The sequence below is a fragment of the Girardinichthys multiradiatus genome, chromosome 22, assembly GCF_021462225.1.
Source record: "Girardinichthys multiradiatus isolate DD_20200921_A chromosome 22, DD_fGirMul_XY1, whole genome shotgun sequence".
Lineage (NCBI taxonomy): Eukaryota > Metazoa > Chordata > Actinopteri > Cyprinodontiformes > Goodeidae > Girardinichthys > Girardinichthys multiradiatus.
The window spans coordinates 24,576,425-24,640,269 of record NC_061814.1 but is presented as its reverse complement, the minus strand read 5'-3'; the positions used below and the strand labels follow the sequence as shown (position 1 = coordinate 24,640,269).

Sequence of the window (63,845 nt, the reverse complement as noted above, 5' to 3'; positions counted from 1 at the left end):
AAACACCTTAACAGAATTTCAATGATTTTATTGAGCAGTCGTATGTATTTGAGTGATGGAGAGTAGGGCCAACACTGACACACACAATTAAAAATGGTGTGGTTTCTACTTAACATGTCAGTTTTCACTAAATTCATACAAAAAGAAAAACAAGAAATGCTGCAGTGGACAGGCCAGCAAATTAATGGGGGTATACATTGCCCTTTGTGGCCACCGATAGGAGGCACCACTAATACAGCTGATCAAACGTGGTCCAGACTTTTTCAGATGCTAACTTCAGCGATGTTAACCAGCTGCACAGCGTTGTGTCATCAATTCCTACATTTTAATTTACACAGTGCACAACACAGGGGATTCTATATTGAAAGGGCATTTAAATAAATTACTACATAATGTTATTGTACCACCTTCTGGGGAGTGGCACCCTGGGTGGTGCCCAAATCCTAAACCGCCACTGACCTAACCAATCTGAAGATTTAGGGGATATTTATTACAGTAATTAAAGATTCTTCTAATCCTGCACACATTATTTGTTTATTTTCTATGTTGGCATGATATAACTGTACAAATAAATACATTTAATGATGGCAAAAATGGCTTTTATGTCTTATATGATGGACTTGTTGAACATGCAAAGAAATGTAAATAAACACATCCATACAGTTTGGTTTTATAATGCAAATATGCAAAAGGAAATACTAAAAATTATACAAAACTTATTCTTGAAGAAGAGTTTCCTATACAAAGTCTGATTTACTACTGTACATATTATTTATTTGTATTTGCTCATTGTCACATTAAGTCCACTGAGTTATGAGATACAATTTTATACTGATTCTGAACAACAAGCGGTTCTGATAAATAGCTGCAAACAGCAACATTTTGTGGCTCCCTGAGGTTAAAACAGACAATAAAATTATTACAATTTTTAGTTAGTTGACCACATATTAAAGGTCAACCACTCTTTCAGCATCTGAGAAGCTATCATACGGTTAGAAGATGACTTAAAGTCTACTCGTGCTGTTTCAGGGTTTGGTTTCTTTTGTTTGACTCATTCATCTAAAGCCATGCAGATAAAAACACACATGTGGCTCCTCATCTGCGGCAGCCCTCAGGTACAAATATGATCCTGTCATCGGTTTGATTTCCCGAATAACTGAGATTAACGCAATGCTGATCTCACTGCCAAGAAAATAAATGTATCTGATAGATATATACGTTTTTGAAGATGGATAACTGAATCAGATGAATGAATAGATGTGGCTGTGAGGAAAACTAGTTCCATAATTTTCCCAGCAAAAACAAATCAGACCTTTGCTTGTGTGCTTGTAAACCCTTTAGGGCATCAGCTCCCTCCTGAAACATGAAGTGATCCTGTTGCTGTGCTTCAACAAAAACTCTGATCATTAAAGCACATGAGGGCATCTGTCTGAAAACATACTGTTTCTTCTCCCATACATACAGAACTTTTAATCCATTATGAATGTATACATTAATAATGAATGGAGTTTGTAGAATTCCCTGGGCAGCAGTGAGGCTTTTTATTTCAGCTCCTTATTTCAATTCAGAGGGGGATTTGTGAAGGTCTGAGACTATGTCTCAGACATCCAGCTCCATTAACCCAACGGAGCAGACCTAAACAGGAACCCACCGAGGAGGTTTGCTGAAGTTCACAGAGAAAAAAGGAGCATGGCTGTTGCTGGCTACCAAGACAACAGCTGCCCTTAAAGAAGTAATGCTGAGCAGGTACGGTATTAGTTACATGGCAGGGTGCAGTGGTTTGTTTTACTCGGTGTGTTCACACACAAAATAAATGTGTTCAGTTATTGGCCTTCACCTCAGCAGAACGGCTTCTATGTTTGGTGTGCATGAGTCTCTCTCTAGATTTTGCAGAGTGCTTTAGCAAGCTTTCTTCACGCTGCTTCAGAAAATATGCTTGTTAGGGTAATTAATGATTAAGTTGTTAAAATCAAAGGTGCCTGGTTGTTTAGAATGTGTCCCATTATGTGTCCCACTAACAGAATATATGGAAAATGAATGGATTAAACATCTATCTATCTATCTATCTATCTATCTATCTATCTATCTATCTATCTATCTATCTATCTATCTATCTATCTATCTATCTATCTATCTATCTATCTATCTATCTATCTATCTATCTATCTATCTATCTATCTATCTATCTATCTATCTATCTATCTATCTATCTATCTATCTATCTATCTATCTATCTATCATATTATCTCTCTCTCTCTCTCTACACTGCTCAAAAAATACAGGGAACATTAAACAACACAATATAACTCCAAGTAAATCAAACTTCTGTGAAATCAAACTGTCCACTTAGGAAGCAACACTGATTGACAATCAATTTCACATCCTGTTGTACAAATGTAAAAGACAACAGAGGGAAATCTTTGGTGATTAGCAAGACTCACTCAATAAAGGAGTGGTTCTGCAGGTGGGGACCACAGACCACTTCTCAGTACCTATGCTTTCTGGCTGATGTTTTGGTCACTTTTGAATGTTGGTGGTGCTTTCACACTCGTGGTAGCATGAGACGGACTCTACAACCCACACAAGTGGCTCAGGTAGTGCAGCTCATCCAGGATGGCACATCAATGGGAGCTGTGGCAAGAAGGTTTGCTGTGTCTGTCAGCGTAGTGTCCAGAACCTGGAGGCGCTACCAGGAGACAGGCCAGTACACCAGGAGACGTGGAGGAGGCCGTAGGAGGACAACAACCCAGCAGCAGGACCGCTACCTCCGCCTTTGTGTAAGGAGGAACAGGAGCACTGCCAGAGCCCTGCAAAATGACCTCCAGCAGGCCACAAATGCGCATGTGTCTGCACAAACGGTTAGAAACCGACTCCATGAGGATGGTATGAGGCCACGATGTCCACAAATGGGGGTTTTGCTCACAGCCCAACACCGTGCAGGACGCTTGGCATTTGCCAAAGAACACCAGGATTGGCAAATTCACCACTGGTGCCCTGTGCTCTTCACAGATGAAAGCAGCTTCACACTGAGCACATGTGACAGACATGACAGAGTCTGGAGACACCGTGGAGAGCGATCTGCTGCCTGCAACATCCTTCAGCATGACCAGTTTGGCAGTGGGTCAGTAATGGTGTGAGGTGGCATTTCTTTGGAGGGTCGCGCAGCCCTCCATGTGCTCGCCAGAGGTAGCCTGACTGCCATTAGGTACCGAGATGAGATCCCCAGACCCCTTGTGAGACCATATGCTGGTGCGGTTGGCCCTGAGTTCCTCCTAATGCAGGACAATGCTAGACCTCATGTGGATGGAGTGTGTCAGCAGTTCCTGCAAGATGAAGACATTGAAGCTATGGACTGACCCACCCGTCCCCAGACCTGAATCTGATTGAGCACATCTGGGACATCATGTCTCGCTCCATCCACCAACGTCACGTTGCACCACAGACTGTCCAGGAGTTGGCGGATGCTTTAGTCCAGGTCTGGGAGGAGATCCCTCAGGAGAAATGGTCAATTTAGATACAATTTTTTCTAATATTATACAAGAACTATGTTTAAAACTTGTAAATCCATCCTTTTATGAAGGCACATGTAAGTTTTGTTGCTCAAAACAATATTAAGTAGGAGTAAAGTTTGCAGATCCCTGACTTCGAAGGTATAGAAAAAAAATTAAACCAGCAGAGGGCATCATTTACATCAATGCCTATTTGCTTGCTCACAACCGCTTGGCTTAAGATTCCATATATAACCACTGTGTACTTGAAATAAAAGCAGAAGACATGTACACAAAAAGCAGTTAAATGTGAAAACAATTAAACCTGTTGGGGGTTTGTAACAACACCACTAGACAACCTTAGTACAAAGTATTTTATTGTAAATGTTTAAAATACTACAATTCAGTTTTGTTTATAGTTCAGATGAAAAGGCTAAGGAAAATAGTAACAAAAATAAATACATCTGCACCCACAGATATGTGATGAGCTACCTTTGTGGATTTTACAGGTTACATTATTTTTAAGATTTTGTTTTATTTTTTATTACAGCCTGTTTGACTCTCATTCTAACTTTTCACACGTTTCCTCTTAGTGATAGCAAGAAGTTAAGGCTTAAAGTATCAGCCATATTGTCCTGCATAACTATAACATAATAGAATAGCTGTAATAAAATATATACATGTACTCCATACATCATCTATGGCCACTCAACCACATGCCAGTGCAGAGAAGTTGACTGGGCCACTAGGCATCATCGACCACAGAATAAAATGCAAGTAAACGATCACAGCTCAGATCGTCTTCCTTCCCTGGTCATTTCATTTTCCAGGAGTTTATCTAAAAGAGTGGAAGGACTGCCAACAAGCAACCTGCCAAAGACTATTACAGTAGCAGAATGTATCAATACCGTCATCACCATCATCTGCTCTTTGACTTCATGCAGTGCCAAAACCAAAGATGTGTTAGAAAATAACAGCATACAAGGAATATTTTAAAAGGCATTCAATGAATCTTTAAAAAAGTACTGTTGTCACCAATATTTGGAATTCTGTCAATTTAAATGCAGTCTTAGATAATTATAAAAAAAAATAAACAAGAAGAGAAAAAAATGGACCAGAAATTTAGTGTCTTAAGTACTGGAAGACCTGGAAAGAATATGTGAGGGAGAATTCCACTATTGTACATAAAACAAAGTGCCAGAAACAGTTGATCCTTCATATTATCCTGGTTTCTTCATTTCGGCAGGGTCCTTTATCTTCCCTCTGGACTTTTATAGCCTCTATGTGAATGTGTACATTTCCCACAGTTTCTGCCAGGCTGGAAATGTGCAGAGATCCATGCGTTTCAAGCCAGGGTTCTTTGTCTTGGTTTGATTCTGGGATAGAGCTGTTTCAGAACACAGGCATGTTAATAATGCAGAGGTGTACATGAATCCTTATGCTTAACGATTGCTTGTGGAGGCTTGTAACTCACCCCTAGCAGGTTACGTGGAATGTAACCCTCAGTGTCGCCCAGGCAGGCCCACCACCAGTCAGTCTCATCATCATCTTCTCTGCGAACAATGGTCATACAGTCTCCCTCACGGAAAGACAGCTCATCAGGATTTTCAGCTGTGTAGTCCCACAAAGCATAGACCACGCCCCTGTTCATTATTCCCATCTTCTCTTGCACACCTGAGAAGAGACAGATGGGCATAGGAAATAAATAAAAATAATCACATTAAGCAGCGACTTTTGCCTAGCGAGCAAAAACTACAATAAACAACATGTAGAAAGGCGGTAACAGTTTTTACCGACCATAAAGGAACTGTGAGCACTGGGAATAACCCTCCTCCATCTCTTCACATTTATCTGCTGCAGTTTGCATGTCACTGTAGGTCATCGCAAAGACCGCTGCACCCGACTCCACAAGAAACTTGCACACTTGTACGTTGTTGCAGGATGCAGCACAGTGAAGAGGTGTCCTGCGGGGACGGGGAACGAAAAAGGATAAATGCAAGCACGTAGACCAACAATAACAGCTGCAACTGTTTCTACATCAATTAACTCAACAGAGGCTGTGAACCCACCAGCCATCGCTGTCTGCAGCGTTAACGTTGACGCCAAACTGGACTAAAAACTTGACGATCTCGGTGTGTCCGGCACACACAGCGTTGTGAAGGGCTGTGATGCCTTCATCGTTGGGCTGACTGGGATCCTCCACCTGAGTTTGATGAACGATGAGAATCATGCTTGTTTAACAGTTTCATTTCAAACAGAGATGCAGAAATCTGCTGGTGACTAGAATCTGACATTTTACACTCAACTAGTCCTGATTTACTTTGGGCTGCTTGAGAAAAATCATTATTTTACTCTTCCATAAAAATGCATTCTTAAGCATAACATTTTTAATTTATGTAGAAAGTATTAAAAAAGTATTTTGTTGCTATTTACAGTTCTTAAAGAGAAATCAGAATCGGCTAAAATTTGGCTAAAACAGGTCAGATCTTTACAAAATAAGTGATCAGAAAACTACAAAATCTGAATTTCACAACCATCGAATGCTTTAATATAGTAACTATTAACATTTTATTTATTTAAAATATACAATATAAAAGATTACCACTTCAACCCAAAATAATAAAGAATTTTCGGAGAAAAGAAAATTACAGCAAAGGTTTCGTACGGTGAAAAAGGTCTTACTTCATAGATGATTCTCTGGACCAGGTCAAACTCTCCCTCCAGTGACGAGTCCAGCAGCAGAGCCAGCGGGTTGAACTTCACCCTCATGCTGTGATCGATGCGTTCAGAACAAGGCTTGCGCAAATTAGTCCTTTTTCCCTAAAAGACAGGAAAACAAAAGCAGTTAGGACTTTTCCATCACTTAAAATGTTTTCAAAAAGCCATCATGTAGCTTGTGCTGCTGGGGTGTCTACTCCAAGTCTGTTTGGTCTGATTCTGGAGCAGAGAAGTAATTCGTTATTCCAGCCCTGCGTGCATGTTAATCCAGGTTATAAGCAAAAGCTCAGTAAAAACTATGTTGTCTCAACCATCGTTATGCAACCTGATTAGGAACAAACGTCCTTTAATTTTCATGCAGGTTATGGAGAAGTGAGAAAAATTCAACCATAGGGGGGGAAAAAAATGGGTCATAATACTCATATCCTATTGGTTTGCTCTTTCAAAACCTCCCCCATCTCCATCAAATCTGCTTAACCAGTTTTTATACGAGCTTAGCAACCCAAAAAAAAAAAAAAAAAAAAAGCAAATTAGTGTTTATTTTCGAAACTGAATATATCCTCTTAGTGCAAGAAGAACAGGACCTATTTTCCTGAGAAACAATAGCAGCGCTTCATATGGATTTGTTCGTTATATAACATCAGATCAGTTTCCCTCTACTGACCAGAAGAACTGAAAACAGAACTTGCAAAAAACTTTCTCAAGACCTGCTCTTCTGGAGATTTAAAGGATTCTTAAAATACACCAAATTAAGCCATCAGACAAATGCAATGCTTTAGAAAACACATCTGAAAAAGTTGTTTGGGATGATTATGATTCGTACCGGAGGCAGTGTGACCTGTCCGGTGACCTCAGGTGCCTTCATGTTAAACGTGTCCTCTCCTAAGCTGTCCTGCTCTGCTCCACTGGGGTATGGCGGTGGGGGATAGGGGGGGAACTCTTCAACAAAGCTATCGAGAGGTGGAGGTGGCAAGTTGGGCATTGTGTCATCCAACCCAGGAGGGGGTGGAGGAGGGAAGAGAGCGTCGTCAGGTCTGGGAGCTGGATGAGCCGGTGGAGGAGGTGGGATAATGAGCTCACTATCTGGAAAGGCTGAAGGTGGTAGGGTCTGTTCGGTTGTGGTTGGAAGTGGGACACTAGCACCAGCAGTGTGAGACGGGAGCTCTCCTCTCTCCAGAGTCTGACCCGTTTCTGTTGGGGGGTGTTCTGCACCACTTGGTGAGTTCTGAAAATTTGGCCCCACGGATCGATCGCCCACCTTTTCTGATTCTCTGGCAAAACCCGGAGTGGTTGGGGTGGTAGCTGTGGTCTCCATTGCTGCCAGAGTGGTCTTCTGATAGAGCAGTTTCTGAATGTTGGGCCCTGCCGGACCCTCTGGTTCAGTGATGGAGCTGCGTTTCTTTAGTGGCCTCGGGGCATTATAAAGCTTCTTTCTAAGGGCCTCCAGGTCACCATCGCTCTGATGCCTGTAAGGGTTAGAAATAAATGGGAGCAACTTGGTGGGGCTGAGAGGACGGGGGATGCGCTCGGTTTCTGGCTGGGGGCCCTCGGAGACGCTGGGACTCGCACGGTTGGTTCCAGTACCGTCAACCTCACTTTCAGGGGCCAGGGAGCGGGGCTCCAGGTATGGGTTCTCCAGATGAAGGGAGCCTCCACTTTGAGTCACTGGTTTACGATAAACTACAGAAAAATACAGAAAAATAATGAGTTTGTACATCAAGAGACATGCAACATTTTCCATTCAAACTCATGTCTCCGCTGCATTTTATTTGTCGCAGGGAAAACTTTACGCTGACAGCATCCAACAGTACTATGCACTAAAAGTAGAGGCACATTGTTAAATCCTTAAGTATTTACTACTACTGCCTGACTAAATATGCCTATAGAAAAACTAAGCAAGCTACTTGCAATATTTTATGTACTAAATATAACTTAAAGCTTCAAGGGAAAACTACTTTGTTTTTCCTTAAAATCATACTGGTGACTTTTGTTGTTCATGTGTTATTTTTTCATGGGTTTGTAAAGGAGAGAGGATCCCAGTTATTAGTTGGATTACATTTTCTCTACAGACTCAGTTCTAGAGAAGCTCTTGGTCATTTGAAAAGCAAACCCCAAACAGAAGTGGAGATAGAACAGCTCCTCTAATCAGATGTGGAGATACTTACTGCATATATCAAACAAATATTTCCTGCATACACGCGTAACAAATAACAAAAGAAGATATTTTTTTACTCTTGTTTATATCTAGAATATCGCATTTAGAGTCGTGCAACATCTACATTATCGAAGGTTTACGTGTAATTCTTGTTTTTAGGTTTATGTTCCTTCTAGGTAAGAATTTAAGAAGCCCAAGTATGTAGGTTTTATGATTAGCATGCACAGACACTCTTGAGTTCAGATTGTTTCCTGAAGTGGTTTTAAAATGGGAAATGGCCTGCACTGGTATAGCACTTTATCAAGTCCCCAAAGCGCTTCACACACTGACAGTGGTAAGCTACAATGTAGCCGCAGCTGCCCTCTGACCTCCATCAGCATTATCATACATTAATAAAAGTATGTCATCCTTTCATTATAGAACCAAACTGACCAAAACCTCTTGGCTCAAAAACAACTTCTTCCGGTCTGCAGCTAGTCTCATTAACAAGGCCCCGGTTCGCCACTAACACTTTCCCTTTGCAAATAATACGAATATCTCAGCACGGGTAAATACTATTTCATTTAATTCTATATTGTTGTTGTTGTATATTTTGATAATTTTCCACAGTGCTCCAATGTTTCCCATTACATTCACACACAATTATATTCAAATTTATTATGCACCTCTAACTAAAATGACTGACTGTGAATATTTTTACCACTAATAAATCCGTTGTTGCGGGGTTGAGCCCTATTGAGGGTTCCCGGGATCACGGGCTGGAAAGTCTTTGCTGAACCAGACTGCTGAGTGTACATGGTATAAATGGAGCTGGCTGCTACGGTTTGGGGCTTTGTCAGGCTGCTGTCTTTGGAGGACGGAAGCTCTGGAGTGAAAGGTCGGACCGTAGCTGCAGGGGGAGTGTCCTGCTTGGAGGGTAGTGGGAGTGTCTGGCTCTGTGTGGGCGGGAGAGGGCTGCGGCCCTGGGCTGTCTGGGGCTGCTGGCTGTGGGGCTTTGCCTTGGGGAAGGTGCCTGTGTTTAGGCCTTGTTTGCTGTAGGGCAAAACACTGGGACCTTTTGGTTTGATGGGAACGGGAGGGGGCACCTTGACTGCAGCCTTCGGAGCAGACTAGAAAGTTGAAAAAGAAAAGGAAAGTCTTTTAGATGTGAGGGAGCGTTTCAACTGGTAAACAATGACATGTTTTTCTTGCCTGTCAGGATATTTTTCTCTCACCTGTGCATCCCTTACCAGGTCTTCACTGCTCTGGTTTTTGCGAAGAGAGGTAGCGGGAGCTTCCGTTGGCTCAAACATGGAGAGGGGGCGCATCTTCCTGTCTCTCTTCAATTCAGATTCATCTGATTACAGAGTAAATTCAAAAGTTTATTTATCAAAAGGACATGGCAATAGGTAGCTAAATAAGCTCTTTGTTTAAACCAATGTGTTTCAGTAATTTAGATTATGTGTGTAGTCACCTTACCTTGTTCTTTGTTAGAGTTGGGGTGGGAGGTCATCCGGGGCAGTGTTGAAGCTGGGCCGAGCCCATTGGTCTTTGAATCTTGACCTGAAGAGTTCCTGTCTGTCAGCTTGCCAGGCTGCAGACCTGAGGAACCAGCAGAAGAGGATGAAGAGATGAAGCCAAAAAAAGTTAAGGAATGTTCAGATGGTACAATATTCCTTATATGAATAAAGAAACCAAATCAGCAGAAACAGCAGAAATGAGGATCACTCCTACAACAGAACACAAAGTTCCAATAACTCTGTGTTCTAGCCACTGTGATGTGGAGAAAGAAAGCATTGCTCTGCTCATGGCTTGCTTTTGGATGACTGGCTGAGACTGAGCCAGTGGCCAAGTATGTCTGCAGTCAGACGAGCCATAAAGCATGGAGCGCTTGCTTGTAGCGAGATTAGCATCTCAACGATGGTAAAACTGAGCATATTTTCATAAGACTCGCCAAAAACCAAGTGAAAAAGAGTTGTACATCAATGCACCATGCAGAGATAAACAGACTGAGTTTGTCACAGTCTGTACTGACTGTCAGTTTAGGTGAAGGTTATGCATTTGTTCCATCTGACCCATTTAGAGATGCAATGAAAGAATGGACCAGAAGACTCGACAAGTGTGATTCAAATAAACAGAAGGACACGAGTAAAAGACACCAAAATACCGAGCTATGGAAATGATAAATAATCTCGAATTAGAAGTATCCAAAAATCTTCTGGTGCCATAAAGAACTCCTGAAAGGCATGCACACACAAACACACACAAAACATGAGTGTGTACCTTTTCTTTTAGCCCGCAGCTCTTTCAGAGGCTTAAACAAGAACATTGCTTCTGAGGGAGATGCATTCGAAACACAAGAAAAGCAAAGCAGTCTTAAACCTTCAGTTTTCCTTTGCTCTAGACATGATGTTGGCTGAGCCCAGGCGCTGCCTCCCCCCACAGGGGCATGCAGAGAGCAGCACAACCTCCAGAAGTCGGCACTATAATTTGCACTAGACTTCGGATGCTTGAGAATAACTGGGAATGATTGTTTATTAAGAGCAGATTCTTCTGTGCCTCCGCCCATCCCTCTCTCTCTCTCTTCTTTCCATGCTGCACATCAACTCACCACGCAGAAGTAATCGCATGCAACAGGACAGACTGGAGAACAAACATGTTACTTTCACTGCCTTCACACTGTTTTGCTTTAAACTGACAAATATAGGTTGCTGACGACGGAGTGGAAATGCGAGTGTGTTGTTGCTGATATTTTCCAATGAAAACTTTTGATGTCTGGAGAAGATTGTTTAATACTGCGATACACACAGATGCCCCATTATCCACAGAAGAATGGCTGAGAGAGTGAGACAAGTGTATCTCATTAGATAGAATTTCAGGGCAAAAGCAAAGTTTAATGTTGCACTGGTCCAATGGATTTCCCTTGACATCCTCTAAAAACCTCACTGGAACTGGGGATATTACACTGGAACCTGCAGGCAGATGGTCCAGGTCCTGCTGTAGCGAATTATTGGATCAATGTAAAGGCAAAAGGTTATTAATTTTAACAGACATCAAGTCCTTCATAGGTTTAAAATCAGTTTTATTTTGCCAAATTAAGCTGATATTTTTTAATCTACAATTGTTCTTTATAAAAGTTTTTTTTAAGAAAATGAAAAAAGCAAAAGCATTACGAAGACTAACCAAAGAAAATCATTTCTGCAAAAACCTAAAAGTACAGCTAAGGATATAAACGGAAACGTAAGTATTGTTTAGGTTTCATTCCTTTAGTAATGACGACTTATTCCCAATATACCTTAAGTTTGTAGTTTTCTGCACTCTATTTTGACCTTTATTTGCTATACTTCTGGACTTTGTTTTATTGCTGTGAGTAACGTTTGCAGCTTAATTTATTTATCTTTTTTGTAATCATGTGTGATTGTAGTTTCACTTCTCCTGACAGGATCTTTGCCCCTTAAACTTTTTTGGTTTAGCCCTAAAGTCTCATAATTTTTACCGATATTGAGTGGGTGCATTTCTTAATTTCAGCTGGCAGATCACCTGGGAGGAAGTGATGCTGGGGGGTGGTGTGAGACAAGATTACCTCTTCAATGGAGGGCAGGACTTTTGCAAGGGGCAGCAAGGTCAAAGATGACCTGTCAGAGCGATCCAAGTTTATTATTTCAGTCGATCTGAATTTGCCCAATAAATACAAAAGACTCAGCCTGGAACATATTGTCTGCCAGTTACTTTACTTTGTTCAATATTTAATGCAATATGTTTATATCCACATAACAGCTCTCACATAACAGTATCCACTGCTCTAGTTGTTGGATCTGACCAGGCAGTCTGGGGTAAGACCCATCTTGTGTGCAAACCAGGCTCACCTGGAGCACTAATTCTCTGTCTGGGTGACACAGCTGGGTTTTCTTAGACCTTTAAACTAATGTCACATCTATCAATTACACATATCTGCCCATCCCCCCTCCACCCCTGCCATGTTCAGCTTTGTCTTTTCCCTATTTGTCATTGTTTTTCATTGATGCATGTTTTGATTTCACTTAAAGCACTTTTTATCCATGTTGTGTATGAAAAGTGCTTTTTTAAGACTGAGTGATTGACCTTGACTGTAGTTTACTGTTTGCTTATAACAGAACATCTATTCATTTTCTTGCAACAGACGGACCTGAGGTCAGTGACGTGCATGTTCATTGGAAGTATCACAAACACACACGAGATCCCTGTAATAAATCTCTTTTAGTCACTGAAAAAGTTATCAGTCTTTAGAAATTTTCAAGACAGTGGGGAAAAACAATTCTGATATTCAAAGTCAGAAGTGAGACGTCACATCAGACATTGGACGAGGAAACCGGCTACCTTCTGTGCTCAAACTGACATCACAATCAGCAGGAGTACCAGTATCCTCTGCTCCTGCAGGAGGCAGGACATTTGCCCCGGACACAAAAAAAAGGGCAAAATAGGTTTTTAAACATCTCAGTAGTTAATGACTTCAATTACTAACATGTTAAATACCCAGTTATTACCAATTTAAATATATTTACTACATGTAATATGTATGTATATGCTTGTTTAAATAACAAATGGAACAACACAGGAACGTGCTGCCAAGTTAGCCCCAAAGAGATCCAAATCACGTTCAGAGGTTCTCACCTGTTTTGGCCTTGCTCTGAGAGTCACTGCCTGGTAGGGTGGCAGTGCCGTCTGGGTATGCTGGTTTCACAAGCAGATCATGCCTCGCTGGACCCCGGGGCATGGTGGACGACTGGATGTAAGGGCCGACTGCTGCCACTCGAGACGGACCTGACTGTGGCCCGGTTGGGGCATCAGAGGGCAGCTGTAGTATTAAAAGAGAAGGGGAGAGCAGGGGAGGGAAAAAACAAAAAAGAGAGCTTTTATTACAGGTAGTCCAATGTAGGATGGTGATACATGAAAACCTAAATTTAAAAAAATGGTACAAGAGAAACTAGTGATTGAAATGAGTGTGACATGGCATGCCTGCATTACAATGTTTAAGGAACGAAAAAGGAGATTTTCTTTTTTAACTTCAGTGTTCAAGTGGTGGCAAACATATTTCACCAATGTGAGCTCCTTTGAACCCACCAATGGGGTTCGTCACAACAAAACCCTCACTGCTTTAGATTTTATCCAGGGTATAATGTTGAGGTTTTTCCAAACGTTTTGGCTTCCAACTTACAGGAGCAACCTAGAGACCCTTATAAGCCAATTAAATAATAGCCTCAACAATAAATTTACTGTCTTCTACCATATAAGATCACCGTTTTATTTAATAGTACGGCAAACATTTACTAATAACCAGCTATGAATTTATTTATTTTATTTCATAGTGATGATTTGGAGACCCTCCCGCTTGGCGTTTTCACTGCCCTCCAGTGATAAACTACTGGTAGGAAGTTATCTAATAACAAAAAAAAAACCACATTAGAATAGACAGTGTGACATTTACCTGTAGAGATGGGCAATTGCTGTATCATTAAATTGGGAAAAAATTATTCTTCCTGTGATAAAAAACAAGTAACTAATTGATGATGTCTGCAAACCCCTAAAACTGTTAGCATGGTTGGGAATGTATACCAGGTGCTGTTTAGCAGCACAGATGCACTACTGAATGTAATGTTTGCAGTACGGCAGCCTGTTTGATAACAGGTGACTTTGATGTTTGTGAGGTTCTCACGATACGTAGTCCTAGATTTATGGCCAACAAGACTGATACATTTTTTAAACAATTTTTATTGTCGCTGAAATGAATCACAAAAGGGTTTTGTTTGCCTATATTGCCTTTCCCTATTTACAAACATTTCCTTTTTCCGAGTGCAACAAATAACCACCTCCTGTTTTAGCCACAGATAAAACACTATTGCACTGATGGAATATTTAACCCAATTTTAAAACCTGCCGACCAACATTAGGCTGGTTATTCCCGGTACCATGCCTTATAAAAGTTTTAAAAAGCATACAGCGAACCAGCGCTACTCCCTCGTCAGCTGCTGCCAATTGCTGGTCAGCTGGCTTAATAAAGTTTTCCCTCTTCTACAAGAAGTACAAATTTGGCTGTTTACAACTATTTCGAACCAGAAAAAAAAACAGTCATTGTGTGGAAAGAAAAGAAGCCCCACCCAAAAAAACGTTTTAGGTTAATGTCTGAAAACTACAGTTTTTCATGTCTGTGAGGCAGTCGACAACACCTTTGAAGTAAGAGGTAAGCAGTCGATGAAATAGACTGAAAAGACAAAATCACATGCTTTTACAGTTCTCTTACCCAGTAGACTACCTGAATTACTTCAAAATCAGAAGGAAAATCATATAAATAATTATTATTATTTTTTTAATTGTCAGCCAAAAGTATCCCTTTTAAAAAAATGTACATGCTCCAAATGTCATGCTGCAAAGTAAATTATAACAAAAGTGGATGGAATCTCCTTTGAAAAGTCATGCTTCTTAGCTGTGATTGGAAAGAAGATAAATGCATAATATACAACTGCAAGACTAATTTAGTTACCTGACGGTGAACGTCTTTTGAAGCCCTCTCTTTAGCGGGATAGCCATTCTTGAGAAAACAAAAAGCACAAACATGCAAAAGCAGTTCAAAAGACCAAATAATCCTTCCTCTTCAATGTAATATTAGCCTCTCTGTGTTTTCTAGGACAAAAAGAAATGTAACCAAGATGATGCAGGATGACTCTCGGCTGGCAGCCCAGAGTACCCCCCTTCAGTCAATATGGTTTTGAGTGGTGGTGATGCTTGCCAAACGTTTGGTGTTTGGTTGGACTGGAGGAAAATGTAGCTTTGGGTGGCTTGTGTTTTTGTGCTGGTATGAAAAGGGATCACTCATTATGATTCAAGGCAGGGTGTGGGGAAAGCACCTTCTCCTTAGGACCTATTCAGGTTTTCATCTCTAAACACACATACACGCACAAAACTGCAAAAGCACATTATATATACTGACTTTATTAGACATGTGAAAGGGGTTTAAAAGAGAAGCTGTGGTGCTTTAATGTAGGGTGTATGTTGCTCATTAAAAGCTTCTAACAAAACCACTGAAGGATATGTGATATACATGTTAGGTCATTTATTATTTATACTCCAACTTATAGGCCACTTTAGATATCACACTGTGCTTGCTTTGTAAGCACTGCAGGCTCATCCTCATGATGGATTTTATTTCTACAACTCATCAGCTAGATTAAGTGGATTTATGTGCATTTATTGACTTGTTGATTAACTCCTAATTTGATATGAGAGCCAATAAAAGACCCATATGTTCAAAAGGATTTATAACCAAGTCTAAAAACATGAAAAAACTCCTTTGCCATTTGGATACCAAACTCTACCATCATGAAGCAGAAGTTAAATTTTCTTTCTCACATTCCGTTTTATAAACAAGTCTGTTGACTCCCATTAACAGTCCCCATGGCAACATGTGTGCAACACAACAATAGAGAAGAGTGGAGTGGAGAAACAGGGAGAACACTGAGTACTTTTACTGGCAACAAGGCAATGCCAAACACGGAAAGATTCAGCCGGCCAAATTCTAAAGAGCACTGTATGCTTTAGGCTTTACTTAGAAAAAAAAAAAAATGTATCTTACAAACATAAATTATTTGTAAAATGGTCACGTTCCTTTAAGAAAACTGGTTGTTCTTTCTTTCTTTTTTTTGGAGTGAAGCCAGAAAAGATAACATCCAAAGAGACATTCCTGCCTGCCCTGATGACAGACTGCACTCATTTCAGCTCCCGTCGTCAGGACTTGTTTCTGCCAAAATGGGGCTGTCATTAAATAAAGAAGCGTGGGAGGGGGAAGTAGTAAGGGTGTAAAATGCAACTCTGTCACATGATCATAAGAATAATTTCATTCCCAAGGTAATTTCTTTGGCTGAGGCAGTTAAACGGGACAATAAGGTTGAGCGGCCTTACATCAGCATGGCTGATCTCTGAATACTGTGGCATCAGAGGATTAAGGTAAACAGAGACAGAAACAGTCTCACGTTTAGGCCACTAGGGGGAGGTCTATCAGTAGCAACTCCAGTTAGTAGCCAATATATTTGGCAAACATGACAAGCAGAGCGATTCAGATAGAAAAGGAGAGATATGGTACAATAAAACTTACTGGTAAGTTCTCTTTCTGCTGCAGGGCTGCCTTCTTCTTCCACAGCCTATCTCTGAGCTCACTGATCCGTTTGTCCATGGCAGCCACTTCCAGGTTGCGCTTATTTAGATTCTCCCTCTGATGCTGCAGCTTTGAATTTTGATCTTGATTGAGCTTGTTTCTCAGCTGCCCAGTGAGACAAAATAGAGTCAATTCATCATCTATGCTTGTCTAACTTTTACTCGTTTCAATTAGTTTTTTTTCTGCACACCTGCAGCTCTTTGTAGAGGCGGTCCAATTCTGCCATTGAGCTTTGATTGTCGTGCATGTTGTCTTTTTTGCCATTCTTAAGTGTTTCTAGCTGTCGACTGAGCTCCTCCACCTTGGACGCAGCCATCACTAGCTCTTTCTGCTTCTGCTGGAACAGGTTATTCATTTGCTCGATTTCCTCCACTGCAGAAAAGAAGCGAGTGGAAAAAAAAGAAACATAAGGACAGGAGGTTCTATTCTGAGGTGCCCTTTTAAAAAAAATTCACCAAGTCATTGAGCTCACCTAATTTGCCGTTGCTGACGCGTTTCTGCTCCACCTGGCCCTTGAGAGCCCGGACCTTCTTGAGTCGCACTTCCTGGTTCTCGATGTTTTCTCGGAGGCGCTGGAGCTTTTCCTGCTCAGATGCCTGCTGCTGCTGACGCTGCTCCTGCTGCTTCAAGTATCGCAGCCGCTGCTCCTGCAAAGGCAAGAAAGTAGAAGACAAAATCTGAAAAAGCAGGCAAAATAATTTTTGTTATATATAACACAACATTATCATTTTTGAATGCTTAAGCATTTTGAGTACACATTGTTTTGGTGTGTGCAGCTGTAATATGACAGACAAAAGGGTCCCGCAGAAGATAGTGAGAGGAGCTGAAAGGGTGTTTGGAGTGGCTCTTCCATGTGTAAAAAGTCTGTTTCAGAGGAGCTGCAGGAACAGGGCTCTGATACTGCCAGAGTTTTCCCAGACCAGGAATTTGTTTCAACTGCTGGCATAAGGTAAACGCTGCAAAGCTTTCTGCTAAAATGCTCAACCACTGAAAGGAAAGGGCAGTTTTTATACATTTTATTTATGTTGTATTTTTTTAGGTTTCCTTTTTATCCATTTGAGAATCTTTTAAAAAACATTTTGTTGAGAGTTCTAAAAAAAACAATATCAACATATGCATTACAGTTAAATAAGAGATCAATCTGATTTGATGCCGAATTGCCAAGACGAATGGTTTTTAACTTTGAAAAATCCATCAGTTCTTAATAATGACATTGCAAGTCAAGCATCTCACTGAAATCTCTCCAAGTTTCCATATTCTGGAAATCTTCGGGTCATGTGTGCTGAAACTAATCTTTGTTTGTTGCTGTGTGCGAAGTGTACGTGCCTGCTTGGAGGCCACATTCCTTGGTTTCCTATACGGTCCTCAGGCATTCTGAACACTCTAAATCATATACGTCCAGAGAGTCAGAGACGTTTCTAACTTATTACCCTCATTCGGTATGCATATTGGAATGGAAACATGTCAGGAAGCTTGAGCACCGAAATAAAAGGTGTTTATAATACATTAGTGCTCTTTCAAAAGGGTCCTTAAGAAGAGAAGCAAGACATATTCAGTTACCGGCAGGAAGTCATCTAGATTTCTGAGATACTAGAAACTTATCCTGCAGCTATTAACAATTCAGCACACTCTTCTGTCACAATCACTATCCACATTCTTAGTATTATCCAGTTCAGAAAGGCATCAGAATTTTTGGGCACCCACGCTCCATTTCCAATAATACACCCCCATCATTTTTGGCTTTGACTTTCATCTTAACCACTTAACCCTTTCATGCCCTCCTTGTCCCTGCACAGTTTTATGCACCTTGGAAGCAAGCAGTTGTTGTTGAGCTTCAATCTGCTGCTGCTGCCTGGCGGCCATCTCCTGTAGCTCGGCTAACGTCATATCCATCCGAGGAGTTGGCACCTGGGAAGAAATAAAAATTATAAATGCATCATCTGTTTTGGAAGCATCTGAATTGAATCAGTGACCACTGATTCAAATAAAAATACTACAGGTATGTCACATTTCACAATAAAGATAAATTATGTCTTGGTAGAGATATTAAACAACAACAACAACACTGACTTAAGCCATTGACAGACATTTTCTAATCTTAATAGAAAAAGACTTATCTGTGATTGTCTTACATTAAACTATTGTAACCATTGTTCTGCCTGGATAACATGTTCTCTATGTTAAATAGCTTTGGATAGAATGCTTCAATGATTTGCCAAAAGAAAGGCAAGAACTCACCCCATTCTCCATCCTTCTTTCTGGGGGGGCTCTCATTCCATTTCTCTTTGAATCTAAGCCTCTTGACCCTCCTGCATGACAGAAACGATAAAAAAGCAACACGAGGATAAAGTGTTTCATCACAAGAACCATTTTTTCTAATATAATGAAACCAAAAGACAGCAAACAGTTTAAAGCAGTGGCCTTTACAGGCAGCTGTGAAAAATGATTGGAACTTCCTCCTGGCTTTTCGCCTGTTAGTCTTTCAAACAAACACACACACACACACACACACACAGTTAAAAACACCCAGGTTTCTCTAGCACTGCTGCCCAAAAGGACATGCTTCAGTTAAAACAAGCTGAGCTGCTCCTCTGGACAACCAGTGGGATAAGTACACTTTGTGACTTGCAGTAATCTTAGGATTTAAACTAATACATAATCTTCTGAGCCTGGGATAAAAACTGTCTCTGTGCTTTTTGGATGTTTGAATTTCATTAATTAAACTAGCATTTAAGACAAATATAATTGTTTTCCAGAACCATTATCATTTAATTACTTCCAAGTTAAGCTTCGCCAACACACTGTACAGCAACCTCAATAGAAAACAAGTTGTATTAGGTTCATATCGAAGTATAAGGTACAGCTGCAATCAGACCATCACATACAACTGTGTTTCTTTATCATATTGGTATACTGGTTTACCTTTAGGTCCGTGCACATTAATAAACACAGTCAAACAAAAAGGTAATCCTGGGCTTTACTGGAAGGACAGAGAAAAGCTTAGCTAACAGTGTGGGAAACAAGACGAGCAGAAGATAACAGGAAGGGAAAACAACCACCTAATCCCATGGCTAGACTCAAGCCGTGAGGGGTAAGGGCTTAGTTACGCAACCAGGAGCAGAGAAGATGGCGAACGACCAATAAAAGACTTCATTGTTCTCCTAAGAATACAACAACAAAAAAATAATGCGACTAGGATTCTCAGCTTTTATTTGGCTTCAAATAATACAGCTAAATAAAGCTTGCTCAAAGATTACATTTTTGCTTGCATTGAAGGCATATTTTTAAGAAAGCTTCTTTGAAGATATCTGTAAAAGTTTCCTTACTTATACTAGAAAGATGTCACATCACAGTGACTTTGTAGAAAAGTGAAAGTCTAACAGTTTTTAGCTGATTTTAGCAATTTAAAAACAACTAAAAAGGAAAATTATCATATGAATGGAATACAGCACAATAAAAGTAGATTTTAACGCTTTTACAAGAAGCAGGTGTTAAGTTTGTTGTTTTCTTCACCATTGTCTGTTTCACTAAAGATAAGTTGTTGGCTGCTCCAACCTTACCAAAAGTGGAGTAAACTTTGGGATGTCGATGGGCTGTCAACATGCAGTCCCACCTCAGATGGCATGTTCCTGTCTTTTTTAAGGTTTAGCAACAGTTTGGAAACTTCCCTAGCAGAATCAATCAGTAGATCAGGTTGATCAGCAGAAAATTTATTAACTTTTCTACAAATTCATATGACATCGGTCTACTAGAAGGTGAGGAAACCATTACTGCTAACTTCACAGAAATTCACTTAAAAAAAACATTTTGTCCCTTTAAAGTAAAGTGGCCTGGGACAATGTTTAAAAAGTCCTTAAACAAGTAGACATTTGTGTAATCAAAGACTGAAGGAATCTAAGCATTTAGAATCTCGGTGTCAAAAATATTTTCTCCTAGAACAGCTTCTGTTGAGTCGTGTTTATTTTCTGAAGAAGTGACCACGGACAACCATACCCATCTTTCAGCGTCTGCTAAAGAAGTTGGTATTAAGTTGGCTTTTACAGACTGAATCGTACCAGAATCTCTGCCAGGGGCTTGGTTGTGGCGCAGAAAGAAACGCACCTCTCCTCTGTGCGGCCCCCATCGTTGGAGTAAATCCAGCATCCTCTCACCTTCACCAACAGGTCTCTCTGTGGACGGAAGATATAAGAAATTACACACATAGAGAGGACCGTCTAGGTTAAACACGACAAGAAGAAGGTTGATCAAATGTGCATGTGGTGTTTGCTTAAAGAACGTTGTTTAACCTGCACTGAAAGGTGCATCCTAATGAGGTCTCTTAGTGCAAACTTGACGTGTGCAGTTCATTCTTTTTGGCTGACGCGGCACTAAAGAGCGCATCAGCGATTCTTGTGACATTTTCATCAGCATATCTAAGTCCTTTTCGTGACACATTGCAGTCAGGTAGAAGTCAAGCAAATGACCTGCTATACCGGCAGAACAGCCAAATAGATCAACATGTATTAATCCCATTATTATTTGTGTTTTATCTAAATAATAAAGTCACGGGTGTTTTAGGGAGTCTAAAGAGCCTGTGGAAAACAGCTGCGAAATGAGACTGCTGTTTCATTATCTAGAGGTTTCATTTCAGACTACTTGTGGAAGTACTCGAACACAGTAACTGCCACTCGTCTCACTCTTAGAGAAGTCTCACCATGGAAACGGCTTGAAAACATTGTTACTTGAGTTCTGATTTTGAATACGTATTACATCTCAGATAGGAAGTGCAAAGGGGATTTATAATTTCATTGCCTGCCTATTTTTTTCCCCCCTGTTTTAGAGAAGTAGGAGATATTTATGTGCTTTGTGGTTTATATGATTTTTATGATTTATACTTTACAAATCTTCTACTCTGCACTCACCAGATCCACGCCACATCTCTGATAGGTGGCAATCCGTTTCCCCGGGCTCCTTGCACAGCTCCATCACATCCCTGCACAGTGTCTCCGGGGTAACGGGAACCTCAGTAAAATGTTGATCATTGTTACTGAGGTATACAGTCAAGAACATCTGTGCACAGAAGGAGGAGGAAGGTAGAAGAAGTTAGCCAGGCATATTAGGAAGGGCAAAGTGAAAACAGTAACATAAAAAGACAGATCCTGGTTCCAGGTGGAACTGATGATGGCAAAGTAAACGCCACAGTTCTGCACAACTGGTGCGGGATTCCCCTTTAGGTCAGCATTCAACGGTGTGTGTGTGCTTAAAATGTCTACTTCCGCAACTGCAGCTTGTCTTTTCTAAGCTTTGTTTATCTGTTTCAGAGGGAAACAAAAATTGATTTTAACTTCACACCACTGGACTGTTAACTCCAGCTATAACAACTGAGAGAGATTATTCTAACCTAACAAAAAGAAACCAACTATACCCAGCCGGTCCTGGAGAAGTTTGGATTTTATATCTGTGTGTGATAGCCAAGAATCAGCTGTAAAATGCTCGTCCAAATATTCAGCTACTGGTAATAAAAACACAGAGCGCAAATAGAAACACTTTTTCCTGTTAAACAAAAAACAATCAAATTTTAAATTTATATTCATGTAGTATATACAGTATATCAAGCATTAATATTAATCCTTATGAGGGAAATTCAAAAAATGAAGCCAAGTCATCAAAACCTTCACAGTAAATACAAATCTCTTTAGAAAAATTAGAGGATTTACTGATTCAGTGGACAGCGGAGAATTGTAAAAAAAAAATAACTGCTTGAACGTGTAGTTATTTAAAAAGCATTTGCTTAAGAGCTTAAGGCTTTGCAGGAATAAGTCATAACACAACCTTAATCTGATCCCGCAGCAGAGTGAGCGTTTAGATAACACCCCAATAAAAGCCCACTCGTAACAAAGCTGCCTTAGGCCAAGACATAAACGGGAATTACTGAACCTTTCTGCTTTTAAGTAGTCTCTAAAATTCTTGTGTGTGAGGAGAAGACTGTCAGTCTACGGCTTGCAGGTGTTTTTGCTTGTATGTTCCTTGGAGCTCCTTCAGTCAGTCATGTTTGCCAACATTGGCTGGCTATGCCTGATCAATGGTTTTAAAACAAACATGGTGGATAAAAAGCCTAAAGTTGTCTAAAGCACTTGAACGCATTTAGTCAAATGAGGATTAATCAGGGTTTAATTGCAGACCACAGGAACACAAGCACCATGCATGATGAGCTACTGTAGAGCCGGCACTCAGTGTGCACCTAATCAATTTTACTTCCTCCCTTTTTATTTACATTAAATTGTGAAAATAATATCCAGATGAAATCAGACTTAAACCAGACAGATATAAAATCATAAGCAATTTGTACAGTTAATAAAAAGTAATCATTTATAAGTTGCTTTCTTTTATTTCCAGATCAATGTCATAATATTGGACACAAATCTGTCATTTAGAATAATAATAAAACAATTACAATAAATCATGTTGAAAATTTGTTGGTAAGTGATAAAAAATAGCAGATAGATTAAATGAATTAATTATATGCAGTCGTTCAACTAAGCCTTTCAATAAGCTGGAAATTGAAGAACTTCTGTATACTTCCAACAAGCCAAACCTTGCCTACACTGTGAAAACAACAGGTCTACTAAATCACAAACAGAATAGGCTTGAGGAGAAAATATACAAAGCAGAGACGGCCATGACGTAGAAGCAGTAGTAGATGAGCTGCTCTTTGGGACAGCTTCAGCCCTTAGATAATAAAACACTAGGTTTGTTTGTGGACGCAGAAATGTGTCTTGAATTACAAGTTCTTACTCAGCACACACAACCACACACCAAAACCTCGGGTTCAAGAGGGACAATGACCTTTTAAATGAATGGCCACCTTGCAGAACCATTGGGATTTTGGGGCTGCTTGATGGTCATTCACAGGGTTCGACCAAGCACAACATTCAGCACATACAGCATTGTCATTGTACAGTAGCTGGCTTAATAGGTCAACTAAAGTGGCCTGAATTTCTTGTCATGCAATCCAAAGATCATCACCAAGTAGTTCACAACATCCTAGAGATAACGGACATGTGACCTGCCTGCGTAAACATTTGGAGGACTGACAAAGAGTGAGAAGGTGGAAGAATAAACAGGAGGGAAATTGTTATGGGGGTGGCAGTTCCAAAGCTAAAAGCAATTTCTGTTCAGCACTGAAGTTAATGATCCAGGGGCTAACGGTGACCAATCCCAGCAACCTTCTGGATGAGTTAGCACTTTAGTGCCGATCTTCATCCACCTTCTGTATGGGTCCACAACAATAAAACCCCGAAATTCTAATTACAGGTACGTTCACGTAATTATTTAAGAGTTTTACCTATTTTTATATTCACATTAGAAATTTGTGTTAGTTATATAAAGTTTGTGTCTTTAATTTTCACTAGGATGTGTCACACCCAGCTGTAATCAGCAGGACTATATATTAAAAAGTCTTGCTGAGTCTAATTTGAATATCAGAAAAAAAAAAAGAACTCATGCAGTTACATATGACCGGTTGCTTAGTAATCATTTTAAAAAATACCACAACGCCTTGGCATATGTGATGAGTGGAAAAACAGTGGTTTGATCCCTTGTTTCGACTGAGCTGGACAAATTGAGTGCATTAAATATTCATAGACACAACACCAAGCAAAATTAAACAGCTCAATAACAGCCTGATGGTCCCACTGCAGGACAGATTAAAAGTAGCTCTGCAGATAACCAGAAAGCATTGCTTCCTATAGTGTTAAAAGAACTGGGAGCTGGGCAAAACTAATGCAGACAGTAAAACAAAAACATTTGGCAGAGATGTGCTACATTCGCCTTCTTTCTATTAGACATGAAGCAAATCGATAATCAGAAGCTGAATTGCACTTCCTCCCTGTCTGAGACCTTACATGCAGCCTCTGTTGTTCTCTTTTAAAGCAATAGACTGCTAATTGTATTACAGCATCAGCAAAGTCAGAGCCATTCCCCAGCATTTGGCATCAGTGTGAGGCTAAAGTATTACAACATGAAAATGACTGCCAATCACAAGAAAGTGCAGTCTGTCCTCTAGCCATCTAGAATTGAAGCAACTATAAGGCAAGGTCACAAGGGATATATCACAGGGATTATGTTAATCTGTAAAAAAAAACCAAAAAAAAAACCTTTTAACAGTTCGCTGGCTCTGAGATGCTATGGTAAGCTTATTTTCATAAGCACACACAAGAGCAATAGCCACTATACTTGATCGAAAACATTATTGGCTGCAATTTTTTTTATCTGAATCGCTTTTCTGTTCGAGGGCTAAAGGGAAAGTTGTAATAACCTGGACAGAACAAAACCACAGGCTTGAAGGTCAGTTTAAGGACCTCTCTCTGCAGGGGAAAAGAAAGGATTGTGTGTATCTCTGAAAGATGAAAGGCTGCAACATCAAAACCTACAGACAAAAGGTGCTGCAATAAGAAGACATCTAAGAGAAGAAAGACGGCAGCTGACAGTGCTTAAGATCCCTGTTGAAAGGACCTCAAAGAAGACTGAAAATCAAATATAAACCATCACAATTGTTACTGTGTTACTGTATTAAGACCCCGAAGGAGGGATTCATGCTGGTGCCTTGTCGCCCACCTCTTCCTCCCTCACACATGTAACACCACACAGCAGTAGGAACTTGGGATGTGGGACAATGGGCCTTGTAGCCATGGGGCGAGCACCATGCAGTGTCCCCACTCTGCTACATTTGGCAGGGTCCTGTATCTCAATTTTAATGCACTAGAGACACTTAGGACAGGGGGAGATTCTACTGTCAACAAGCAGTGGGGTCTCGTACACCGTAGCCACAACTCCAATGTTAATGCACTTTAGACATACACATGTTTAGACATTATGTAACCAACAATGATAGCTCCAGTCTGTTTTAGCTATATTTATTGCTGCACTGCAGAAATCTTACTACTTTAAAAGAAAATGGATGTAGTCAGAAAATGGTTGCAGCTGAATTAGATAAAGTGAGATTTACCACTGGTTTTACCCAAGGCATTATCTAATGGCAGTTGGTGAATAAACTGAGAATAAACTGATTAAAAGGGACATTAAGAGGCATATTTACAGCAGTAAAGATAACAGGCGTTATAATTTAACTCATCTCTAAGGCTTCTTCACCTTACGACTGCTGTGCCTTCTGTCCACGTTCCTGCTTTCAATTACTTGCAAAGCCAATGAATCAGTTACGTTTTGTTGATGAAGTTACCGCTGAGGGCAATTTCCATGAGTTTGTAAAACACTGCAGCAGCACCTGTGACTGTGTGTGCCACAGTTCCAGCATAAAACTCCTTCAGAAAGATACAGCAACATAAACCTCCCTAATGGCTTTCTGCATTATTTCTCTTCATCTCATTCACCCACTCACTGGAACATCAGGGCTGCACAAGAAGCGGAGGCAGCGAGGGAGAAAAGGAGTAACAAACTGCAGACTGTATATGGAATCCAAACAGACATTGGCAACGTTCAGCTCCAGCATTCAGAACAAACAAGGAGGGACTTTAAGATACTAAAACAAACTGTGCCACTTCAGTCAGGACAATCTCTATTCAAACTCTGCACTGCAGCGTTAAGCCTATCGCTCGAGGATCTGCACTCTCGCAATATCCTCTATTTCTGGTCTATGTGATGAGACAGTTCCCATTTAGAGCCAATCTGGGAGATAAAGGAAAATGGAGTTGAAACTACGCAGAGGAGGATTATTACTTTCTTTTGTGAGACCGCCCTGACTGTTGAACTAAAGGATTCTATAAAATTCAGAGGTCACAGAAGGGTAACTTTTACAGGGAACAAATTACACAATCGTTCATAAATACAAAGATTTTTATGAAGAGATAACAAAAAAAAAAACAGACCTAATGAGGAAATATATGGGAGACGCACTTAGCTATCTCTATTCTCTGACTGAATGATGTCTTTGTAACATTTAATCTTTCCTATGCAAAACGTAGCTAAGTAAAATGGCCAAACTGCAATGGCCTTTCCCACTGCAGGAACCTTTCCAGATCAGAGGTGTAAAATATCTTCACGGGTTGCAGAATGAGCCTCGACTAAAGTCTGGAGAAGATGGGTTTTCTTAACACACTGATGGCCACTAAAACTGAGCCTATGAGTAAAATTTCAAACAATAATCAGCTGTTTTAAACAACGAACAAATAACTCTAATGAGGTCAGAGCAATATGTCGATCATTTTGACTAATTCAGAAATGATAAACAGAAATTTAACAGATATATTGTATATTTACGACCTTCTTTGGTAAGGCCCATTAATAACTAGCAATAAAACAAAACTTAAAAGAAGCATACACAGACCAAATGTATACTCAATTTTAAAACGGAAGAAAACTAATGAATAAAAAGACGCATAGTATTGACCCGTGTAGGCTGCTGAGCCATCATGCTTGAGCCAATTTTACAACTTCCAAAATATGTTAACTTTTTTTATTAGAGGCAAACAATTCTGAATATGAAGCCCCTGTCCTAAACATAGTTTACATCTTGTTTAAATTTAAAGGCCATTAACAGCTCTCTTTGTTATGAACCCCGCTGTTGTTGACTTTAAAATAATTTGACAAAATAAAAGTCAGTTTTTGTAAAGAAACTTGTATAAAATCATTCAAGGAGAACATCTTTTTAGGAAGTACTCTATAATTCTCTTTCTTATGTGGCTTCCTTAACTGAGAGTTTAAGCACGTTGCATAGTGATAAGTATAGATCTTTGCACAGTTCTTACATCTCCTTACCTAAAACATGTTAATTTATTTCTAAACAACCGCCTGACTGCACTTTAAAAATTGTTCAGTAAACACACCTCCCTTCTGTTGTTGGAGACAGCGATCCGATTTGTTGAGGATTCAGCTTGTATCGTGTTTAACCTGACGGTTCCAGTTAAGCGCTCAAACAAATAATACTTCTTGGCTAACGTTATAACAGCGTGCAGTGCTGCATTCAGGCGTGCCCTACACAGTTGTGGAACTGGTCATAGTAAAGACAGACAGAGAGCAGCAGCTCTCCATATGATGGGGAGAAAGGGTATAATCAGTTTGACAGTTAGAGAAAACCTGTACCACATTCACCAGATTCTACAGTATTCAGCATTAAATTAATTATCATGTAAAAGTGATATTACCCCGATAACCTGAATTCCTGGAGGTTTCCTACTGTGTTTTATTTTACATACTGGTAATCCTATAGTCCTTTCCCCCATTTCCCCATTTAATGTCTTTGTTTACCACATTGTGTAGTTATGAAACCAGTGCAACTCTCTCACGGAGTTAACACGGGAATGTAGAAGACAGAGAAACCCTCCTCGAGTTTTTATTGGCACACAGCAAATAAACAGATTCCTGAAGCATGACTCCCCCTTTCCTACCATCTACTACAACAGATGGATTTGGCTCAGTGCAACTGAGAGATGGTAAAAATGTGTGATGAAATAATGATAACCAAAATATGTACAGAAACATATCAACTATCAACTTAAAAACCTACTCACAGAGCAGGCTTTGTCATGGGAGAGAAATAAGAAACCGACAGGATTTTGTTTTTGCTGTAACACTAGAAAAACAAACCAAATGTTTTCCATTGCACATTATCTTCTTTAACATGGTTCTCCCACGATTATTCATTTAAATTATCTGGACAAAAATAAATTATTAGATGATAATAAAGAACTGCATTCAAGCCCAAATGTTAGAATAATGAGTGGACAAAGCTGTTTTAGCAGAGATAACCGTAACTCAGGTGTAAATGAGTTACACGATGCTATGGTTCAATAAAGGGGCAAGTGTCCCTTATCAGAGCGTAGCCACAGCACAGGGGCACAAACAATGTGGTCTCCACAACACGGTGTTGAAGAGCCCCTACGGTTTATTGTGCTCTGGAACAGTGACCCCCTATTTACCATCACAGCCAACAATTATGACACTAAATTCTCACTCCTCTCAGTCCGACATCCCCAAGCCCTGACCCGTGCAACCTGGGTCACTGGCTGGTGCTGTAATTTGAAAGACAATACCTCATTTCAGAAAAGACTGAACATAAGCCATTTTTCTTCTAATCAGGCCAACACAGGAAGCCGTATCTTATCAAAGCACATGCAGCATGCATCTACACAATCAATGAGAGACATTGGGCGTTATCCAAATTCGACTCAGTTGTCAAGGACGCCGATGCGCTAATCAAGACCAGGACTTGCATAAGATGTGTCATTAGTTTACACAATCAACATTAAAAACATCACAATGTCCTGTACAACCTGTTACTTAATCCTCAGTAATGCTCATTCCAGTATTACTTAAAAATGGGACAGACAGAGCCAAAAAGGTATTTATTCTGTAAATGAGCTATTAATCAAGCAATCAGACAAGCAATGAAAATAACTTAAGGGCTGTTTTGATAAGACTACTTTTCTTATTAGTAATCTTATTAGCAACATTAATAAAACAATGTCAGAGATACCCACATCATGCAGCCTCTGGCATTGTGTTCTATTAACATGTTTACTCAGGATGAGGGATTGCTGTAAAGTTAATAATGCAATGTATCCGGCTGGGTTTCTTTGAATTGGAATGCCTGTAACATAATTTAAATCTGTTCATATAATACAATTGAATTTACCTAAATTCTTATAAATTCTTAAAACAGGAATTAGACCCGATTACCTTGTAAAGTGCCCTGAGATGACAAATAAATTGGCACTATATAAATAAACTGAATCAACGTGTGGTGCTGTTATTGTCATTTATAACTGTAGGTGAATAAAGGAAAACACAAGATAAACTGAAATTTGGTAAGCGCTGTATCTATCAGCAAAGCTGCTGCTGTTGTTTTAATTGCTTGAGTAGAACGCTTTATATCAACCTAACTATGGGTTACGTAATGTTTAAGTACCTTTATACATTAAAAATATACTGATTTGACATGTGAGCATGTGCAAGGCACAGTTATCATCTAAACTAAAAATAAATGCATCGCTTCATTTAGGAACTAAACTATATTTATGTTGAGAAAGGATGTGAGCAAAATCTCTTAGTCAGAATATTGTGTCACTGTTTATAATGGTAAAAATATATTACACAGTAACAAACGTGACCCTTTGGTTGAACAAAAGAGTTATCACAAGCCAATTTACAAACAGACAATACAATCACTAAAAGGGCTTGTGGAACATTTCATAGACTTATTTTTGAAAGTAAGCAATTTCCTGTGATATTGGGCGAGCTTTCACAGGTTTCGACGTAAACTGGGGGACATCACTTGTGTCACAATTTCTGCACCGAAAACTAACATTTTTAACCTAAACTCGAGATCTTTGCATCATTCTAATATGCATTTTTACTGCGCATAAAACCCAGTAAAATACACATTTCATTATTTATTAACATGCAATTCCATAGGTAGGGAAATAACTCACCATAGAAAATTTCAAAATCTTGGCTTGTTTTAATGACAACTACACTGCAGGCATCACTGGGCTAAGTCCAACTTCCCAAAGGACAGACAGCTGTCCACGGTTCTCTCTACATGCATCATGGAGGTGCTGATAGATTACACCCTACACTGCAGCAAAAGCAATGGACCTCTGATGATGAACATGATGATAGTGATGACACGGCAAGAGTCCAGAGCTGAGCGCAGCCTTTGCCAACAACACTTGGCATGTGCCCCTTGCTCAGTACAAGCTGTAAGAAGTATTAGTATCCAAATACTGACTGCAAATTAAGAAAAGCTTCTACAGTTAGCCTCCTTATCTGATCACTCCTTCCAAGTATGCGTCTTATGGGAATAAATAGATACGGGTTTGTGCATCATACATTCTGGGAAGCAAATTACGTCCTTTAGGACACTCACAAGCACCGATCCCCGAAATACGCCTAACAACCAAAGGTTGTACGTTACAAAGATGCTACAGAATCAGTTTACCATGTGAATTTAAATATCCTGGTTATTCACAACGTAAGAACATGACGATCATATCGTATGGAAACCAACACGATATGTTACAACACAGCGGTAAAACTTGTGTAAATAAATCCAATCTTACCGGCATCATTTTAGCAGCTTCGTACCGCATTCAGCTAACCAAACCAGCATGAATCCCTACAGGCAGTTTCGACGAAAGCGTTGGGACTGGAGATCTCTTTAATCCCGGAGCCTAAACCTGACAACAGGCAAGGCTACTTTCTCTAGGTCGAGGCTCCTGTCCTCCGCTGAAAAAAAAAAAAGAAAACACGTTATTTCCTCCCCCATCAGTTCGACAAGAAAATCTAACTATGGAGCATAGAAATGTTAATATAATCCACCGTCGTGGACCTGTTGCTACAGATAACACGGCCTTCAGAACAAAAGTTTCCGTTGTTGAGCGAGCATCGCTTTAGAACTTTGAAACGGCTTGTAACGGCCACCAAAAACAACGAAAAGAAGTAAACAAGGTAAAGAATAGAACATGACTAAAAACGGGAAAAATATACAGGAACTAAATAATAATTCCAAAGGGTTTACTTACTGGTACAGTTGAGCGTAACGAGCCCGAAACCCCGCTGAGTGTCTGCGTTGCTCAACAGCTCGCTGCCGATCCCGAAGTGACGTAGCCACAGGAAGTTGATTCCACTTTGGAATTCAGGCTCCGCCTCCATATCTGTTCTGGAGCAGAACTCCCCCCACTGCTAATGTGGGACGGAAGAGATCATTCCATTTTTATTGTGGGGTCATAGGCGTTGAGCGGGGTAACCCGAGGATATTGGCAGCAGGTTAAACTTGTACTGGACTAATGAATGATTTATGGCTTAAATTCGAAAATAGCGAGAGGTTTTGCTCTTTTGAAATGTCGACTACAGAATGTAGAAGTTGAGGTGGGTGGGAACCTAGCATGCAAAACATTGTGTAATGTTGATCTAAGGAGAGCCAAAACTGCCAAATAAGTAAATCTTTAAATAAACAGAGGTACTTGAAAATTGGAAATAAGTACACTAAATAAAAAGTATTTAATTACAATAGTCAATAATTATTCAAATGCAATAATACTTTTTAATGCTAACATTTAAAGCGATAAATGTAAAAATGATTTTATACATTTTATTAATCATATATAAAAATTTGGAAAACATTTCTAACATTATATTTATAATGTTTCATAGTTACAGTCCACCATAAAATAATTTAAACTGTCTCTATGGCTCGTCAAATAGAACCTAGTAATCATGCCATAATTAACAATAAATACATAAATAAATAGCTGTAACTATAAAATGTTTAAATACGTTGTCAAAGTTTTAAATTTACTTTATGACTAATACAGTGTTTAAATTGATTATTTAATTATGTTATAAACAGGCACAATCCAAAACATAAGTCATTAGATAAATATAACTACACAGTGATTAAAAATAAAAATAAAGAGACATTAAATTACAATTACATAAGGGCATTCAACTTATTTATTAAGTGTCAATTATTTGTTAAATACATAATGAAATTATTCAAAGTGAACAGATTCTGAATCCATCATAAATGAAATAAAAAAATAGTCAGTCAGTTTCTACCGCTTATTCCATAGTGGGTCACGGGGGAGCTGGTGCCTATCTCCAGCAGTCTATGGGCGAGAGGCGGGGTACACATGGGACAGGTCGCCAGTCCATCGCAGGGCAACACACACACTCATTCATACACCTAAGGGCAATTTAGAGTGACCAATTAACCTAACAGGCATGTCTTTGGACTGTGGGAGGAAGCTGGAGTACGCGGTGAGAACCCACGCATGCATGGGGAGAACATGCAAACTCCATGCAGAAAGACCCCGGGCCGGGCATCGAACCCAGGACCTTCTTGCTGCAAGGCAACAGTGCTACCAACTGCGCCACCGTGCAAAATGTATATAAATATTTTAAAAATACAATGCATCAGGTAATAATGTCACTTTGGCATACAATATGCACCCTAACATTTGACTGGTTAATCACAGAAAGAAAGAACCGGGTGTTGTTGGTTGAACCCGGAAAAGGATTGGTTGGAGGCAGGATCTTGGCGCGAAACTTCGATCTGAAAACGTTGGTCTACTAAGAACCCCACAGTGGTAGAAATTATTTACTTTTGGAAGTGGCAGTAAAAGGCATAAACTGGTATGTGAATGGTTCAGAATGGATACACAGGAGGATAATATGGACTTTGATGAATGGACGCCAGTAAGTAGAGGGAGAGGACGCGGAAGAGGTAAAGCAGAAGAAGGAAAAATGTTAGACAGCCAAAGGAATAAAAGAGAGTTGGAAGAAAACAGTTCTGAAGAAGAGAGAGTAGTTAGGAGGAAAATCGGAAGGGAAGAATGTAAAATAATATTAAAGATAAAAAATGAAGAAGAAAAAGAGAACCTGAGTCCTATTTCACTATCTAGAGAAATTAAAAAAAAGATAGGAGATGTTGAAATGGTGAAGGTCTTGAGAGATGGAAATATACTGGTGGTGTGTAAAACTGAAGAACAAAGAAGAAAGGCTTTACAAGTGGAAAACATTTGCAAGAAAACAGTGACAGAGAGGAAGATTATAGGAGAAGATAAAATCATTCGGGGGGTAATTTATGGTATTCCTATGGAGGAAGATATAGACAAGTTAAAAAAAAGCATTGTTGGTGCAAAGGTAAAAAATCTCAAAAGACTGACAAAAAATGTAAATGGTGAAAGAGTAGGAAGCCTGTCAATTTTAATAGATTTTGAAGAAAAGGTGTTGCCACAAAATGTTAAAATAGGATATCTGAGTTTTTCTGTGAGGCCTTTCATTCCTCCACCACTAAGATGTTTTAAATGTCAGAGATATGGTCATATAGCAGCTGTCTGTAAAGGAAAACAAAGATGTCCAAAGTGTGGAGAAGATCACAGAATTGAAGATTGTGGGGAAGAAGTGCAGGAAAAATGTTGCAATTGTGGAGGGCAACATAGAGTTACATTCGGGGGATGTGAGGTAAGGAAGAAAGCAAAAGAAATCCAACAAATTAAAATGACTAAAAACATAAGCTATGCTGAAGCAGTCAAAAATGTACAGAAAGAAAGATCAAGGGATGAAGGTCAAATTAGGATTCAAGATTATCAACAAAGAAAAGTAGAATCAGAGGAAAATGTTACAATGTCTGTGGAAAAACTGATATTATTCATAGCTTATGTCATTAACTGCACTGAACAGGCTAAACACAAAACAGAAAAGATTAAAATAATAGTCAGAGGAGCAGAAAAGTTCTTAGGGTTTAAAGAAGGATCTTGGGAAAACATTAATAAAAAGTTGGAAACAGATGGAAGGCAAGGAGGAACCCCAGCTGATAGAAATATATGATAATATTACAGTGGAATGCAAGAAGTTTAATCGCTAATGGACAGGAATTTAAAGGGTATATAGATGGAATTGAAGAAAAACCAGAAATTATATGTATACAGGAGACGTGGTTAAAGCCAAACCTAGATTTTGTGTTTAAAGGGTATAATAGTATCAGAAGGGATAGACAAGAAGGAAGTGGAGGAGGATGTGGAATATTTATAAAAGAAGGGATACAATATCAGATATTAGGAAAAGGCAAAGAGTTAGAATATATAGTAGTTGAAATTTACAATAAAAAGGAAAAGTGTAAAATAATAAATTTTTATAATCCATGTAAAATATTATCATTTGAGTTGATGGATGAATTAATGGGATACTTAGAAGGAAAAGTAATCTGGTGTGGAGATTTTAATGCTAACAGCACATTATGGGGAAAATGTAATGATAAAAATGGACAAGTTATTGAAGAAATAATGGAAATAAAAAATTTGGTATGTATAAATGATGGAAAAGGAACAAGAATTAATGTAAAAACAGGTACAGAATCTGTGATTGATTTAACAATAGTATCAAATTGTTTAGCCAATAACTGTGAGTGGGACATTGACAAAGATACAACAATAGGCAGTGATCATTACCCCATTAAAATCATAACAGGAATATTAATAAATAACAGGAATACAGGATTATATAAAAGATGGAACTTTAATAAGGCTGATTGGGAAAAATTTAAATATTTAAGTCAAAAGAAATTGGAAGAAATAGATGAGTCAATTGATATAAATAGTTTAAATATAAATATCTGTAAAAAGATCTTACAGGCTGCAGAAGAATCAATAAAAAAAGGAGGAAGAAAGAACGATAAAAAAATTGTGCCATGGTGGACAAAAGAATGTAGTGAAGTAATAAAATTAAGAAATAAAGCATTTAAAATGTTAAAAAGTAACCCAATTTATCAGAATTTAATTGAGTACAAAAGAAAGCAGGCAAAGGTAAGAAAGATCATTAAACATACAAAAAGAGAATATTGGAGAAACTTTTGTAATACCGTAGGGAGAGAAACAAAAATTGATCAAATTTGGAAAACGATTAAAAGAATGAAGGGTATTAGAAAAGAATATGGATATCCTATATTAAAAATAGATAATATAACTATAACGGAAGATAAAGAAAAAGCAGAAATATTAGCTAAAACATTTAGTAAAATTCATAGTTCAAATAATATTAGTGAAGAGGGAAAGAAAGGTAGGGAAATCACAAAGATGAAATATAAAGAATTAATGCAAAATAATGTAGATACAAATAAATTAATAAATGAACCATTTACACAAGGAGAATTGAACTTTGTAACCAGGAAAACAAAAAATACATCACCTGGAAAAGATCAAATGTACTATACGATGATAGAACATCTTAATGACAAAGCAAAAGACAAAATATTAGAATTATACAATAAAGTCTGGGAGGAGGGAGAGCTGCCACAGAGCTGGAAGGAAGCAATAATTATTCCAATAGCTAAACCAGGAAAAGATAAAACAAAACCAGAAAATTATAGACCAATCGCATTAACATCAAATATTTGTAAAATAATGGAAAAAATGATTAATAATAGATTAACATATTATTTAAATATTAATGGATATATATCTAGAAATCAAAATGGGTTTAGAAAAGGGAGAAGCACAAATGACTCTGCATTATGTTTAGAATATGAAATTAGGAGAGCACAAATAAACAAAGAAAATGTAGTAGCTGTATTTTTTGATATAGAAAAAGCATATGACATGATGTGGGTTGAAGGATTATTAATTAAATTAAATAAAATGGGTATTACTGGAAAAATGTTTAACTGGATTAAAGATTTTTTATCAAATAGAACAATACAAGTAAGAATTGGTCAAGAATTGTCAGATAAATATATAATAGATAATGGTACTCCTCAAGGAAGTATTATAAGTCCGTTATTGTTTTCTATAATGATAAATGATGTATTTAAAAATATTGGTAAGGACGTCGGTTGCTCACTATTTGCAGATGATGGAGCTATATGGAAAAGGGGTCGTAATATCAAATTTATTGAAAAGAAAATACAGGATGAGATTATTAGAATAGAACAATGGGCAAATCAATGGGGATTTAAATTCTCAGTGGAAAAAACAAAAGTAATTGTGTTTACACAGAAAAGGAAAAGAGAAAATATAAAACTAAAATTATACAATCAAGTTTTAGAACAAGTAAAAAATATAAAATTTTTAGGTATATGGTTTGATGAAAAAATTATATGGAAAGTACATATAGAAAAAATCATAGATAAATGCAAAAGAATATTAAACATTATGAGATGTATGGCTGGTATTGATTGGGGAGCAGATCGAACATCATTAAAAAGAATTTATACAGGATTAATTAGATCAAATATTGATTATGGAAGTATAATTTATGGATCAGCAGCAAACACTCACCTTATAAAATTAGACAATATACAACATCAAGCTTTAAGAATTTGTACAGGAGCAATCAGAACCAGTCCAATAGCAGCACTTCAGGTAGAGATGGGAGAGATGCCATTAGATTTAAGAAGGAAACAGTTAGCATTAAATTACTGGATAAATTTACAAAGCAATAATCCGGATCATCCCACACGTGATATTTTAAAACCATGCTGGGAAAAAGAAAAAAAACAAGTTAAGAGTTTTGGTTGGATTATCAATAATATAGCAGAAAAATTTCAAATATATGAAAAAGAAATAAGTTTAATGTTGCCTTTGCCAGTAGTGCCACCGTGGCTGTTACCAGAAGCAGTGGTGGATATGGCGTTGATGGAAAAGAAAAAGGATTCAAAATGTAGATTAGATTCAAGTATAATACAAGAATATATAAACAATTACTATCATTATGTCCAGATTTACACAGACGCATCAAAAACAGATGAAAAAATAGGAGTAGCATTTGTAATACCAGAATTTAAAATAAAAGTAGGAAAAAGAATTACAGATGGATTATCAGTATATTCAGGAGAATTATTAGCAATATTGTTAGCAGTGCAGTGGGTGGAGGATATAAAACCATTAAAAACAATCATTTGTTCAGACTCAAGTTCAGCATTATTAAGTTTAAAACATAATCATTCAGAGGGTAGACCAGACATTTTGTTGGAAATAAAACTTACTTTATTTAGAATACAAAGAATGGGATTAATATTAGTGTTTTTATGGGTACCAGCACATGTAGGAGTTAGAGGGAATGAGATGGCGGACAGGATAGCAAAGAAGGCAACACAAAACAACATTAGCTTTATAATAAATATTAGTAGGTCAGAGGCAAGAAATATAATTAAACAGAGAATCAGGAAAGAGTGGCAAAAAAGGTGGGATGAAGAAAAGAAAGGAAGATGGTTTTACAGAATCAACAAGATAGTAGGAGAAGTAAGAACAGGAAGAAGGAGTAGAAAAGAGGAAAGATTAATTACAAGATTAAGACTAGGACATACAGGACTTAATTCTACATTGTTCAAGATAAAGAAACATAATACAGGAAAATGTGATTATTGTGGAGAGGAGGAAACAATAGAACATGTAATATTGAAGTGTCAGAAATATGAACAAGAAAGAACAATTTTAAGGAGAGAATTTGTAGGTATTAAAGAAAATTTTATATTGAGAGATACTTTGCAAAGAAGTTTAGGTAGCAAACATATTCAAATTATAATTAGATTTTTCAAAAGCACTAAATTAATAAATAAAATTTGATTGTTGTAATAGTAAATAAGATTTAAAACCATGAAGAACCACACTCCATACCAGTCGGTGGCGGTAATGCACATCTTCAAGTTATTTGCCAACTGCCAAAAAACAACACAGAAGAAGAAGAAGAAGAAAGAAAGAACCACAAGGCCCAGAATTCTCTTTTTACGGCAAGCCAAGGGTCCCAAACTCATCGGGAGCTTCGCATTTCGGGCACGTTGGCCGACGTCCGTGACTCCGCACGTTACCCACTGTAGTGCGAGCGCTTTGCATAAGGGAGTTGCTTGCTTTCGTCTTAACGGTGTGACCGACGCTACCTGAAGTCATGGCTGAGCAGGTTGCAGCCATGTGTGATCAGCTAATAAAAGCCGTGATGGTGATAATGGACCCAGAAACGAGCCAGATTTACCGGCTGGAGGCCCTGAAGGTAGCACTGTTACCAGTTGCTAGGTAGCTTTTAGCCAGCTTACATTGTCATTTATTGTGACCATAAGGAGCGTAGAATGATGTGACTGTGAATGGCGATAAACTGCCGCTAATATTCAGTAGTGCCATTGTAATAGTTGTTCGGAAACCGTTGTTCAGTTGTCGTAAATTGGATGTTAAAATTAAAAATGCTGGAGAGCTAGCCTAGTATAATCATAGTTGACTCACATTCATCCACTCACACAAACAACAAGATAGACATTGGAATAAAGAAATTAAACTTAATTTAATCAAACCAACTATTCATGCGTTGTAAACGGAACATCTACTTAATAAACAGCTCGGGATTCATATTTGTTTTCATGTTTGCGAGCTGTTGGCTTTATATCAAACACGTGTACCTGACTGGAAATTCGTTCAAGTGTATTTTTATTGCACTATAACATTTAGCTGATACAAATTAGCTTTAAAATAACCAGACTTATCTCTCTGAGCAGTTTTGTGAAGAATTTAAAGAGACGAACTCCCTCTGTGTCCCATGTGGCCTACAATTAGCGGACAAAAACCAACCAGCTGTGGTGAGACACTTTGGCTTGCAAATACTGGAGCACGTCATCAAGTAAGTGCAATACATGTGATACCTAAAAACGTAACATGATAAAAGCTGTACAGTTTGATGTTATTTTTTTCTTTCTCAGATTCAGATGGAACAACATGCAGCAACAAGAGAAAGTCCAGTTAAAGGAGTGTGCCATGCAGCTGCTAACAAATGTAGGTGTGATAGTAAAAGGACCATCAGTCTTACAGATAGGATAAATCGTAAACATATCCCAGCTTTTGTTTGACATCTGTCGCTGTCACTGGGTTTTTACTAGGGTACCCATTCCATCCTGGAGGAAGAGAGCCACGTCAAAGATGCTCTATCTCGGATAGTAGTGGAAATGATAAAAAGAGAATGGCCTCAACATTGGCCAGATATGCTGAAAGAGATGGAGACTCTTTCTAGCCATGGGGTGAGTAACATACACAGTGCAGCAAGTGTAGCGTGTTTCTTAAACCAGTTTAGGTGAACAGGGTTACGTAATGGCTTGCAAGCAAATATATTCCAGTGGATGATTAGTCATACTCGTTCTGCTTAACTAGTGTAGCATGTATTTGTATTTACCCATTTTTACTCTGATACTACTATAAATAGTGGAGACGTCAGAGGTTTATTGGAAAACATTAGTGAGCAACGGAGGTTATGCTGTAACTATGGTTCTGTGAATTCCTGGATGACTGCCAGTGGCAGTAAACAAAGTGGATACGTCTCCTCGCGCTCCGTGCAGGTCGAGATTAAATGTAAACAAAGTCACGTACGTGACACGTAGCCCACCTGGGCGTACGTCTATAAGTAGCACGTGGAAGGCTACGTTCGGTCTCTGGGATCTTCTCGCAGGGGAGAAGTTCCGAGTGACCAGTGTGACTGGCAGTCATCCAGGAATTCACAGAACCATAGTTACAGCGTAACTTCCTTTCTGTTTCATTCCTTCCTGACTGCCAGTGGCAGTAAACAAAGTGGATGACTTATGCCAGCAATGTCACGAGCAATGCAGTACTCACCCACCTCTCAGTTAGTAGAAGGGGTCAGAGGCAGGATTGCCAAGGCCAGTGCCGACTCATGTGCCACATTGAGGTGGTAGAAGCGTGCAAACGTGCACGGTGTTGCCCATGACGCCGCCGCGCAGATATCTCCCAGTGGCACGCCCCTCAGTGCTGCCCAGGACGTAGACACACTCCTGGTGGAATGGCACACAACACCAGAAGGGGCAGCTGCCCCCACAGACTCATAAGCCAGCGCAATAGCATCTACGACCCAATGCGACAGCCTGTGCTTAGAAAGGGCTCGCCCCCTGTTCTGTCCCCCGTGGCACACAAACAGCTGGTCCGACTGGCGAATAGCGCCTGTAGCCACCATGTACAGCTGCAATGCCCGGACCGGGCACAACATGTTAGCCAGCCTCTGTTCCTCGGACTGAAATGGAGGAGGGCAGTATGCCCCCAGTTCAATGGCTGTATTCACGTAGCCTGGGGGCAGAACCTTAGGGAGAAATGTTATGTTCGGCCACAGCGATACTCCGGACCTGCATGCCTTCCAACGCAGGCAGGTAGGGGTGATGGCGAGTGCGTGGAGCTCGCTGACCCGCTTGGCTGTTGTTACCGCCAACAAAAAAGCAGTCTTAACAGACACCAATTTCAATGGGGCAGCACGCATATGCTCAAAAGGTGGCCCACTCAGGGCCTTCAACACCAGTGGGAGGTCCCATGCTGCCGCCGGTCTCCGTAACGGGGGGCGCAGCCTTCTTGCACCCCAGAGAAACTGTGACACCCAATAGTGTCCCCCCACTCGTCTGCCATCCACGATGTCGTGGTTGGCTGAAATGGCAGCCAGGTGCACCTTCAGGGTTGATGCTGCCCGTCCGGCATCCAATAGACCCTGCAGGTACCTCAAAATATTATGCAGGGAACACGAAATTGGGTCAACTGCTCTGCGTCTGCACCACTCCGCAAAACGCTGCCTGCAACGGGCATAAGTCCTCAATGTGGATGGAGCTCTGGCATTCCGCAGTGTCCGCTGAATGGAGGGCTCCAGATCCATCAGGGGCTGCCAGCACCCCTCAGCGGCCACACCGTGAGGAGAAGATGGTCCGGAGACGGATGCCAAACCTTCCCCTCCAACTGAGACAACAGGTCTGCCCTGACCGGGAGCCGCCATGGCTCCCCGTCCAGCAGACTGAGGAGCAGTGGGAACCAGACCCTCGGGGGGCCACCAACAGAACCTTCAGGCTCGACGACCTCACTTGGTGGAGAGTGGGCAGAAACAACGGAAACAGGGGAACGGCATACAGCAGGCCGGCTGGCCATGTGTTCGCCAGGGCGTCCATCCCCAGTGGGGAGCTGGCCTCCGCCAGGGAAAACCACAAGGGGCAATGTGTACTGCTCCCTGAGGCAAAAAGGTCGACCTGGGCCCTGCCGAACCGATCCCATATCTGCCGTACGACCTGAGGATGCAGCCTCCAATCCCCGGTGGGGAGCCTCTTATGGGACAGGTAGTCGGCCACAGAGTTCCTCGTCCCCAGTAGGTGCATTGCCCTGATGGAGGCGAAGCGAGGGTATGCCCAGGTCCACAGCCTCCGGGCCTCCCTCGGGCACTGCAGTGATCTGGTCCCACCCTGGTGGTTGACGTGGAACACTGTGTCCGTCCTGAGGAGCACGTGCTTGCCCTCGAGAAAGAGCGAGAAGTGCCTTGGCACCAAATAAATCGTCTTGAGCTCCAGGACATTGATGTGCAGACTTCCCTCCTGAGGCCCCCACAGCCCGTGGACGGACCTGCACTGCCACACTGCTCCCCATCCGAGAGGTGATGCGTCCGTAGTCACCACGTCCCATTTTGCAGGGACCGTACCGAGTGGGACCCCACGCTGCACATATGCCCTGTCCCGCCAGCGACGGAGGAGCACTGTGCAGCCGGTGTAACCCGCACCTTGACCTGCCGGTGCAGCCTGGGGTCCATGTGGAGGCTGTTGAACCACCTCTGCAAGGGCCGTAGGTAAAGCGACCCCAGAGGAGTCAGAGCCGAGGCCACCACCAGCATCCCCAACAGTATCAGCCACAGTTTGACTGGGGGTGCCGCCCCCGCCCGAAAAGACTAGAGCAAGGACTGAATCCTGTCCACCCTGTCCGGGGTCGGCTGAGTCAGCATGGCCACTGAATCCAAGGCCATGCCGATAAAGACCACCTGCTGGGCCGGGATGAGAGAACTCTTCTGATAGTTCACTGCTATCCCCAGTGCTCTGACATGGGCCAGGACCTTTGACGTCGCCCGATCCGCCCCACCGGAGGAGGGGGCACAGATGAGCCAGTCGTCCAAATATGGCAGGATCTTTAATCCTGACAGGCACAAAGGGCTTAGGACTGCCTTCATGCACATCGTGAAAATCCGAGGGGCTAAAGAAAGGCCGAACGGCAGGACCGAAAACTGGTAAGCCACGCCGAATCGCAGATACTTCCTGTGTCCTGGGTGGATCGGAACATGGAAGTACGCGTCCTTCAGGTCCATGGATGTAAAACACTCGCCTGGACAGATTACCCGAAGGACGTCGCAGGTGCAGAGCATCCGAAATGGCAGCACCATCAAAAAGTGGTTCAGCCCCCTGAGGTCCAACACCGGCCGAAGGGAACCGTCCTTCTTTGGAATCCGGAAATGGGTTGAGTAAAACCCGTCGGCCTGCGAATGTGGCGGGACCACCACTATGGCCTCCTTGTCCAGCAGAGTCTTTATTTCCTGCAGCAAGATTGCAGTTCGTGCAGGATCTGTAATGGGAGTCACCCTGACCCCCGATGGGGGTGGAGGCCGACGGCGGAACTGCTGCCTGTGCCCTTGGGACATACAGGGGTTGGACAATGAAACTGAAACACCTGGTTTTAGACCACAATAATTTATTAGTATGGTGTAGGGCCTCCTTTTACAGCGTCAGTTTGTCTTGGGAATGACATATACAAGTCCTGCACAGTGGTCAGAGGGATTTTAAGCCATTCGCCTTGCAGGATAGTGGCCAGGTCACTACGTGATACTGGTGGAGGAAAACGTTTCCTGACTCGCCTAGATCTGGTGACTGTGCAGGCCATGGGAGATGTTCAACTTCACTTTCATGTTCATCAAACCAATCTTTCACCAGTCTTGCTGTGTGTATTGGTGCATTGTCATCCTGATGCACGGCACCGCCTTCAGGATACAATGTTTGAACCATTGAATGCACATGGTCCTCAAGAATGGTTCGGTAGTTCTTGGCAGTGACGCACCCATCTAGCACAAGTATTGAGCCAAGGGAATGCCATGATATGGTACCCCAAACCATCACTGATCCACCCCCATGCTTCACTCTGGGCATGCAACAGTCTGGGTGGTACGCTTCTTTGGGACTTCTCCACACCGTAACTCTCCCGGATGTAGGGAAAACAGTAAAGGTGGACTCATCAGAGAACAATACATGTTTCACATTGTCCACAGCCCAAGATTTGCGCTCCTTGCACCATTGAAACCGACGTCTGGCATTGGCATGAGTGACCAAAGGTTTGGCTATAGCAGCCCGGCCGTGTATATTGACCCTGTGGAGTTCCCGACGGACAGTTCTGGTGGAAATAGGAGAGTTGAGGTGCACATTTAATTCTGCCATGATTTGGGCAGCCGTGGTTTTATGTTTTTTTGGATACAATCCGGGTTAGCACCCGAACATCCCTTTCAGACAGCTTTCTCTTGCGTCCACAGTTAATCCTGTTGGATGTGGTTTGTCCTTCTTGGTGGAATGCTGACATTACCCTGGATACCGTGGCTCTTAATACATCAGAAAAACTTGCTGTCTTGGTCACAGATGCGCCAGCAAAACGTGCACCAACAATTTGTCCTCTTTTGAACTCTGGTATGTCACCCATAATGTTGTGTGCATTTCAATATTTTGAACTCTTACCCTGCTAATTGAACCTTCACACTCTGCTCTTACTGGTGCAATGTGCCATCAATGAAGACTGGCTGCCAGGCTGGTCCAATTTAGCCATGAAACCTCCCACACTAAAATGACAGGTGTTTCAGTTTCATTGTCTAACCCCTGTAGTTCTTAACACCCACGCATCCCTGAAGTGGGTTTCCCAATAGGCCAGGCGCCGTTGTGAAAACCTCCCCGCCGTCGGCCTGCAGCCCTCAGGCCGCCCCCTGCTGCCTGCTTCGGCCTCTGGGGGGCCGCCGGCTCCTGTCCAGGCCCGCCAGAGCCCCGCGAGGTGGCGCCCGTTCCACCCCGGGCTGTCGCCAAGCTCCTGCCACAGCGTGGCTCCGCTGTGCAAACTGTGCGGGAGTGGGGGTTCGAAACTGACGCCGCAGGTCCCGCACGTCACGTCTCCTGGGTTGCGGAGCAGGGGGTCCCATGGCCCCGCTGCGACCACCCCAAGCTTCAGGGGCCTGGCTGGACTGCCGACGGCACTCCAGTGCCCTCTCGGCCTCCGGTCCAAACAGCTGGCCCGGTATCACCGGCAGCCTCCGCAAGCTCTGCTTACAGTCATCCGAGATTGGGGCGTGTGCCCACCAGACCTGGCATCGGGTGACCACCAGAGTGGACAAAAGGCGACCAAGTTCCCTGGACATGAGTCCAAAGGCCTGGAGGGCTACGTCATTTGTGTCGCCCAGTGCTGCTCCCACCATGCTCGGCTGCAGCATCTGGGACTATGAGGACAGAGAGGGAATTGTCAACACGTGCCATACGAGCCGCAATGTCGTAGGCACGGCACAAAAAGTCGTCCGTAATCTGACACTGGGCGCTTGGACAGCGGGCCCTCTCCCCAAGCGCCTCATCTGGGGAAAGAACCAGTGATGCGATGCAGTGATCCACAGGGGGCATGTGGTCCAGACCATGATCCCCAGGATTGCGCATGCACGCCAGGATCCGTGCGTCTCGACCATGGTGGGAGAAGCTTCTAGGATCCCTCCAGCAGCGCTGAAGCTCTTCCAAGAAGGCTGGCGACGGTGGCCCCTCCGTTAGAGGTGCCACCGGAGCCCAGCAAAAAAATGGGTTTTCCATTGGCCGGGCCACGGGTGCATCGCCCAGGTCAACCTTGGCCAAGGCTGCCAAAATAATTGCCCGTAGCAGGCATGGCTCCTCCCCTGGGCCAGAGCTAACTGAACTCCCAAGGGAATTACCTGAGCCATCATTTCCTCCAATACTCGGGGGATCCCCCTCCTGATCCCGAGGGTCTGGGAAGGGGTCCCGCTGGTCCTCGAGGGACTGGAACTCTAAATTGGAGGCCCTCACAGAGATTCCATCATCCTCCAGGTCCTCCCCCAACTTCCAAGCTGCTGCTGCTTGGAAGGCAGGTGTGGGTTCTGGGGCCTTGAGTAGAACCTTGAGCTGCTCCACCTCGGCCCTCAAAGAGTCCACTTCTTACTGAGATGGGCGCTCCAGCCGAGGCCTCTTCCTCCGTGGGCTGCGGCATTCTTCCGCTGGCGCATCCCCCTGCCTCCAGGAACACAGTTGAGGCATCCCTGAGGGTGGCAGCTCGGCCACAAAGAGGAGATTCTCTACCTGACGTAGCCTGTTCTCTAACAGGCAATGGCAAAATGCTGCAGTTCATGCATGGGTCCATCAGAGCCTCCCTGAGATGACCCACGCCCAGGCATTTGGGGCACAGATCATGTCCGTCCTCTACCTGTAGAGGAAGCGCACGCCAGCATCCCGATCACAGACGTGGGAAATGCAGGCAGGCACCAGGCCAACTGAGCAAGGACTTCAATAAAACTGAAGAACGCGATCAGAGACCTCTATTTAACCCACTGCTTCTCAATACAGACACGAGCCAGGCAATCCGAGCGAGAACTGCGCATCACAGAACGCAATCAGAACATCCAGCTTCCACTCACCTGAAAACTACAGCTGTCCGCTCCTCCCCACCCGGTCTCAACAGGGGAAAAGAAGCGCCAGCATCAAGCTTCCGGCTACTAGAATTCTGCTAACACAGAAACAGAGAAACGTCAACCACAGCCTTAGAGGGCTACAAAGAGCACTCCGACAAAAAAGTCACAGGCAGGATGACGCCGTATCACACAAACCGTGTGCTTACCTGTCGTAGACCTGCAATACCCAATAAGCACCGAAACACGGACTTATAGGACCGACCAACCTGCGAAACACGCGACGGTTGACAGCGAGAAGATCAAAGAGACCGAATATAGCCTTTCACGTGCTACTTATAGACGCACGCCCAGGTGGGCTACATGTCACGTGCGTGACTTTGTTTACATTTAATCTCGACCTGCGCCCCAATGAAACTGATGTCTGTTAAGACTGCTTTTTTGTTGGCGGTAACAACAGCCAAGCGGGTCAGTGAGCTCCACGCACTCGCCATCACCCCTACCTGCCTCCGTTGGAAGGCAGGCAGGTCCGGAGTAACGCTGTGCCCGAACATAACCTTTCTCCCTAAGGTTCTGCCCCCAGGCTACGTGAATACAGCCATTGAACTGGGGGCATACTGCCCTCCTCCGTTTCAGTCCGAGAGACAGAGGCTGGCTAACATGTTGTGCCCGGTCCGGGCATTGCAGCTGTACATGGTGGCTACAGGCGCTATTCGCCAGTCGGACCAGCTGTTTGTGTGCCACGACGGACAAAACAGGGGGCGAGCCCTTTCTAAGCACAGGCTGTCGCATTGGGTCGTAGATGCTATTGCGCTGGCTTATGAGTCTGCGGGGGCAGCTGCCCCTTCTGGTGTTGTGTGCCATTCCACCAGGAGTGTGTCTACGTCCTGGGCGCACTGAGGGGCGTGCCACTGGGGGATATCTGCGCGGCGGCGTCATGGGCAACACCGTGCACGCTTCTACCGCCTCAATGTGGCACATGAGTCCGCACTGGCCTCGGCAATTCTGCCTCTGACCCCTTCTACTAACTGAGAGGTGGGTGAGTACTGCATTGCTCGTGACATTGCTGGCATAAGTCATCCACTTTGTTTACTGCCACTGGCAGTCAGGAAGGAATGAAACAGAAAGGAAGTTACGCTGTAACTATGGTTCTGTGAATTCCTGGATGACTGCCAGTCACACTGGTCACTCGGAACTTCTCCCCTGCGAGAAGATCCCAGAGACCGAACGTAGCCTTCCACGTGCTACTTATAGACGCGCGCCCAGGTGGGCTACGTGTCACGTACGTGACTTTGTTTACATTTAATCTCGACCTGCACGGAGCGCGAGGAGACGTATCCACTTTGTTTACTGCCACTGGCAGTCAGGAAGGAATTAAACAGAAACAGTATTATAAAGACAAAGGAACACAGCAGATGGGTCAGGTATAAAGTTTAAAGCAGGGTTATGTTATAAAACCCAGTTTTAAACAAACACTAGGTGCCATTTCATTTCCATCCCCTGAAAATGCAGTGAATGAAGTATGGCACAACTGCAAGCCTACCATTACATGCCCATTCACCATAAAAACTGTCAGGCAGCCAAAGAGAGCATCATTTAGAGAAGATAATTCTGGAGGAGATGCAGAGACCCGCAGAGCTTAGATAGGAGAATCTGTTGAATGAACAGCTATTAGTACTGCACTCCACAAATCTGGACTTCATGAAGTACCAAGGAAATACCAAGGCCATTGTTGAAAGAAATTCGTAGGATATCCTGTTATGCATAAAGTTGCGCAGCCATCCACTACGTTGTTTTGGTTTTCCATAACGGAATACAATAAAGTTTGTGGTAATGAGATGAAATAGTGTGAAACATTTTAATTTCTAGATTTGGTTTTCAGCAGAATTTTAGATAAATAACCCTATTTCGCATTTTTGAGTAAGTTAGTCATTCTTTTTATGCTAAATGTTTGTAAAGGAAATAAATTGGGTTTTTGCCATAGGAGGCACAGACAGAGCTGGTCATGCTGATCCTTCTGAGGTTGGCAGAGGACGTGATCACCTTCCAGACGTTGCCGTCACAGCGACGCAGAGACATCCAACAGACACTCACCCAGAACATGGATAGCATCTTCAGTTTCATGTTGGCCATTTTGCATATCAATGTTGAGGACTATCGCAAATTGGTAATTGTGGTCTTAACTTGATTACTTCGGTCTCCAAAGTCGCAGTGTTGCTATGAATTAACAGTGGAGTTAATTGTGTTTTGTCTTTCAGAAAGAGGAACCAGGACATGAACTTCGGGTATCTACACAAATCCTAATTTTTGCATTCAGATTGGGTTCTTTTCATATTCCTCACTTTGAATGTTCTTATTTGTTTATTTCTAACATTTTATCCACACACAGGCCAAAACCCACTGTCGAGTTGCCGTGGCCACACTGAATACGCTCGCAGGCTACATAGATTGGGTGACACTGGTGCACATCACCTCTAGAAACTGCCAATTACTGGAGATGTTGTGTGTGCTGTTGAGTGAAGCCGAACTGCAGCTGGAAGCTTCAGAGTGCCTGCTTATTGCTCTAAGCCGGAAGGTGAGTTGCATGAGGATTCATCAGTTTTATTAGTCATCGTTTTATATTTTTCTGTATATTAAGTTTTATTCTGATGTTTGATCAGAAATCATCAGTGTTTTCTAGTGATCCAGACCAGCAGCCTCACAGTTTTTATCCCTGTTTTAGGTCAGTATTCCTCTGAAAGACATTTAGTTTTCTCTGAATTCAGGTCCAAAAACTGCCAGTTCTACATGGTAAACTTTAAGTCTGGAAAAAGAATATTCAGTTAGTTAGCAGGCTAACATCCTTTTAACCACGGCCTATTAATGTTAAATTCCTTGAGTCATGACTGCATTGAGCGGTAAGGGGAACCTTTTGAAGGATGAACACAAGAATCAGCTCTCACAGCTCCTCCGAAGTAGACAAATCAATAATGGTATGCATCTGGCTATCCGAATAGAGATGCACAACAATAATAAGCTCATCAATTTGGTAAAGTAAAAATATTCAGTCAGTAAGATTTTATTCCTTTTAAATTACTAGCATATACAGCTTCATTCATGTTTGTCCCCTCTTATGTCATCAATAACTATGTCATATCCATGCACTGTAATGACAAGTGAGCAAGCGAGGGATGAAAGTAGCTGAAACATTTTGCATGCCTAGGTTTGAGCAGTCGTTGTTGTACTTATGACAGCTTCACTGAACTACAGTAATAGTATTATCAGTTAAAAATACAGATCTATTTGACAACATGCTAGTTGGTGTAGGTTAAGTTTGCACAATAAACGCTAAAAAGTCATCTTAATGCTCCAGCTTGTTTCATTGTCTTCTAAGTTTGCCTGCGGTCTTTCAGCTGTGAAGCACCAGGTTTAACTACTGTTCACTGGAGAAACCTAATTTTTATTTTGCAATTTTCTTCTGCAGCTAATAATCATGTAAAAACCATGAAGGAGGACACTTCAGACACAACTGAACTTGATGATTAGAAGCCCAGTTAACACACAGTTTTACGTGAGCCTGTCAAAGTAAATGCTGCAGGTCAGACCTGTGGCATGTTGAGTTTTGCATCTTCAGTACCTGGTCCTGCCCATTCAGGTTGTTGCTGGGCTAAGCACCATGGCTATTTGATACTTAACTCTTGATCTGTTTTGTTACTGACCATTAGAATACAGTGCACATCTGATTTGGATTGAGGCTTTTTGATATGAAACTGTTTTAAAGGACCAGATTTAGATTGTTCTGTATTCCTGAACTGTCTTCCCCTTATTTGGCAAAGATATTTAATGTCAATACCTACATTAAGTCAATAAGAAGAATGTATGTATAGTTCTTATGGTGTTCTGCCACAGGGCAAACTGGAGGAGAGGAAGCCCTTCATGCTGCTGTTCAATGATGTGGCAATCCAGTACATCCTCTCCGCAGCCCAGTGAGTTAAACCGCTCCTTTCTCTGACTATGCTGAAGGCAACTTTTCACTGAAACTTAATATTCTGTGTCTCTGTTTCCAGGTCAGCAGATGGTTTAGCGATCTGTCCAAATTTCTCAAAATCACAGTATGTTCCGTCACTTGTGTAGCATTCTGGAAATCTGTGTCTGATGTTTATTTACTCGCAGCATGAAGCTACAGTATGTCTCATTGTGGTTTTTATTCGTGTTTAGAGCAGTGGAGGTGGTGGAGCGGCGCTACATTTTTCTGAAGAGGCTCTGTCAGGTCCTGTGCGCTCTGGGATTCCAGCTCTGCTCATTAGTGGTGAGTTTTTCCTTGTGTGGCCACTTATAGATCAGTATGTCTACCCTGTGTTGAATGCAAGCTTTATCACTCCAACATCTGAAATTATGTCCCCACCAGGGTTCATGTCCAGAGGTTGAAGTCCCTGAAAACCTCAGCAAGTACACAGAAGCCTTATTAGCCTTCACTACGCATTCCAGTCCGGTGAGTTATTGCTAATTATTGGAGGACTAAACTTGATGTTGCTTAAATGTTATTTTAATGGTTCTGGTTTTAATTATTAGCTGATGGTTTTTTTCCCCTCTGCTTTATATTCTGCAGTTTTTGAAATCTTGCACTGTGTCAACATGGGCTAGTTTGTTCAGACACGATACTCTATCAAAAGTCCCTGTTGTTTTGGAGATGGCCATCAAATACCTCAAAGTATCAACAACCAACCTTGTTAGGGTGAGATGCTCATTTTTGATATTATCATTCACTGGATAAATGGGGAAAAAACACAGCACAATGTGGCTGTATTGTGAGAAATGTGAAAAAGTTCAGTGGGTGGGAATACTTTTACACAGAATGATATCTAGTTTTTTTTTTTTTTTCCCAGGCTGGCTTTCCTTCTAGACAAGACAGCCCGAGTTGTGTGTACTCTCGAGTGGACTTTGATAGCGACGAGGACTTCAACTCTTTCTTTTGCAGTAGGTTTTATTAATTCATTATTATTAATTCATTCTGTTAAAGTACCTTAATTTTATCATTAGTTTCTTAATGATTATTTGTTTATACTGCTTTAAAGCTTATCGATCGCAGCATGGGGACATTTTGAGGACTCTGAGTCGTATTGTTCCAGTAGAAGCTTTCCAAACGGCAGCAGAATGGCTACGGTTTCAGATCGCCAGTCCAGTTGATCCTGGAGACACCACTTGTAAGGGTTTAACTCGACTTTTGAAGCAGTTTTAAGGAGAGATTTGACTGTTTTCCTTTGGCGTTTTGCTTGGCAAAGCATTGACTCTGTAATATTCTAAAGCAACATTGAAATTTATACATTTTATATTTGTAACCATGATATAGACTTCATTAAATTAAGTCAAAATAGAAATCTGTGTTATTTTCTTTCCAATATTAGGTAATTTTCTGTTGTTTCTCTCCAGCTAGGACTGCAGAGGGTCTGTGTTCCTTGATGTCTCCATCCGTCCTTCAGTGGGATGCATTGACGGTCTTCATGGAGTGTGTGATGTATCAGATCTTCAAAAGTTTGGATGAGGAGGTGACAAAATGTTTCTCAAAGTACAGGGAAAAATAACTGGTTAGTATAAGAAAAGCAAATGTCATGTATTCTCTTGTTTCTGCTTCTGACTGTGCAGAAGTTGCCGATAGATCAGAGCATGGAGCTCCTGCAGGCCGTGCTGAACTACGAAACCAGAGACCCGCTCATCCTGTCCTGTGTGCTGAGCAATATCTCTGCCCTCTTTCCTTTTGTCACCCACAGGCCACAGTACCTGCCACAGGTTCTCTATAAGGTTAGATTAAAATGGATCTATTTGACAGACACTGATAAGAAGACATTTTATGTCCTCAGTGCTTTTGAATTGCTTGTTTATTTTATGATTTATTTTCTGATTTATTTTGAACTTTTTTTTCTCTCTGCTGATGTCGTTTGTTAGTTTTACACATAAACTTTTTTTATAGGTACCCCAATCTGCACTTACAGCTAGTTTTGCAACAATCCCAAAAGCCATGTATCTTTGTTCTTGCTGACTAACTTTTGGTGTCTTTGTTTTGGCTGCGCAGCTGTTTAACGCTGTCACGTTTCATATTGATGCGGAAAACAAGGCAAGTTGTTTTCACAGAGCAGAATATATATTTTTTTTTCATCATCTCTCTTGTCTGAAATTGAAATAAAACATTTTCCAATTATGTTTTCAGGCGCCTCGGGGTCGAGCGGTGAAGAACGTTCGGAGACACGCCTGTTCTGCTATCATTAAAATTTGCAGGGATTACCCACAGTTTATCTTGGTAATATGTTTTTATCCCACTTAAAAATGAATCAACATGAGTCAGCCTTTCTAACCGGTGTAATTACCTTATTTCTTCCACAGCCTTGCTTCGACATGTTTTACAGCCATGTGAAAGAGTTGTTTTCAAGTGAAGCCATGCTGACTTACTTGGAGAAATGCTCCCAGATGGAAGCTCTGGTGCTCATCAGTAACCAGTTTAAAGACTTTGAAAAGCAAAAGGCTTTTCTAGATGAACTAATGGCCCCAGTAATCACTCAGTGGACCTCTGAAGAGATGACAAGGTTGATGTGACTTTTTTACTTCTTCTGTGAAACCCTACATGTTTTGAGATGTATTGAAACATCATTGCTTTTCTACTTTGTTTCAGCATGCTTTGGGATCCTGTCAAGTTCCTGTCATTCATTGGAGCAGATAAAGTCATCACAGAGCAAAGAGAAGAGGGAGATACAGCAGGACCTAACAGGGGTCAAGTAAGTGGGGTACAAGAAAATACAGCTAAGCATTATTCATCCGCCTGGCAGGAAAACGTTTAAAGTAATCTTTTAATTTTCCAATCAAGCATCAACCACGTCTTGTTTGGAATATCAAATTAATAACCTGAAGATACTTAAATTGCCTTGCATAACTGTAAGACATTGGCACCCTCTTCTCTGCCAGCTAATCCAAAGCTATGAGATTTTGTTAAATCAGTCAAACTCACTTTAGATATAGTTTGTCACCTGTAGAACATGTCATGATCAATTTTCTAAAATGTTGCCTATTTTATAAAGCTTAAGATAAAATCAATATAACCCAGAGGTGTCAAGTTAAATGCACTTCCGTGCCACAAAACTTCCTTTTTTTTTTTTTTTAAGAAAAAATAAAAACGCAAAAATAAATTTCTTTATCCACTCAATGATAAACTAAACATGGAAGATTTTGTACTGAAACGATCAAAATAGCCAGATGTTTGTACAAAGGGATCTATAAATCACTGTACACCCAAAAAATAAAAAGGCTCATGCATACAGTTCCCAAATTATTTGGTTGTTTTCTTGCAGCAAATCTGCTTCTGAGTAAAGGTTTTTGGGTGTTTGTGGTTCTCTTTATTAAGAAACTGAGATTAATGCAGAAACCTGGTTAATAAATGAGAAGTAATTTACATTGTACCGAACACTGCTTTTCATTTTAGGAACATTGTGTCTGTGAAAATGTCATCTTGTTACCGACTGCATCTATCGGCTGCCTGCGGGCCACATCTGCTGCGTTATAGAATTAGTCAGGGGCTGCACAGAATCCTTTAGAGGGCCATAAATGTCCCCCAGGCCACACTTTGGACACCCCTGATTTAACCAACAACGAGTTTAGCACGCATTCCCCTGATGACATCATGTACGACATGAGGAACTGTTTTCTTTTGTTCCCTTTGTTTGCATGTTTTTAATCAAATTTGCACATTCAAAAATGTTCAGTTGGATTCTGTAAAACGAAACGTTCTCTTTTGAGGGAACACTGCACTTTAAGCCAAATTTTCATCAAAACTCTATTCAATGTTTTCTTTTATTTATGTCTCAATAACTCCTGCTGAATTGCTGCATCATCTGCTTTTTCAGTCGAAAATGGTTGCCAAGTAGAAATAATAGGAATAATTGCATTCCTACCATTAACCCTAATATGCATGCACATACAGTACAGCCCACTGTACCTATGTCATCAAACCAGTCAACACCAGAGGGAAGAAGCAAGGAAGAAAATCCATCACTTGGCAGTCAGAAAGAGAGGTTATTTGGATAAGCGTATAAGTTCAGGCTGCATGCAGTGCCACAGTAATGAGAAATAATGTCACTACTTAAGGTGATACAAGCAGAAACTGCATTTGCTCATTCCAAGAGGTAAATACGCACTGACTCAATCAATCAGGTAGAAAAATTGGGTTCCGGAAGTCAATCATTGGCACCGTTTGCCTCTTTTTGGCAGCCACTTCTGTCTCCATTGTGGTTTGGAGTTCTGTTTGAAACAGTGGCTCAAACAAATAGAGTTGAAGTCCCTTCAGTTTAATTGCAATTGGAACTCTTAAAAATCTTTACTAAAATCTGCAAAGTTACTTTTGTTTTAGATTTCAATTTGCATCTGTTTCTTTTATTCATCTTTGCCTTTATTGTTCTTTTGTTTTTCTGTAAAGCACTTTGAATAACCCTGTGTAGGAATAGTGCTATACAACTAAACTTGCCTACTGATCACCCCGTTTATTGTGCCTCTTGCGATGTCATCACTATGCAGAATGAGCAGGGTATTTTTTTCAGTGTACTTTTCAAAAACTTTGTATTTTTAAAATTCTGCAGTAAAAATTCATGTTTTATATCCCAGCTGTGCTTTGTTGTCGGCATACATTTGTTAGTGGCGAAAAAAGTAAACCACTGGATCTTGTCTTTAATAAATTAGTGGCACAGAAACTCAAAAGTCTTTGACGTACCAGTTCTGGTTGTTTTTTTAGATTGCAGTTTTGTTTTTGATCCTCATTGATCAATTGAGGTGAGCATGTTTGTGTTTCCTTGTAGTTCAGCTTTTGTCTGTATGCAATGCTTGCGGTGGTGAAGCGTGCTCGCTGGCCTGCAGACCTGGAAGAAGCAAGAGCGGGTGGATTCGTGGTGGGCTACACCCCTGCTGGAGCGCCTATCTACAGAAACCCCTGTGCAGCTCAGTTTCTGGCCTTCCTGCCCAACCTGCTGGCTTTAATCAGGTATGCATGCTCAGTGTTAAAGGACTTTTATAGCTCACTTTTACTGTTTAACAGATTAAAGAATTAAGTTGTCAAACTGGAAGGGTGGACAGAGTTTAATACAATATTTTCTTAACTCTCCCTTTTAAGTTTTCTCAGGAGAACTTACAAAGTTTATGTTAAATATTGTTCATGTATAGAAACAAAATAAAAACAGATAATCTTTTATCAATATAAGGGATTATCAGTAACGTGTTAAGGATGTTATAAATTAATTTGTTACTCATAATCTTGTTCATATTTTTTGGCAGAACTCAGAACAGTTTATTTATGCCAGAGAATGTGGCTCGTCTTAGTGAAACCTTCTCCAGAGCCTATGATGTGATGGATGGAGATAAACTCATAATTCTTGGTAAGAAGAGCTATATCCATGTGTTTGTTTTTCATACTTATAGTGAAGGATCATCTAAAAATATTAAACCTTTTAAACATATTTCTTCAGGTCTCCCACAGCCGCCTCTGGATATCAATGACTCCCCTGTGAATAAAAGTCCCCTAGATCGCATGCAGGGATTTTTCAACTCAATATTTGAAACCTGGTATGTTTTGTTGACATGTAATTATCATCATACTTTGTCTCTATGCCGTCTCAGATACATTCTGCCTCCCTTCCCGCTCTTCACCCCTGCAGCTTCCAAATCCTGGGTAATGCAGGTCCGGCGCTGCTGCAGGAGTTCTACACTGTTGACAGGCTGGCTGGAGGAATCATTGGCTCAGCTTTCGCTTCCCTCGACCACGTGCCTGACCACAGACTTCGCTCAATGATTCATATCCTTTTTTTTATTAGCATTTTTCAGGTTTATTTCCATGTCTGCATGGTTGTTTTGGTGAACTCATCTATGCAGAAAGCAAAGCTCTCACTAAGTGAACGCTGATTTGCCTTGACAAATGCATACGGCTGTTTTTAAAGCAGCTGGTGCTCTCCTGTCCTCCAGAGCATCACGACAGTCTGTTGCGCCCTCTGCTGGGACCTTTGTTCACTTACATGTTGCAGGTCAGAGTCCTGTTTATGAATATGTTTGGTCTAAATTGGCTAAATTTGGCTTTATATTTTGTCATAGTGTCATGACCATGCTTCTGCTTCATATTACAGAGACTAAACATAAAGTGGCAGGTCATCAACCAGAGGACCTCTGTAAAGTAAGTTGTTGTAAAATTATTATTCAAAATGATAAGAGTTTGGAGATCAAACTTTTATATCTAAAATACAAACTCTGTTATTCACACTGTAGCTCCAGCTTTTGTTTAAATTAAGAGCAACAGATTATTTTTCATACATGTGTAAATGTTGTACCACTTTTGGCAAAAGTCCTCATGTATCCCCAAAATATGCTATGCATTGATGGCAGAGAAGGTAAGAATGGCATTTAATATGCAAAACAACCTTTCTGTGTTGTTAGTGGTGAGGATGAGGAGGAGCAGGTGGTCTACGAGGACAGCGCTGTGACTCAGGAGATGTTGGAAGAGCAGCTGGTGCGCCTGCTCACCAGGGAGGTTCTGGATCTTCTCAGTAAGTTTACCTTGTAGCTTTTTTACACTTATATTTTATAGCAGTGGGAAATTCAGCAACATTATCTTTTCTTTTTTTAACCAGTAAAATCGTAAGTATGAGGACCACTCTCCAGACTAAAGCATTTTTGCAGTTATAAATGTAAAATGCAGCTACTTTCAGCACTTGGTGTTCTTTGGAGGTTGAAGCATGCCCACTGTAGTGCCTTCTGCTTCTATTTGAGATGTAAAGTTTTATGCAGATTCAAATAAATAGCAGAATTGGTTCTTTTATTTTAGCGTGTACCCCAATAATCATTTAAAACCATTAACAGTTATATATTGAAGCATAGCACTGCAGTGGACAGAGTGTGCCTATAGACGACCCTATGATCTCTCTTATTTGGTACCATTTATCCTAAAGGTGTTGGGGAACACAGGTGCCATTTTTCAGATTTAATCATATTTTTGTTGCTTTTCTCTGCAGTTGATCTTGAATCATGATATACTGTAGCAATTTCAACCAGCTGCTCTGTCTTCGGTTTACATATGTGGTACTTTCACACATTCTGTCCAGAACATGTTCAAGGACATAAACAGGTGTTATTTTAACACTAGTTACTGTCGCATTTTAGCTCTTGTGCGATTTTGAAGACGTAATTCTCTCAAGGTATGTTGATTCCTGAGAAGAAGCCAGAAAATATGAGTTGGTAGATTTTCTAGCTGGTAGATCACAACTGCCTGATCAGCGTTTTCTCTCACCTAGTGGTATGTGAGTTATGATAGCTTCCCAATACCCATCTTCTTTCCCCTCTTTTAGATGTGAGCTGTATTTCCAGAAAAGTGCCTGAACCAGCAGCAAATAAAGAGGAAATCGATGGTAAGAGTGGAATTAAATGTTTCTTATTTCAAGCAAGGAAAAATGTGACTGTTTTGCTGGGAATGTGCTCTTGCAGAGGAAGATGTGGTGATGGGTTCAGTGCAGGTAGCATCATCTCCTCAGCCCATGGAAGAGCTGACTGAGCTTGGAAAATGCTTGTTGAAACATGAGGTCAGTTTCAGATGAAAAGAAGTCACTTTCAAATGAATGTACCTTCAATAATTCTTCTGGACTTAATATTTTGCCTTTTTCTGTCCCAGAATGTGTATATGTCACTGTTGACTCTCTCGTTCACCTCACTGTCCTGGAAGGACACCACAAACTGCCACCGCACTGCTTCTATGGTCTGCTGGAACCTCCTGCAGCAGGTAACATCCACACCGCAACATGTTTATACTGTAATATCAGTTTTTTATCACAATTTTACTTTCAAAATGAAGCAATGCATTGCTGCTCAAAAAGCATTTCTTTCAAAACCTGTAAATAATATAAAGAAAATAGTTCAGTCACACTATTTTGACACAAAGTGTTTATGTTGTATACACGTTTTTAAATGACTGCATTGTTCAGTAACATTTTTTTTGTCAATAGTAGCAGTCTTGGATCCATTCATGTTTCTGTTATTTTGCTTACTATAGTAGATTTTTAAAAAGTAAAACAGATAACAGCCTCACAGTCTCTAGGACAGGGGTCTTAAACTCCTGACTTTGAGGATTGGTATCCTGCAACTATTAGATGTTTTCCTCATCCAACACACTGAGCTACAGAGTAATTCAAAAAGACCTGGTAAAAAAATGAAGAATAATATATATAATAAGAGTCTGCAGTCTATGCAACTTCCTATGAACATTGGAAGTTTCTTCACCTCCACCATCAGTTTTTGTCCTGCTTTGGAAAAGCAAATGCTACAGTGGCTGTCATCAGTTTATCAGCAGAATAGGATGAAGTGTAGGGATTTTCTGATTGTGCCATCCTGCCCAATAATTTTAGCATTCTGTGCACGCCCCTCTGCACATGCAGTCAGAGGTACTCATTCACACAAAATCTGTAATCTGTTTTCTATTAATCATTCTTTCTTTCTTGTGTGTTTTATTTTTATTTTTATGAATTGCACTAGAACTATTAATTATAATATAAGCTCCAGAGCCTCCATCTCCCTGCATATTGCTAGATGCAATATAACTTCATGTAAGATAACTTGTGCATTTGATCTGCAGCCTGAACAACATGCAACTTTTTGGCAAACAGCCTTTGCACAATTTTCTGCTACTCCTCTCCGGGAGTTCATCACAAATTGATTTTCATTTTTAAGAGACCTGAGCATGGCGCTGTTTTGTATTTATTTGAGTGAAGGTCATGGGATGTTCTTTGTTGATTGAAGAAATCCTGTTAGATGCAGCTATAGCAAACACAGTGCCAAAACTATTATATTTAATTAAGTTGGAGCTCTGCCAGTTTGATAAGGTTGAAGTTAGGCATTCTGATACCAAATCCAAGCAGGTGTAATCGGGCCAGAAGTTTTCACATGACCCAGATATGCTCCCAATCGAATGATAAACACCAATCATCTGATTGTGGACGTTCTCCTAATCAAATTTTTTGGCAGTTGCCATCTGTGACATGAAACGCGTATGTATGTGTTAACTTGTATTAACCAACTTTAACCGTCTCGACCCAGGTTGTAGCTGGTAATCTTCTCCCTGAAGCAGTGACATGGTTCTATACCAGTGTCCTCAGAGCTCTTCAGGTTCACGGGCAACACGAAGCCTGCAACACTCCCCTCTGTAACCTGGCCATGCTCATCTACGAAAACCTGGTGAGACGAATGTCAGAACTGTCCTCTGCATTATCTGTTCATTATTCCTTTTTTTGTTCTTTGTTTTAGGAGATTACTTCTAGAGCTAAAATTTACTGGTGACATGCTTTATTTTCTTTAATGTTTCATCCAAGTCAGAAACTTGGAAAAAATCCAACTCCAGAGTAAATTTGCAAAGTTAAAATTAGTTAAAATCTTTTTTTTTTTTTTTTTTTGGTAAGGAAAATGACAAATAATAATTTGATTGCCATTTATTTGTTTTAGGTTACTTTCCTATCATTATGATGCACTTTTAGCTTTTACTACTCAGTACATAGTTGAGTAATGTATATTCTTGTAGCTGAGCAGTATTTTAGTTTTCTTTTCTGATAATGCCTATCTGTTGTCTGTCCATCTGCGCCAGCGGCCTCGCTACATTGAGCTGAGGGCAGTGATGACCCAAATTCCAAACATTTGTGCCGAAGCTCTGGACCACTACGATCGAAGGCTTGTGGATCCCAATGCCCAGAAAGTTGGAGAGAAGAAAAGGAGAGACCAGTTTAAGAAGCTAATTGCAGGAACTGTTGGGGTAATTCCACTTTTAACCACTAGAGAGCAGCGGTTCCCTTTTAAATTCTCTGTTCATGTGCTTCTCAGAAGTGATCAGGCTGTCCCTGTGGTGCAAATCCAGCAGTGTGATTCTGACTGAACTCGGCAGCAAAAAACGGTGCTGAACAATCTAATGAAAATCTCCTTGTTTAACCTTTTCTCTCCCCCAGAAAGCTCTCTGTCAGCAGTTCAGGAAGGAGGTCCACATCCGCAACCTTCCATCACTCTTTAAGAAGCTGAAGCAAGACAAGGATATAGTGGAGACTGAAAACCTGGGTCTCACAGCTCTCTTCAGCCCAGAGAATGATGTGCTGTAGAAGGAAAGGGCTTCATTCTGGCTGGAAACTTTGTTCTGTGTTAACACGTCTCGACACCCAGTTGTAGCAGTGTGGAGCTGCCCAACATATCTGTCAACTTGCTTTTCAGTGGGTTACCTCAGCAAATTCACTAAGCCACAGCAGGACTCGCACCAATGCACAGTTTACTTTTTACATTGCGAGAGCAGAAGCAAACACTATTTAGCTTTAGAAAAACAAACAAAAATCTAATTTTCTGTCAGATTTTTCAAAGCAGAGTAACTATTTTTTTAAAGAAAAAACTTAGACCACTCTGTTTGCTGGATTGTCACTTTTGGTCCATTTTTTTTCCTTTTTTTTTTCCAGGTTACAGCGACACAAACACTAAGCATATCATAGGTTTGTAAGAATCATTTGTGCTTTCGGCTGCGGTTTTTGTATTCAGAAACAAAATAAAAATCTTACGATCTTAAATAAGCAAAATCTGAAGTAGTTTGGGGCAGAGGGAGCCTGTTAAAGGCACACTGAGGGCAACAGATCTGTCTTATGGGGCGGCGCACACAGAGCTGGATGCATTTGGTGTTTGAAAAAATATAAATATTAGCTAGGTTTAGAGTTGACAGATATGTTGTGAGGCAGATTTATTCTGGGATTTAACGGAGGGGAAAAACTGGAGAACAAATCCTGGTGCATGGTTCAGATAGAGGACGTTTTCTGTGACCGGAAGAGCTTCAACACTGTTTTCTGATTCTGAAGGAGTCGTCAGTGGTACCTTAGGTTCAGTGTTTCTTTTTGAAGGGAAGAAAATACTTTAAAAAAAACCTTGAATACATTTTTGGATTGTGTTGTTTTGTAAATGGCTAAAGTAGAATTGCGTATAAGTTGCTAGCTGTTTATTTAACACACATTATCAGATGCTTAAGCTAACCTTGGTTGTTCTAAACAACTGGAGCGACCCAAAAACAGTTTGGATTTGCTTGAATAATGCAGTGCATATGTAGTTCCACAAATAACAGACATCAGTGCCAAAACCCTGACTAGGTTTATGAGCAGACAGTTCGGTCCGCTGATTATGTTTGTTCTGGTTTGTGAACAGGCACTACATTCCTTTGTTATTCAAAGCATTGTTTTTAATATAATTTCTTGATTTACTGTTTTTTGCTGTTACAGCCGATCATAATTCACTTGTTTTATACATGCAGACCAAAATATATGGCAGCTGTTTTGGCTTGAACCTCTTAATTACGGTCTACATATCGGATGCTGTTTGACCGAAAAAATATTTCTGTCCCAAAAACAAAACAGTGGCCATTTTAAAAAAATGTTTGTTCAACACTAATATTTTCTGTACAAAGGAAAACAAAATAGGAATTTTGAAAATGTTATGTGGTTTCTATTTTTGCTACAGGTTGGAAGTGTTTGTAATGTAAAATAGTGTAACTTTTCTTTTAATTTAGAGCACAGTTTCTTTGTGGTCATATTAAATAAAATGATCTGCCTCATTTGAAAAAAAAAAGAAATATGGCATTTACCATTTAGACAAAGAATTAAGATTTTCTTCTATTCATTTGATATTTTAAATTAGGGCTGCATGATGTTAGACTTGCATTATTGATTGGTAAATATTGCGGTCATGATATCATTTGTGATATATTTTGTTATTGTCTACTTTTTATCTGTGTTCCCATGAATCTGTGATCATTAGCGATTTGAAGGATGTCATTTGTGTCCGGTCTGAGCTTCTGCTGCCATGAGACTGTCCAGCTGGCTAAATGTTACATTAGCATGAAAAAAAACCTCACAACACTGGCAATATATTAGCCAGCAATTATTGCTCTCCAAACGGTCCTTTGCAATATGAATATTGCACACACTGATATTGCGACGACGATATGTTTGCGCTATATTGTGCAGCCGTAACTTGAATGCAGGAAGTAAAAAGTTTTATAATGCAAGTATGATTATCCTTGCAACTATTGTCTAATGAAATAATCAACCTGTCAGAAAAACAAATTATTTATTTGGCTTTAGAAACATGGAAATGTTTACACTCTTAAAATAACTATTGACCTGGGATTGTACACTAATTTTTCAACCTCTGAATTATGGAGCTTCTTTAGTCTGTAACTTTAGGCATCAAAAGGTTTATTATATTGTACAGGTAAGTTTGTGATGTTTAGAAACAAATAGCTAACAAACAAAAAAAAACAAGCTGATACAGATGAACTTTCATTTTGGTTCATCATTAAGAAATATGGAAATGGAGAAAGCCTTTGGAAACCTGGTGGGTTCAGATGGTATATGGATGGGTGATGATGCAGATCGTGGTTCTTGTTAAGAATCATAAACTATACAGTAAGTGATTCATGTTAACAAGCAGTTGGATGTGTTGCCACTTAAAGTGAAGATCTGCACAATGTGAGTTGTGCATGCACAGAATGTAACTTGAGTAGTTATACCTCTTCTGCTACCATTAATAAATGTTGGAAATATAGGTAATTACCTTCTTTTGGGTCACAGTAGCCAAACATCATAGTGTAAAGGACATGTTTCAATCTGCTAAGCGCTGGCATGGGCTGGTTACTGGTATCGAGTTATGTCTAGGTTTTATAAACTTACCATTTCCAAACGGCAAGCATTTTCCATCATGCCATTTTACGGATTAGTCCTTTTAGTAGTATACCAGAGAAGGTGCAGGGCGTGGAGTTTCCACTGTGTGGAATATAGAGTAATGTAGATGTTCCCCTCCTCAACCTGTTGCTGCACACAACTAGTCAGCTGGCTGAAGGAAGGGTCGAGCAATTTTCTCTCCCTTCCAATAAAGACAACTTTGGCTGTCTTTGTTGGAAGAACCATTTATCACACTTGTAAAGATAATTATTTTAAAACTACGGGTGGTAAGCTTCAAGTGGAACATCTGTTTAGCAGCTGGCAGCTGGTTCTTCCTGAGCAGGTATCTTGTTATTCTTGTTACTCTGTAAAAATGAAATGACAAAAAGGTATGTTCTGTGCAATAAGGAATTGAGAACTATTACATTTAAAAGATGTTTGTTTTTTGCTATCGAAATCTGAAAAAATACATGTATGTATTGCAGCAGCAGTTGCTTTTCTCTTAAATAAAGGTAATTGTATGACAAAGTTGTGTTAAATGTGTTTGTGCAAATACTTTGAAGGTGTATTTTTGTTCAAGGTAACCTACAATAAGAACCTCAAAAAGCCATGCTTTGTGTAAACTGGATCATTTTTGCAATTATAGATTTAAGTCAAGATGGCAGATGGGTTACGCGTACCTAAACCAGTCTGAGGTATAGGCAAACTTGGTTAGAGCTTAGGGTCCGTGGCCCCAAGAGAGCATGACTTCACCCAGGACATATGCAGTACAGACTATGGAAACATTAAGAAATTTATTGTTATCCTAACAGTCCTTGTTTTGATGCTCATTTTATCACTTTGGCTACTTCTGAGCTGGGGGCACAATTTACCCCCCCTAAATTAAATTCTGCTTAGGGGCGTCATACAACCTTTGGTCAGCTTGTTTTTTTTTTTTCTTTTTTTGTAATTTATCACTAACCATTATGTGGTGTAAAGATAAACCTTCAAGTTCAGCTTTGCCACTTTTTCAGTTATTTTAAACTTTTCAACATCTTTCTCTGACTGCAGATATGGATAGTTTAAGAAAGAAACAGTTTTCCTGTAGCCATTTCCTGACTGAAGGACATAAACATCTGCCACACTTGAAGGAAATGTCTTATTGTTGTTCCCATTTTGAAGACTGAACAAGAGAAAATGGCTTCTGTGTCATACCTCATGGAAACAGGAATTTATGGATTACAAATAAGTTCTTAGAAACTGATTCACCTTTTCCTAAAAGTGTTATTTAACAAATGCTTGTTATATATATTTTTTCATGAATTGTTTGGGGTGCCAATAATTGTAGCGCAGATGAGTTTGTCAATACATTGCTCAGCTGCGATGTTATTCCCCCACTGAATAACTGCACCAAAATTAAAGTCTGGGTTTTAAGTCTATCGTGTGTATTCTACGTCTTTCATGTAACTCGATCTGTTTTTGATCAGTTTACATGAAAGAATTTGCTCTTCAGGACCTAAAAAAGGAGTAAAAAATATATAATTTATCTCTCAAAAGATCATATTAGGAATTACTGACAAAGCTTACAATCCTGTCTATCTTACAGGTGACAGAGTATTCACTTCATTTGCCACCTTTGTTACGCTGATACTAAAGTCAGCATCCAAGAAGTTAAATCTAGATCTTTTTTTTTTATTGCTCCAAATCAGACGCTCGGT

At 40.7% G+C, this 63,845-nt stretch overlaps 2 protein-coding genes across 4 annotated transcripts; one reads left to right on the top strand and one right to left on the bottom strand.

Annotated features, from left to right (window-relative positions):
- Positions 1–3,848: 3,848 nt before the first annotated feature.
- On the bottom strand, positions 3,849–31,157 carry tp53bp2a (tumor protein p53 binding protein, 2a). 3 transcript variants are annotated; one of them, XM_047351788.1, is made up of 20 exons: positions 31,042–31,157; positions 30,580–30,745; positions 21,427–21,574; positions 20,581–20,694; positions 18,764–18,834; positions 18,332–18,433; positions 16,998–17,172; positions 16,716–16,897; positions 16,466–16,630; positions 14,858–14,905; positions 12,991–13,174; positions 9,820–9,942; positions 9,576–9,697; positions 9,062–9,470; positions 7,030–7,886; positions 6,171–6,308; positions 5,558–5,691; positions 5,286–5,452; positions 4,963–5,162; positions 3,849–4,875 (listed from the first exon to the last, which is right to left on the bottom strand). In XM_047351788.1, exons 2-20 carry the CDS (start codon positions 30,607–30,609, stop codon positions 4,834–4,836), a joined length of 3,411 nt encoding a protein of 1,136 aa, XP_047207744.1. In that variant the 5' UTR covers positions 30,610–30,745; positions 31,042–31,157; the 3' UTR covers positions 3,849–4,833. The 3 variants fall into 3 exon arrangements, with proteins under 3 accessions (XP_047207744.1, XP_047207745.1, XP_047207746.1); XM_047351789.1 differs by having other exon boundaries at positions 9,591–9,697; XM_047351790.1 differs by lacking the exon at positions 14,858–14,905.
- A 6,613-nt stretch (positions 31,158–37,770) lies between these two features.
- Positions 37,771–62,676, top strand: LOC124859371 (exportin-5). Its single transcript, XM_047352124.1, has 33 exons — positions 37,771–38,002; positions 38,499–38,620; positions 38,700–38,772; positions 38,877–39,014; positions 47,421–47,603; positions 47,695–47,721; positions 47,826–48,011; positions 49,325–49,401; positions 49,483–49,527; positions 49,634–49,724; positions 49,824–49,907; positions 50,025–50,150; positions 50,302–50,392; positions 50,491–50,619; positions 50,846–50,961; positions 51,059–51,214; positions 51,486–51,527; positions 51,621–51,710; positions 51,794–51,993; positions 52,080–52,182; positions 54,250–54,431; positions 54,722–54,822; positions 54,913–55,009; positions 55,102–55,238; positions 55,367–55,464; positions 55,564–55,610; positions 55,871–55,980; positions 56,779–56,838; positions 56,915–57,009; positions 57,099–57,206; positions 58,517–58,654; positions 59,058–59,222; positions 59,413–62,676. Exons 1-33 carry the CDS (start codon positions 37,901–37,903, stop codon positions 59,557–59,559), a joined length of 3,666 nt encoding a protein of 1,221 aa, XP_047208080.1. The 5' UTR covers positions 37,771–37,900; the 3' UTR covers positions 59,560–62,676.
- The last annotated feature ends 1,169 nt before the right edge of the window (positions 62,677–63,845 follow it).

What these genes read in the sequence shown, in the direction of transcription:
- tp53bp2a (XM_047351788.1), bottom strand. Translation starts at nt 30,609, where the DNA reads ATGCGGTACGAAGCTGCTAAAATGATGCCG. An exon ending in TCCAGAGAATCATCTATGAA is followed by an intron (nt 5,692 to 6,170) that starts GTAAGACCTTTT and finishes CATCAAACTCAG; the next exon opens with GTGGAGGATCCCAGTCAGCC. An exon ending in GCTGCAGACAGCGATGGCTG is followed by an intron (nt 5,453 to 5,557) that starts GTGGGTTCACAG and finishes CCGTCCCCGCAG; the next exon opens with GACACCTCTTCACTGTGCTG.
- LOC124859371 (XM_047352124.1), top strand. Translation starts at nt 37,901, where the DNA reads ATGGCTGAGCAGGTTGCAGCCATGTGTGATCAGCTAATAAAAGCCGTG. An exon ending in TTATTGCTCTAAGCCGGAAG is followed by an intron (nt 48,012 to 49,324) that starts GTGAGTTGCATG and finishes GTTCTGCCACAG; the next exon opens with GGCAAACTGGAGGAGAGGAA. An exon ending in GCTGGAACCTCCTGCAGCAG is followed by an intron (nt 57,207 to 58,516) that starts GTAACATCCACA and finishes GTCTCGACCCAG; the next exon opens with GTTGTAGCTGGTAATCTTCT.